General features: G+C 46.4%; 1 protein-coding gene, 1 long non-coding RNA gene and 1 other non-coding gene across 4 annotated transcripts; 2 read left to right on the top strand and 1 right to left on the bottom strand.

Annotated features, from left to right (window-relative positions):
* The first annotated feature begins 1,341 nt into the window (after positions 1–1,341).
* On the top strand, positions 1,342–21,492 carry Adamts8 (ADAM metallopeptidase with thrombospondin type 1 motif 8). The gene is made up of 9 exons (XM_048458770.3): positions 1,342–2,678; positions 9,938–10,177; positions 11,205–11,340; positions 12,134–12,301; positions 13,214–13,518; positions 15,445–15,628; positions 17,834–18,006; positions 18,112–18,287; positions 20,278–21,492. Exons 1-9 carry the CDS (start codon positions 1,911–1,913, stop codon positions 20,846–20,848), a joined length of 2,721 nt encoding a protein of 906 aa, XP_048314727.1. The 5' UTR covers positions 1,342–1,910; the 3' UTR covers positions 20,849–21,492.
* On the bottom strand, positions 15,373–21,817 carry LOC125416077 (uncharacterized). 2 transcript variants are annotated; one of them, XR_007236767.3, is made up of 5 exons: positions 21,570–21,817; positions 18,252–18,310; positions 17,439–17,539; positions 15,637–15,804; positions 15,373–15,500 (listed from the first exon to the last, which is right to left on the bottom strand). It is a non-coding gene; the product is annotated as an uncharacterized LOC125416077 (long non-coding RNA). The 2 variants fall into 2 exon arrangements; XR_007236766.3 differs by lacking the exon at positions 21,570–21,817 and adding an exon at positions 19,969–20,108.
* Positions 21,818–47,796: 25,979 nt separating this feature from the next.
* LOC125416123 (U6 spliceosomal RNA) lies at positions 47,797–47,903 on the top strand. Its single transcript, XR_007236790.3, has one exon. It is a non-coding gene; the product is annotated as a U6 spliceosomal RNA (small nuclear RNA).
* Positions 47,904–54,732: the final 6,829 nt, after the last annotated feature.

The following is a 54,732-nucleotide window of genomic DNA, read 5'->3' as shown; positions in this document are numbered from 1 at the left end:
AAGAGGAGCAGGGCACTCTTCTCAAATGGTCACAAAGGAGAAAGCAGCCACAGGTGAAGGACCTAACTACTATTGAAAATCAAAAGTTGAAAGCCAGGCCTGAGATTCCAGCACATGACTTCAGCGCGCAGAAGGCTAAGGTGAGAGACTAAAAAGTTTGAGGCCAGCCTGGGTTGTGTAGTCAAGACCTTGCCTCGAGAAAGGAGGAAAAAATAAAAAATAAAAAGAGTTCCACACTGGAAAATGATGAGCAAGGAGCTCAACGGCAAAGACCAGTAATTGAAAAGTCACCAGAGTCCTGAGGCGAATGGGATTCCTCGTTTATCCGTACAGGCCACACTGTCCCAGGGGTAGTAGACTTTTGTGGGATACGCAATTTGTTCATTTTTGGTAAAGAGTTGAAGCAGTGATGCTTTCATCCCCCTGCCTCCAGGAGAGCATCCCCCAAACTTCCAGTTCTCTGTACTGGAGACTCTGCAACCTTGAAGGTTCTCAGCTGCCCATTTGTATTGCTATAAAAGCAGACAGAACTTGAGGTGTCAGGGCTTCTCTCAGCTGTGGGCACCCTCAGCCGCATAGTTGGGGGGTAGGTAAGCTGGCAAATAGTGTGTCCTCCTTGCTGACCGCTCAGAACCGGCACGGGGTGGGGCTAAGCCTTGGAGTGGTACTGAGAGAACAGGCTTCTGAGTCCAGTCTAGCCCCGCACCCTTAAGCCCAGAGTGGATACAAATGTTGAGTTTTGTGCCATCGCTTTTCCTGGGTCCCACTCTTCGACCGGAAGATGGCGTATGGCAGAGTGAATTAGTTTCCCACATATTTATATGTATTTGGAGCTGTGGGCAATGCAGTAAAGGGGACCTGACCACCCTACTTTGTGTCACCAAGGCAGCTGGCAGAACCGTATGACATAGGACAGACAGGAGAAGGGCTTTCTCACAGGCGAAGGGGGAACTGAATGGTATTGAGCCCACTTTGCCTCTCTGATGGCTTACCTCTCGCTGCCCCACCCTCCTCAGAAGCAAGCAATTGAGAGAGTCCTTGCTAGCCTTGACAGGGCTTTTTTTTTTTTTTTAAAGATCTCCACTGGTCTTAGTGATCAGCATGATTTCAGTGTGACTTTCTACCTCTCACTTGTGTTTTACCATTAAAGGCTCTGGAATCGTCTCCAAAAACCTCGTTTAACACTGCCAGGTCTGTGCAGGAATCTGAATACTGTCACTGAAACCAAGGCAGAGGCCTCTTCGAGAGAGTGCATCTGTCCCCAGTACCTGACTCCAGCACAGAAAGAGGCTAGAGTCTCTCCCACACACACCCCCACCCCAGGACTTGCCTTCAGGGGCTGCCCAACATTAGAGAAATTGCCTTGGTCCTTCATGTAGAAAGAAAGAAAACAAACGCTGAAGTTGACACTTAACTACTTAACTATGGGGAGGGGCTCACTGACTCCTGATTGGTTTTACATTTCAACCTTTTTTTTTCCCCTCCTCTCCCTCTTTTCTGTTCCTGTCTCTGACCCCAGGGGAGGGGAAACGGGAATAGTGAGAGATCAAAAATAAACCTCTTATGTCAAAGCCGGGAAGGAATATAAATACGAAGGGCTCAACAGCCCACTCGGTGCTTCCCGAGGAAGGAGGCGACTGCACGGGACAGCGCGGAGGAGAGCGCTCACGCCCCGGGGCGCCAGCTGCTGGAGCTCTGCTAGGTTGGCTGGCGGGCGCAGGAGGAGCGGGCTGTGCGAACCAGAGGGGCCGCCAGGGGACTGCCGCGCCTGCTGCTGCTGGCCGAGTCGGCCTCCCCATCTGATTGATCATTTTTCCTGGAGAGAGCGGCCCGGCCGCCTTGGGCCACCAGCACCTGCCTCTGCGCGGCTACCTTCTTCCCTCTCCCGCGCTCCGCAGCCCTCTGCCCTCATGCTCCGCGACCCCACCGCCGTCCGGTGGCCGCCCCTCCTGCTGCTGCTGCTCCTGCAGCTGCCGCCGCCGCCACTTGTCTGCGGCGCCCCGGCAGAGCCGGGAAGCGGGTCGCAGGCCTCGGAGTTACTGGTGCCCACGCGGTTGCCGGGCAGCACGAGCGAGCTCGCCTTCCACCTGTCCGCCTTCGGCCAGGGCTTCGTGCTGCGCCTGGCGCCTGACGCCAGCTTTCTAGCGCCTGAGTTCAAGATCGAGCGTCTCGGGGGCTCCGGCGCTGCGACCGGGGGCGAACCGGGGTTGCGCGGTTGCTTCTTCTCTGGCACCGTGAATGGGGAGCGAGATTCGCTGGCTGCGGTGAGCCTGTGTCGCGGGCTGAGCGGCTCATTCTTGCTGGCAGGCGAGGAGTTCACCATCCAGCCACAAGGCGCTGGGGACTCCCTGGACCAGCCTCACCGCCTACAGCGCTGGGAACCGGGGCAGCGCAGGGAGGACCCCGGGCTCGCTGCCGCCGAAGTTTTTCCCCTCCCTCAAGGACTCGAGTGGGAGGTGGAGACGGGTAAGGGACAGGGACCGGAGAGAAGTGACAACGAAGAGGATAGGAAGCAAGATAAAGAGGGGTTGCGCAAAGAGACAGAAGACTCCAGCGAACTGCCACCACCCTTAAGATTCAAAACTAGGAGCAAACGGTTTGTGTCCGAGGCTCGCTTCGTGGAAACACTGCTGGTGGCTGATGCGTCCATGGCTGCCTTCTATGGAACCGACCTGCAGGTAGGAGAGACTTCCACGGACACTAACAATCCATAACATCCTTCTCTTCTCAAATGACTTTCAATTCTTCCCTTCCCACTGGGGGTGGGGGGATCTTCTAGCTCCCAAGCCCAACCCCAGAGGGGACTTTCTTCTTTCTGAGAAATAGCAGCAACTCCATTAACTTCTGCTATCCCGACTTCCTACTTCCCAGCCCCTAAATCCCTTCCAATTTACAGTAGAGGTGCTGACTCTGACTCTCCCGAGCGGCATCCTGAATCTTCCACAGTCCCCGGGCACTTGCTTCTCCCAATGGAGATGAAAACTGCAGCTTTTTTTTTTCTTTTTTTTTTTTTAAGAACGCTGCTCCTCCTAGCCCTGCTTCCCGCAACTCTCTACTGTCCGTGACTCTCTGGGGCGCCCTAGGACAGGAAGCTGGGCTGGGACAAGGTGGCCGTGATTGTGTTGGGTACAGAACTGAGGTTCCTGTAAGTGAAAGACGTTAGAGGAACCTGGAAGCAAGCTGTCCAACTTCTGTATGCCCAGCTGGTTCTGATCAAGGGGCACGGGCTACCTTGCCAACCTGGCACTCGGCCCTGGCAGAACTTGGCAATGCCTGCATCCAGTACAAGAAGGGAGGAGAACAGAATTTCTCCCTCCGGGGCTCAGCCCAGAAAACTGAAGTTTCAGTGAAAGGGGAGGGAGCTGGGCTGAAGGATGAACTTTTTCTGTCTGTGTCTAAAGGAACCAGAGCTGAGCTTGGTCCACTCAGCCACCCTCTGCTCAGAATCAGCTTTCAAACGGCCTGGGCAGAAAAACTGAATCCAAGCAGTAGCTGAGCATTCTTAACTACATGCAGTTGGTGCTGACTCAGCAAGATGTGCCCCCCAATACCTCCCTCCCAAGACAAAACAAAAATCCTTACCAGAAGGAGAAGCGAGAAGGGTCGCATCTCCTGGAACATACAGAAACAGAAATGTTAGCTCAGCTAGAAGAAGTTGACCTGCTCAGAGATCCCAGTTCCCCCAGTCAGGGATCCAAGAACTATAGCAGCCCAGTTTGTGGTGGTGTCCTTGATTAGGGTCCTCATCCTAGACTCAAACTGTGCCTGACTGTTGGGGGTGCCAAGGACGTGGGCATTACCTTTGCAGAATGGCCAGACAAGGGGACAGCCAGCCTTCTGCTTTTCATCAGATCCACCTTTCTGCTGTGAAGATGTGCTCGTTGAGATAGTTCCGGTGAAAACCAGGAGGAGAGGGCAGGAAGGGCTGTGGGTAGAAGTCTGTGTGATTGCTCGTCTATCTACTGCACAGACCAGTTAAACCTGGGGCAGGCTTCCTGTGTGCTTTTGTGGTATTGGCTCTGCTCAGAGCATTGCAAGACAGCTCTGAGCCATCGGATCCTTGAGGTTTAATCTGTGCTGATGTCATATTTGATTCTCTGCCTACCCAAAGAGGAGGCACCAGCCACTTCTTCTGACTCCTTTCCCCCAGTGAGTATTGGAAATACAGAAAAGGGTGAAGAGAGGACTTCCCAATTCACCAAGACACGTACACCTGGCTCCAGGCTCCTTCAGGAACAAACCCAGAGCTAAAACTTACATCTATGCCCAAATTAGACCAGTCTCTGACATCTACTTGACAGTCAAAATGTAGAATGACCAACAAGAACACAGAGAAACTGCAGGAAAGTCAGTTTTTCAGAACTCAGAGCCAAAATGTCCTCCCTAGCACCTCTCTCAGCTCCTCATTTAAACGCTGAGATGTTAAATATTTCCTTCAAGGATGTACTTGGCATCTCCAGAAACCACAGCTGTCCAGCCTCCAGAATTCCCGAGCTACTGAAGCAGGACATCTGGTTCTGTCCCAGGTTATGCTGATTTCTGCTTGAGGTCCAGGTTTGTTGCTCAGACGAGTTGACTTTCTCTGTGTAAACCACCAAGTCCTGATATTTTAAGACCCGGCTTATTCAACTCCCACCCCAGCCTCCCTATAGAAGCCAGTCCTTAACATGTAACCTCTACAGGGAGCCTCTGAGTGATTCTTTCACACAGACAGATGGCACTTTGGAGGGTCTTTGGGTCATAGGCGGGCAATGGTGATGATAAGAGCCCCTGGTTTTCCAAGGAACAACAAGACACTTGGACAAGTGTCTAGCCTATGCATCTGTGAGACTGCTTCATGAGGAGCCAACTTCTGGAAGATTCAGTCATTCCCTGACCATGCTTCATTTACAGGATGGTTTTACATGCATGACATCAATGGAAATGCTTGTGAGAGAGGCAGAGGACGGATATGCAGCTCAAAGAGGACTTGTGACTACTTTCCTAAGGTCACACTGGTAGGTGTGGCAAATCTGGCTTGCCACACCTCCCAGATTTCCTGAGCCAAAGTCTCGCATTCTCTGCTGCTGTACCTACCATGCTGCGTCTTCTCATGAGGAAGATCTGTGGTTCTAGCCACACTCTCTGGGTTGCCCACTTTGTGGCATGGCTCCTTAAATCTGGCAGTCTCAGGATGTCCCACCAAGGTGCCAAGCCCCATTCTGAGAAGAAACCACCTTTGTCTTCAAAGCTTCAAGAAAGAGTCAGCTATGATCCAGACTGCTGTCCCTGCTGGTGACAATGACATTTAACAGGGCTCTGCAACTGAGTTCACTTAATCCCTTCATGAGAAGGGCCCCTGCCTCCCATCTTTTTATCTGGCTTCAGAGTTAAGGGCTCATCGTAAAGCAGTCTCAGAGAAGCATAGGCCAGAATCCATTACCTTGTCCAAGTGTCTTGTTGTCCCTTAGCGGATCAGGGACCCTTGTCATCACCAACACCTGCCCCATGACCCAAAGACCTCCCCAAAGTGCCTTCTGTCTGTGTGGATGAATCACCCAGGGGATCCCTGCAGGTTACATGTTAAGGACTGGCTTCTGTAGGGAGGTTGGAAGGGGCAGTTGAATAAGCCAGGTCTTAAAGTATCAAGACTTGGTTTTCTCAGAAAAAGTCAACTCGTCTGAGCAACCCACCTGGACCTCAAGCAAAAGTCAGCATAACCTGGACAGAACCAGATGTCCTGTCTCAGTAGCTCAGGAATTCTGGAGCCTGGACAGCTGTGGGACAAATGGGGCTTACTGAAAAGAGGGACCACCTCGGGAGCGTCCATTAACTTGGTCTACATCTCAGGTGCTACTAAGTGTCCCCTGGGTAACCTTGGAGCCGAACAAAGTTCCGGCAGTGAGCAGACCTCCTGAGCCTTCCCTTCAGCAGGGAGGGTCTAGGAGTGGTGCTCTTCTTCCCCAACGCAGACTGGAGCACGCCCAGATGTCAGAGTCCTGGGAGATGATTCCAGGAATAGGCTGTTGCAACCGTCTCATTTACTCTACCTTCCAGAGTGAACGCTTCCTACCAGCCCTAGGACTATAGCTATCCTATACAATGGATTGCCACGAGGATCCCTGCCTGGTAGCCTAAATAAGAAACAGTGTCATCCCTTGACGTCAGCAGTGTGGTAGTTTGGGTGATAAACAGGTATAGGCTCCATCAGCTCTGTAGCTCTGTCTGTCTTCTTGGGTGGAAGACTGTTATATTACATTATGTTCAGCCCTCCTTCTCAACAATGAGTCCTTTCCATCCCTCACATCTACTGCAGTCAGAGCGACCAAAGACAGTGTTTCCCAAAGAAAACGTCCAATATCCTAATGTTGGGGGTGGGATGTAGATCATGGCAGGGTAGCCTGGCTTTCTTATTTGCTTGCAAACTTTGGGTTTGGTTTTCCTTGTAGCAGCCAAGACTGATGGTAGTGTGGTGGCCAGGAACATAGACTTAGGAAAGATGAAGTCACTGAGAGTTTCTAAGCAAATATCTATCTCTCTGTACCTTGATTTCTTCACCAGGGAAAAGGGAGCAGGCATAGCCAAGCGCTGAGACTGTCTCCAGAATGCAGCAAAGCGTGGAACCCATCTGAGCCAGGGCCTGGTAGATAGCTGGTGCTCAGCAAGGCACAGCTATTCCTAGAGTTGTCTTTGGTGATAAAATCCATTTGTGGCCACACATACTAGAATGTGCTTAGCCACTGCTTTGCAGCCTCGCTGTCCCACAGGGCAGAAAGAACATCTTTGTGATTGCCCCAGCTCTGAGTGTTCAAGGTCGGTTTCTGGCGGTTCTGAATAAGGGCAGGTTTTGCTGGTTGGGGAGTAAGGTGAGATGAAGGAAGGCTATGTGAGCCTCATTCTTTTCTCTCCCTCTGCTTCCCCCTTTCCTCCTTAAAGGACTATCCCAGAGACTAGCATCACACCTAGAAGTAAGAGTAAGGATGCCATGTATGGACGGACATACATTGCCACATCCCCAGGCATGCCACACGGGATTTAGTTTAGCATCCGTCACGTGCGAGCAAAGAAGCGAAGTGCTACAGGTGACGCTGTAGCCAGGATGAGATAGCACACTTTGCCGAGGCTTAGTCTCTCCAAGGATCCCAAAGGCAGACTTTGACTGCCATAGGAGCATCCAAGAACCTGGGGAAGGAACGGTCTTGCTTGTAGCTCAAAGAATTTTGGGGGTGGTGACAGAGAAGACTCCCACAGAAGTGCTACCTTTACCTAGGGGAAATTAAGTTGTTTGACTTACCTTGAGCGTAGTGGTTGTGGGCTTCTACCACTCTGGGATAGTTCTGAGGGTTGCCTGCCAAACACCAGGGGCCTCAGTCAATAGGGGAAGAATCTCATTCCTCCTCTTTAGCTCACAGTTTGTACTTGTGTAGTAAGCAGGGAGGTATAAATAGACACCAGGTGGCAGAGCAAAGCAAGCCATCTGACCTTTTCTTTGACTGGCACCTGGGCCTGCTCCCTGTATCTGTAAGTCAGGTCTGTCCTTCAGGACCCAGAGAACAGATGGGGGATCAGAAGCTCACAGGCTCCATCCAGGTGACATGCCTCGCCCAAGCTCTGTAATCCTTGTCCCTGGCAAGCTACGCCGTGATCTATGATGCAGAGTCCTGCCACTGGAAGACCCAGCTGGATCTGGGAGACGGCAGAGATGGTTTGCTCCTCTGTGAGACTAGGACTGCAGGTTCTGAAAGGAGCAATGGACCACGGGGTCTTTGTGACCCTCCACTGTGCGAATTGTCTTCTGAGATAGTTGGTGACAAGGAAGGACTTAAGATGTCTTCATGGCCAGCTGTTGCGTGGACGCCGCGATTCCCTGGCCATCTCAGCCTGACAGATGCTCAGTGTCTGGAGGAAAGGATCTCATGGACTCCCTATACTGCACTCCCTCCACATAGCCATCTGCCCATTCCCTGAAGGGCTAGCACTTCATCTCTCATTCTAAATCTGGTTTGGTCCAGACCATTCTTGGACCTCCAAATCTTCCATTAGACCTCCTTGGTTGAGTACCTAGAAGCCAGCATCTAGGCATCACACTGTTCTGAAAAGACCTCACCCTCCCTAGTTTCCTGATTCGGAGCTTGGACTCAGCAGAAAGAAATCCTGAAAGCGTAGTTGCAGATAGCTCCAGAAGAGATTCCCAGGGATTGGTCCAGCTCAGGGATTGGTCCAGTCAGATCCTAGCCTCGCTAGGTAGACCAGGAAACTGTCTGTCCTTTCTCAAGAAGCAGTGAGGATCTGGCCAGGAACTTGTCTCACAAGCTACCATTCCTCAGGACTCACCCCGAGTTGCATAATGATGTGGTTGCATTTTTCCCCTCAGCCATCCAACTCAGGGAGCAAATGCCAAGTTGCAGCTTCGCTGATAAGGTGTTTACATCAGCCTAAACAAGCTGGGGCGCATGGCATGCCGAATAACCTGAGCTCAGAAACCTGCCAACCGGTTTGTAGGACTAAGGAAACATCTGGCCTGTTGCCTGCAGGATGCACAGACAGATCCCATTCACAAATAATGGAATGCATCTGGAACCCCCCACACAAGACCTTCCTCGATGGACTGTCCCCTGCATAGCCTTTTCTGTCCTGCTCTCACCGTTTAGACCACAGGAGAACAGAGAAAGGGAGCTGAGGGGGTGAGACTCCAGGGAGCTAAAAGGGCAAAGCAGGCAAGCGACTGCTCAGCTGGCCACACCGTGGGCTCAAGGCATGCCAGCTTGTCAACCTTTGTCTCTGCCTCTGAAAAATAATCCATGAGGTCCCCGAGGTAGGACAATAAGCTCCCATCTGGCCTCCCCTCAAAGTCTCAGAATGCAGCAAGAAAGCAGTTGGCAGCTCAAGGATAGGCCGGAGGCCAGCTAATGACGTAGGACGGCAGGCCCTTCAGTTCGCCTGGGTGGAACTGAAAGCAGGTGGGAGTCTCAGCATGTGGGTCTCATTAGGCCCTCTGGCTTCTCTCAAGCCCTATATGGAAGGGAATAAATACTGGAGGAGGGTGCAGAAACTGTCCAGGCAGAAGGCAGAAATCTGAACTCTAGGGATCTCTAAGGGGGAGTGTGGACCTCAGACACACACCTGGGCTGGTAGCTTGACTTTAAAGGTAGTGTGATCCATAAGGACTTTTTGAACTTGAATGCCTCTCTCATCCATAAGCAGAATGGCAATGCCTGATCTGTAGTTACCGGGAAAAGCTAATGAGGTAGTGTGTCAACTGTGGCCAAGAACTACTATAGAGTAGCTGCCGCTAAGGGTAATTGTTAGAGCAAAGTCTTCAGAGTTAGCAGTTTCCATGCTAAAAAGTAGAAATTATCCCAGTGAACACAGGAGAATGCTCGGACAGACCCTAAGAGGGAAATTCCACTGACTGTGAATCTCTAGACTGTTGCTTCTGGAGGGAAACCAGGAAGATGGGGGTGTTTGACCAGGAGCCACCTGGTGTGCTGGGCAGTCAGAATGAGCCATCCGACCCAAGAGAACTTTTTATTTACAGTTCCAACACAACATCCATGCTCTGTGTACAGCTGCTGATGTGCTCGAAACGTTGCTAGTGCAACGGTAGAACAGACTACATTGAATTTTAATGAATTACTAGGAAGCAAGTGACCCCATGAGTGGGTCTGGACGTTAAATGCTTAAGTTTTGTGATTAAGCAGTTCTGGGTTCAGATGATTGGTTTATTAGCTTTGTGATCTTGGACTAGCCACTGAGGCTTGTACTTCTTCTCTGGGGAAATAACACCAAGTCCTCGAATGTTTGCCTAATCCTCACGAGCTGCTGCACGTCTAAGACTCAGCCCAGCGTCTGACATGTGTGAGATAAGTGTCTCCTAATAGGAGGCGGTAGCATTGGGTCATCGAGGACGGGAGCATGATTAGAACAGTGTTCTCCCACTGTTCCCCCACCCTGGCAGAACCACATTCTCACAGTGATGGCAATGGCAGCCCGAATCTACAAGCACCCAAGCATCAGAAACTCCATCAACCTCGTGGTGGTAAAAGTGCTGATAGTGGAAGAGGAAGGCTGGGGCCCAGAGGTGTCGGACAACGGCGGGCTCACACTGCGCAACTTCTGCAGCTGGCAGCGGCGCTTCAACAAGCCCAGCGACCGCCACCCGGAGCATTATGACACCGCCATTTTGTTCACCAGACAGGTGTGTGGGCTGAAAGCCCGGGGGAGATGGGAGAGGGGTTGGGCAGAACCGGGAGAGCTTCGAGGCCGGTCCAAACGTGGGAATGGTCTCCCTGCTGGCCCCAGCTGGACGTTGGAGGCCTCTCGCTGGAATGATGAGAAGGAGGTCATGAGGACAAGTGGGAGGCCATTGCGAGGGGAGAAGAATCTCAGAAGGGCTCTTTTCCAAAAGTTTGTGACCAGCTGTCTGCTGAGGTCATACCAAAAGGAAACCGACTCAAGCTGCCCTGGGGGAGGTCTGGAAATGGAAATGGGAAAGGGGTTCTGTTTTCAGTCTGGTTGGGCAAAGGGATGATAACCTTGGGATCCCTGGGGTTTTCACGTAGGATGGCTATGGTGACTTAATTAACCCGCTTTCCTGAAGGCCACTGGGCACAGCCACATATAAAAGGCCCTGCCTACTGCATTAGTCCTCACATGAGTCACAAGTGGAAGTGAGGTGGTGGTGGACCCATTTTGCAGTTGAGGTAACTGAGGCACCAAGAGACCATACAGCAGAAGTGCCCACAGTTAAAGCCAGGCAGTCTTACAGAAGGGGCAGACTCCAAGCAATTATGAAGCTCTGCCTCCCGAAGCAAGTCTTTGAAATCCCAGCCAAGCCAGTTGTCACTCGGTGCCCCCTCCTCCTGTGTGTGTGTGTGTGTGTGTGTGTGTGTGTGTGTGTGTGTAGTGTTGGTGTTGATGTTGGTATTGTTTTAGCAATAATGTGTTTCTTGGGTCCATCTTCAGGTTAGAAAAACAAGGCTAGGTGAACTAGCTGTCACAACCAAGACAGAAAAATCAAGAATGCAGGATACCTAGGCGGGATGTCTAGATGTCTAGAAGCTGAGCTCCCCTGATGATCCCATTCTTTTTAAAAAGCTTTAGACGGCGCCGTAATGTGTATCCCATCAGGCAGTGTTTCTCAGAAGGCTGAGTGGAACACTAGGCACGCACTTCTGTCCTCCACGCTTGTCTCTACAACCTAACATGCTCTCTTCACCAAACAGAACTTCTGTGGGAAGGGTGAGCAATGTGATACCCTGGGGATGGCAGACGTCGGCACCATCTGTGACCCCAACAAGAGCTGCTCCGTCATCAAGGACGAGGGACTGCAGGCAGCCTACACTCTGGCCCATGAGCTAGGTAAGACTTGTCACACCAGAGCTTGCCTCACACATCAGAAGAAACTGCCTCTTTCACGTCCACAACTGCCTGGATTCTGAGGAGAAAGCAACCTCACAGGTAGCCAATAACAACATGGTTCTATAGAGATAGACATTGTACTTGATATCAGTGACTCCGCCCCTACTCTGAGCATAAGACCAAAATGCTAAACTGGTGTCCTGGACCATCAGTACCATTACCCAGAGAATGCCAACAGGTGGAAGAAGTGTTAGGTTACCATGATGATGTAAGTAAGCTAAGTAGTTAGACTTCATGGGGAGATGGGTTATGAAGAGAGAGTCATGGGCTGGAGAGATGGCTCAGAGGTTAAGAGCACTGACTGATTGCTCTTCTAGAGGTCCTGAGTTCAATTCCCAACAACCACATGGTAGCTCACAACCACCTTTAATGAGATCTGGTGCCCTCTTCTGGTCTGCAGGCATACATGGAGGCTGAACACTGTGTACCTAATAAATAAATAAATGTTTAAAAAAGAGAGAGAGCCGTGTTAGATGACCTACAGTAAAAATGAACAAGAGAGCCAGAGAAATCTCCCAAAATATAAAGGAATCTCAAGACCTGAGAGAAAGACCCAAAACAAAACTGTCCAGGGAATCTGGGTGGCCATACCAGTGGGGAGATGGTGACAGGAAAGGCCCCTCAGCACTGCTGGCCACATAGGGAACATACGGACAGGACAGGGCACCTGGAGGTGTGGGCAGCTGGAATGGACCATAGTTCTCTGCTCCCTCCCACCCCCACCCCCACCCAGGGCACGTTCTCAGCATGCCCCATGACGATTCAAAGCCCTGTGTGAGACTGTTTGGGCCCATGGGCAAGTACCACATGATGGCGCCGTTCTTCATCCACGTGAACAAGACGCTGCCCTGGTCTCCCTGCAGTGCTGTGTACCTCACGGAACTCCTGGATGACGGTCACGGTAGGCCCCACTCGGCTCCCCCTGGCTTCTCCCCACCCATCGGCTGTAGAGCCTCTTTCATGCCTACTGGCACCTGCTCTGCCCTGGGGACTCCCTGCAGCTGTGCTTTCTCACAAAGCCCATAGGGTGGGGAGAGACTTCAGAGGCATATCATTCTAGAAAGGCATGCTAAGCATCCTCTCAGAAATGTTCTTCCTTGCCCCCATCTTCCCATAGCCCCAGCTCCGGGCTAGCAGGTTTATTCATTTCAAAGCAGAAGGAATTAGTCTGAGAAGGTTGGCTGGAAGTGGTGAGTCTGAGCAGAACATAGAGGAATGGAAGGCACTTTGTAGTTTGAAAGAGCAGGGAAGAGAATGTTCCCGGCTGGAGTCATAGACTGAGGATGGCAGCTGAGGAATGGCAGAAAGACTGTGGGCAGGTCACAGGCGAGCAAGAATCTAGGGCAGGAGTGCCGGGTTCGAGAAGTTTGGCTTGTGGAACGAAACAGTGAAGCGAGTGTGCTGGATTCTTCTGGAGGAGGCAGGGCTATAGCTGACGTAAAAAAAAGTAGATTGTACAGATGTCAATACTCAGGATTTATTTGCATATCAGGGTTCTTAAGTGGGATGTGGTTTAATAGAGCAAGTGGCTGGCCATCACTCGATGCATGAGCATCGTTGGGGAAGTGTCTAACATGTTCTGGACAGTAAAAGAAAACTCACCCTACAGAAACCTTTGCTACAGCTACCCAGAATTAAATGAGCTCCACGCACAGGGTTGGATGTTGGTGATGTTTAGATCAAGGTTGAAGAATCCGGAATGCCTAGACACTGAAGTACATCATTCAGAATTGGAGCTTCGTGCAGGAGACCATGAGGAGCTGAGAGCAAGGCCCTGCCTTTGTTCTGACTTCTTTCTTTCCTCTGTTCTCAGGAGATTGTCTCCTGGATGCCCCCACCTCGGTCCTGCCCCTCCCCACAGGCCTCCCAGGCCACAGCACCCTCTATCAGCTGGACCAACAGTGCAAGCAGATCTTTGGGCCTGATTTCCGCCACTGCCCCAACACCTCTGTGGAGGACATCTGTGTGCAGCTCTGGTGCCGCCATCGGGATAGTGATGAGCCCGTTTGCCACACAAAGAACGGCAGCCTGCTCTGGGCAGACGGTACTCCCTGTGGTCCTGAGCACCTGTGTCTGCACGGCAGCTGTGTGCTCAGGGAGGAAGTGGAGAATCCCAAGGTGAGGAAGGTGGAGTGGTTAAAGGGCAGGGAGGAAAGGCTGGAGAGGGAGGCTGAGGCACCATATTTGAGAGTCAAGCTAAGACCCTTCAGGCCAAGCTGCCAGTGTCTTCTGTTATCAGGAAATCACTTGTTTTGTCTTTCAACAAAACAAACACTAATTACCCCCATGGGTGAGGAGCTTGGAGGCTTGCTCAGGGTCAACGGGCTGTTGCCAGGCTGTCCAAGTTTAGCATCTCCTCCTGGGGGCTGTTTTAGAGCTAATTTGAGAGGATGAAGACTGGTGAAGGTGTGAAGACCAGAAGGTGGGCACTAAGCAAAGGATAGCCTGGAGGAATCCGCTATAAATAGAGGGTGACATGGGACAGGAACATTTCATCAGGGTCTGGGTATTCATAGCCTACCTTGTTTAAGCTGAGTCCCTTAGCAGAAATCAGAGAATAAGTGTAATAGTAAGAATGTCATACTCCCAAAGGAGGAGAGAAGGGATCCGAGTGGCCCTGTGTCCAGAAAAGAGAAAACTTGGCCCAGTACAGAGGAAACTTACATGAAAAACCAAGGCAATGCCAGTGAGGGTTTTAAGTGGTTCACTTCTTCGCCCTGCTCTTAATACATCCGAACAGCAAGGCTGATCACATTTCTCCTACTGCAAGTCATGGAGCCTTCATGATGAAATACCATCCGATGAGTTTCATAGCCTGGGCCCTGCCCAGCACTGAATCGCCACGGTGGCCCAAGCACGTTCCAAGGGCTGTCCTTCGTGGCATGCTCTTGTGCTGAGTTTGGGAGCCTTCCTGGGCTGTGGAAGCCACACACTCTGATCCGAAGCCTGTGCTGGCGCCGCCTTCATGGATTCCAGCTCAGCCAGCTCCTGTTCTCCCCCATTCATTCTCTTCCATGGTGTTGAGAGAAGAGGAGGGGGGTCCAACCACCCATCTCAGAGACAGGGTGACATAAAACAGCTACAGGATTCTCTGTCCTTAAAGTGAAAAGACAGGATTGGAAACTAACTTTTGTATGCGGTGTCTGCCTGTCAAATGAAGGCTCCACGGCTGTGGGATTTTATATTCAGAGCATGAGAACAGGAGGATGCTATGAAAATCATGGGAGTGGCTTCTTTCAGGGCAGTGGTGCGCTTTGAAAGTTTGCTTTCTTTTTCTTTCTTCCTATGTTTATTTTTTTTAAATCTTCTGCTTTCATTTTTATATGAGCAAAGCGTTGATTTAGTGGTAGAACAAAAATTAATCTAGAACTCTCTATGGAGCTTTCAAAGAAAAGGCTTTGTTCTTGTAAGTCAGTTGTCAACTTGGAAGCCATTCTGTTTGTTGCCCAGCACTGTCCTATCCCTGGACCCAGCAGCTGATAGAATCGTGGCAAGACCTCTCATTGGCCATGTCTTTAGACCAAGGGTTCTCAGCCTTGCCGCTTGTTATATCTGGAGCTGGGAAAGACTTTGTGGGGATTGTGCACTGCTGGTTATTTAGAAGAATCTTTGTCTTAATCCACTAGGTACTAGTGGCATATTATCCTCCCTTGGTGAAGCAACCACAGTGACTCTTTACTCCTCCCATAAAGAACAGCATAGGCCCCAATGGACACCTACTGCACCAGATCCAAATTTATCCATAGAAGACTCTCCCTCATACTCATTCAGCAGCTATTGTATTGAGCACTTGACTAGGGTAAGGTGCTGTTTTATATACACTGGGAAGTCACAGCAAACAGACCCACCACAGCCTCTGTTTTTACTGAGCTACACCCAAGAAAGCCACACTATCATTGAACAAGCAGTTGAAATCATTTACAGACCTCCATACATTCAGATGAGAGTAACTAAATGAGGAAGTCAGGTCCGCAGTCAACAAGGGGCATAGACACTGAAGTCTGCTCCGCTTTGGTCCTGATTCAGTGGCATTGTGTGTTGCAGGCCGTGGTAGATGGAGACTGGGGTCCTTGGGGACCCTGGGGAGAATGTTCTCGCACCTGTGGAGGAGGAATACAGTTTTCCAACCGTGAGTGTGACAGTCCGGTGCCTCAGAACGGAGGAAGGTTTTGCCTGGGTGAGAGAGTCAAGTACCAGTCCTGCAACACAGAGGAGTGTCCACCAAATGGTAATTACCTGCCAGAATAGCCGGTGGTGTAAGTGCAACAGATCCCAAGAGGAGGGAAAGGGGAGTCTTCCCAGGAGTAGAGTTGAGTCCTGATCCAAATTTACATAGATTCTGCAAGATGCCAAGCTTGGGAACAGTCTTCAAGCACCCAGGGCAGCTCTTCCTTTAAAAAGAGGCTGGTAATAACAAAGAAAGGAGATTACTCCTGTCCTGATCTCTGAGCTGTAGAAAGACAAAGCATGCCACTCCCGACCAGATCTGCCCAGAAGTGACCTTTGGAGAGGGTCATGCGGAGGGTAATCATCATCTTAGAGGCATCTGAATCCTTCTTTATGAGCAGATGGAAGACATTTCCAAAGCAAGTGTCAGAGTCAAACCTCCAAGGCCTCTCCAGTCAACAACCAGCTCAGGCAGGAGAGAGCATCTGAGTGTGATTCCTGGGCACGTTCCTTCTGCAAAGAGCTGCCCATCTACCTGTGGGGCCATGGCGACTGCCTGCCAGAGCCTTTCCAGGAAAGAGTACCACCTCTGCCGCCCCCACCCCCACCCCGCTCAGGCCCATCCCCTAGGTCATGCTAGAAAGCACACATGTGAACTTGGACATGGAAATGTGCAGTTGCCAACTTAGGAAAGGGAATCAGGAATTTTTTTTGCCCCATCCCTTCCAGCACCAGTCTGGGCAACTCCAGAAAGTTTTAGCAGTGGGAAAAGACAAGGGGAGCTTTAGGAGAACTTCTCCCAAGTGCCAAGATGCTCTGGCATTGGACAGGGTGTCTAGTAGGGAAACCTGTAGGCTCTGGACTTTTGCTAAGCAGGGAGGTTCAGCAATGGCATGAGGCTTTCAACATTTCTCTCTGGTATTGAGAGTCTGCAGAGTAGGCATGGAGGGCAGGTGACAGTATGACTTCACATGCCCTGAGATCAGCCAGTGGCTCTCTGTGCCCATAACTATAACAGAGACAGAAGCTAGAAGTATACAAGGCATGGTCTCTGTCCTCAAGGACTTTGCAATGTGATTAGTGGCAAATTCTTTTACATAGTAATTATGGCTTCGTCTGTGAGGCAGCCACCCTGGGCTTATGAGGAATTCAGGGAAAGAAGCTCAAAGAATTTAGGTCAAGGAAGGCCCAGAGGATGATATATTGGTGAGCCAGGAGGGATGTACCAGGGATAAGGCAGGTATGAGATGTACTATCATTTGCTCAAGTGAAGCCAAGCAAGAGGTAGCAGCGCAATGAAGCCAGACCACAAAGGTCCTTAAAGCCTCAAACAGAATCTGTGAGTTGCCCATGGCAGCTGTCCTATCACTTTGAAGCTTTTGCAGATACAGCCAGGACCCCTTCAGCAGTATGGACTCACAAACTCAGCACTGTACATCTGTGTTTAGAAGTCTCCAGGGGCCATTTGGATGCACAGCCAGGGTGGAGAGGTGTGGGGGAAGAGCAGGCAGGCTTATTTCATGATTGTTCAAGGGAATCACTCACATCAGAAGGGTAGATTTGTCTGAAGGCAGTGCACATACGCCTTCATGTATGAGCACCAGTGAGGCTCCCTGGAGCCTAAGCACGGGGGCCCCAGAGGGTGGCATGAGGCCTGGGCCTGGGATTATGAAAGTCATATGCACGCATTTGAAATCACCAATTTCCTGAATTTGGCAGAGGGTGTCGTGGCACATTAGAAACAGCACCGAGAGTGCTTGAATGTTCAAGATGCCAGGGTGCCAGTCTCATTCTGGAGCATAAAAATGCCAAATCAAACCAGTTACCAGAAGAATAAGATAATGCTGTTGGGGGGGGTGTAATTATAGTACCTGTAGATGGAGCTCTCCCATAGATATTCGGAATTACAGAAAATGAGATGTAGAGGCAAGACCAGAAACGTCAGGGCGTCTTTGCCACACGTCCCTTGTTACTGGGGAAATCAACACAAAGCATAGTTAGCAAAGTCCTGAAAATATAGCTCTCTACTCGCACGTGCCCCAATGGAAAGGACACTTGTACCAGAAAGCCCAGGGTGAGGTTGGACGGCACCTCCCCTTGGATCTTTGAGGGAGGGTCCCACACCAGCACCCTGGTATGTCTAGAAATAATGGACTATGTCTGTGTCCAAAGCCTAGAGAAAGAAAGGTGCACTACATCCAGAGCTTTCTCTGCCAGAGTCCTTCGGCAGCTGCATTACTCCCGTGCCATTCCTTGCTCTTCTCAGGCAAAAGCTTCAGGGAGCAGCAGTGCGAGAAATACAATGCCTACAACCACACTGATTTGGATGGGAATTTCCTGCAGTGGGTCCCCAAATACTCAGGAGTATCCCCCCGGGACCGATGCAAGCTGTTTTGCAGAGCCCGGGGGAGGAGTGAGTTCAAAGTGTTTGAAGCCAAGGTAAGACTCTCCTGGATTCCGACGTGGATGGGGGCACAGGCACATAGTGCCACCCCTGCCTCAGACTGCTTCTGCATGCAACGTGTTCCATCTTTCCTTTCCCAGGTGATCGACGGCACTCTGTGTGGGCCGGACACTCTGTCCATCTGTGTCCGGGGGCAGTGTGTTAAGGCTGGCTGCGACCATGTGGTGAACTCACCTAAGAAGCTGGACAAATGTGGGGTGTGTGGAGGCAAAGGCATTACCTGTAGGAAGGTCTCCGGGTCGTTCACCCCCTACAGGTGGGTTTCCGAAGTGGCTGTACCTAGGCAGAGGGACATAAAGGGCTTTGGGCACTGCTGGCCTCAAATGGAAATTGTGGTTGCTAGTTAATAGATGTGTAGATGGGAGGTGGGAGACCGTGGAAGGGCTTCAAGACCCTGGTTCTCTGCAGAATGTCAGTCATCATCTCTCCTCACAGTCATAGTCAGGGAACTCCTGAGGTAGGAGGTGTAGAACACGTGGTATAGGATCTGGCTGTGGAGAGGATGGTACCAGGGCAGTTGCTGTTTTCTTAGTGGTGGAGACCACACAGTCAGGAATGGGTCTGCTCTGAGTTGGAGGAGAGCAGCGCTGAGTAGCACAGGACTCCCCCAGGCCGGTTATGGAAAGAACATCTAATCTTAAAGCCAGTGAGCCCTGTGCTTCTGTGACGGGCTCATCATCAGAGAAGAGAGAGCAAACCAGTGCCTCAGTAGCCTTGGGAATCTAAGGACTTAGAGCTTCTCACATCCAAGCACCCCACATGCATTAGAGCACCTGGGGTGTCCCAAAGTGCTTTCATTCTGCTGGGCAAGGCCAATGCTGTTATTCCCTACCTTAGGGTCGGGGAACTTACACATGAAAAGATCAATTGACTTTTCTAAGGTCACACTGAGAGCTAATGATAGATAGAAAGAAAACTTGGAATTCTTCTTTTCTTCCTTCTGCTGTACAAAGATTAGACCTAGAGCATCTCTGTGCATTCATGCGACTTTCTAGCATTCAAGCTTCCTTCCAGTCCAGCCCCAGTACCACGGAGGTTTTGCCACTTTACTAACTAGTGTTCTACCTAGTGAAGTCTGCTCTGTCTTTCTCTGTGCTTCTCCCTCTCTCTTTTCCTTCCCTCGTCCTTACCCCTCTCCCTCCCTCCTCTTCCATCTTCTCCTTTCCACGCACATATGTTATAGTAGTGCCTAGCTCAAAAAATAGAACCACTTCGTTGCAGCCAACTTGGAAGTATTTTCAAATTTAAGCTCAAAATAAGTAGGGGAAAAAAGCATGAACTATTCAGTTCCTGGGTCCATTAGACATATGGCCTTGGATACTCTCCCTAGCCTTAGACTGGCCCCGGCTGGACATTGAGAAAGAATAACAAGAAATCCACCTGGTGGCCCTCCTCAATGGCTTATCTCAACCCTGTGTAACCCAAATTCCCAGAGGAGGACAAGGGACTAAGTTCTGACATGCTACATAAACTACAGTGAACTGGAAGCATTTTCCCCAATAGTATCCCATCACCAAAAAGATGGTGCTCATGTTGTCTGGACACACTCAAGAGATGACTCCAAAGCAGCAAGCTTTATCCCTTCCCAAGTCCATAGTAACCAAATAATGTATAATGGTTGACTCAAAGAGGCACTTAATCCTCTGCCCTGGTTGGGTTCTGGCATGAATGAGGGCCACATATTTTTCCACATGAATTTGAGCTCTGGGTCTGGAGGTAGCCATGTCTACCTTTTGTGTGTGTGTGTGAGATAGGGTTTCTCTGTGTAGCCTTGGCTATCCTGGAATTCACCCTGTAGACCAGGCTGGCCTTGAACTCACAGAGATCTGCCTGCCTCTGCCTTTTGAGTGCTGTGATTAAAGGCACGCACCACCACCGCCCAGATCCATGCCTACTTTTACCACTGCAATGTAGCAAATTTGTATCTGAATTCTCACCTGAACCAAGGAGAGGTCAGGTTGCCGGCACTTTTCTCCTAGACTCTCCGGTGTTGCGGTCAAGATCTACACATCTAACTGCCTCAATATCCCCGGTAGATTTGCCAAATGAAGCAAAAACCCATGGAAAGCCCAATGCCTGAGACAATTCTGTCTGCCTTGGCAACTAATCTGTTTAGAACTCTGAGACAATCACTTTAGTATTTGTTAGTCGTTCTGTCTGTTCACTCCCAGCCAACTGGGGGAACCCATTTTAATTTCCAGGCTGGGAGGCCACCAGCCCTAACGGTGTTTCCGTCTCTGTCACAGTTACGGCTACAATGACATTGTCACCATCCCAGCTGGCGCCACGAACATTGATGTGAAACAACGGAGTCACCCAGGGGTCCGGAATGACGGCAGCTACCTGGCACTGAAGACAGCCAATGGGCAGTACCTGCTCAATGGCAACCTGGCCATCTCTGCCATAGAGCAGGACATCTTGATGAAGGGGACCATCCTAAAGTACAGTGGTTCCATGGCTACCCTGGAGAGACTGCAGAGCTTCCAGGCCCTGCCGGAGCCACTCACCATACAACTCCTGACGGTGTCTGGCGAGGTCTTTCCCCCCAAAGTGAAATACACCTTCTTTGTTCCCAACGACATGGACTTCAGTGCACAGAATAGCAAAGAGAGAGTAACCACCAACATCATCCAGTCGCTGCCCCATGCGGAGTGGGTGCTCGGGGACTGGTCTGAATGTCCCAGCACTTGTGGCGGCAGCTGGCATCGGCGGACTGTGGAGTGCAGGGACCCCTCAGGTCAGGCCTCTGACACCTGCGATGAGGCTCTGAAACCTGAAGATGCTAAGCCCTGTGGAGGCCAGCCATGTCCCTTATGATCCCCTTGGTGGAAATGTCACAGGCTCCTGGACTTGGGGCTACCGGGGTGTATAGACAAGGGTCCCCTCTGAGGTGATACTACATATCAAGATGGCTTGGCCCTTCCCGGCCTCCTGTTACTGCAGCCCTTTGGGTACTGCCTAATTCATAAGGGAGAGGAGAAGAGGGTACGAAGGTAACAGATCCCAAAGTTGACTGTCCGGTGGACTGGAACTTGCTTAGGTTCAAGTAGAGGGTGTAAGTTAAAAGGTAAAAGTGCACTTACTGATTCACATGGGAGACTTCAGAGCCAGCCTTTTTGCAAAGGACTAGCAACGTTGAATGAAAAAGAAGAGTTTGTTTTCTGTCCGGTTTCCTCAATCATCAATCTACCTCACAGTGGGGGGGAAATCAGTACGTGAGAGGTATGAGGGCAGGCGTTGTTGTAAATGTCAAAGCAAGCTCCATGGCTTTCTCCCAGCTATCTTCAGAAATGGCCATGGATAGCTTTCGTGTTAAAATCCAGTGTCTAAAGGGGGGTGGTGTCCAACACAGGGTTATAGAGAGCCACTTGTCCTCAGGCTGCCACCTGCTGGGGCGGACCCATTTCAACTATTTATGCAAACATGTCTCTGAACTAAAGCGTGATCGTATGCCAATGAAATTGTCTAGTCCAGTTTATTACTTCTTTGGAAAGGGCAGAAACCCAGCATCCCAGAGCAAAGGCTAAAACAAGCTTACCTGGAGCACACACAGGGCAATGATCATCCTCCCTGGGTCTCTTCAACTCTGAGTAAGAAGGCAGCTGCCTCAGGTTCTCACACGCCTACTACACCCATCTCATGCAGGCAGCTGTTCGTCTGTGTGAGCCACACCCGTGATTCTCAGACCAGTGCCCTCAGAGGGTTCAATCCAGCATGAGGGTGTCTGGGCTTCTACAACCACCCGGGGAATATGAAGGCTCCTGCTTTAGAGACCACATTTCAAGAACCCTGCATTAGAGAAAATTCCAACCTTTAAGTTATGATAGCTTTCAGTCCCTCTGGGATCCCTATTTTTTTCATTGCTGTTCGTTTTAATTTTTGTTTGTTTGTTTTTGAGAGAGGTCTCATGTAGCCCAGACTGACCTCAAACTCTCTATGTAGTCAAGGGAGGTCTTGAACTTCTGGCCCTCCTCTTTCCACCTTCCCAGGGCTGAAATTGCAGGGATGCACCGCCATGAGTGGTTTCTAATTGCTTTTTATTTATTTTGAGGCAGGAGCTTGCTATTCTTGAGAAAGAGTATCATTCTATTCAGCAAGCTGCCCTTCAACGCTCTTATATGCTGGCCTGCTCATTTAAGGTAAAACACACACACACACACACACACACACACAAGCCTCTCACCTTCTGCCTAGGGACCACCACTCCAATGATATCTGCACCTGCTTAACACCTGACCTCCACCACATTTCATCCATATCTCACAACTCCTTTAGTCCAACTTCTCAATGAGAACTTATTAACCTGGGATAACAGTGCCTATGTGTTACCCACTGGAAACCCCAAGAGCTTCTAAAATCCTGTCTTCAGAGCTCATTTTTCTCAAGGCTCAGAAGATCAATCTTCCACATACGGAACTCAGTCCTTGGGCACAAATGGATGAGAAGAAATGGACATTTAAGAAAAAGGTGGCATCCTAGAAGCCAAAGAGATGGTTCTCGGTGGATAAAGTGCTTGACGTACAGGTGTGAAGCCAGATCTCCTGCACCCACGGAACAAACTAAGTGGCATTGGCAGCCTGCCTGTAATTCCAAAGCTCGGGAAGCAGTGACAGGAACGACAAGCAAACTTTAAGAGTAACTAGAGGAGCTAGATTACTGTAGATTAGTAGTAGATTGGCTAGAACAAACCAATCATCAAGCTCCAGGTTCAGCAGGACACCTCAATAAAGAAAGTGGAAGGTAATCAAGAAAGACAGCTGATATCAACCTCTGACCTCCTCACGCAACCACACACACACCACAAAGACAAAAACATGAAAAAAGAAAGAAAAAAGAAGAAAGAAATGACATTATAGCAATAGAAGGGAAATACCTCAATTTACATCGTCCTATTTTGCATTACCCTTTTTTCTTCCAAGTTTCTCTCAAGACATGAGACATGGGCAGACATGCTGCTAAACTGAGCCCTGAGGCACATGCCTTTAACCCCAGCACTTTGGGAGGCAGAGGCTGGTATATCTCTGTGAGTTCGAAGCCAGCCCAATCTACAGAGCTAGTTCCAGGACAGCCAGGGCTACACAGAGAAACCCTGTCTTAAGAAAATAAAAACAGAAAAAAACAAAAACAGAAAAAAAAGAGGACTTAGACCTTTGGGGCACAAGGTAAGGCCAGTAGGATTGCAGCTACGACTGTCCCCTTAACTGGTCCCCAGACAGTGGCAGTTGACATCTACTTTTTCTTGTCTGTCTAGTTTTTAGGTGAGTAGGAGGCTGAGCTTACCTAAATATAAACACGCGTGCACACACAGGCATGTTGTTGATGAGTGATAAACACGGTGTCCCTCCCGCTTTGGTGTGCCCCAGTTTGCTGAGCCCGATGTGTGTTTCTGCAAGTCTTCATGCCCTTCCGCTCCTCATCCTCCCCCGGAAAATCAAAGGCAAGTGTGTCGCCCTCACTAACTCCCCTGTCAGGCCAGCTGTGCCATCCCGGCTGCATGCATCATTACCAGACACAGCTCTTGCCCCGGAGTTCAGCTGGCAGCAGAGCTGCCGATGTGCAAAGCAGAATGGAATCCGGCTTGGCTCTCCCTTGACGTGTGGGCTCAGCAAGGCTCACAGAATACATACTTGTTTGTGTCTGGAAATTCAACAGCTGCGGCTCAGTACTCAGCAAACAGAGCTACAGAGGGAGACCACACCATGGTTAGCCCTGGCCAGCCACGGCCACCCTTAAGCTCACAGGAGGGAAGGCTGTATTTCCTCTGCTGAGAGTTTGTCTTTTCTAGCCATTGTTCCATTGTCTAGCCAGTGCTTGAAGGAGGCCTAAAGGCCCTAACTCGGCAGGTAATTCAGCCATTAATCTGGATATTCCAAAGGTGATGCATTAGCACCAAGTGCCCCCCCCCCCACTCCTGCCCAACTTTTCATCCTTGAAATAAGTAAATCCAAAATTAGGCACAGTAGCACACCTATGCAATTCCAACACTCAGGAAGCTGAGGCTTGAGATTAAGTTCAATGCCAGTCTAGGCTACTTAATTAGAGCCTGTCTCAAAAATAAAAGATAACTGAATCCTTGCCTGGGGTTTCTTCTCTGCCCTTCATTCCCAAGTAGCCAACCAGAGACTGCAAATTGAGAAGGAGTATGCCCCTGCCAGCAATCCGCGAGTTTCATCATCCATCCCTAGTCTCATCATCAGTCAAATCGCTTGCCATCTCAAGGTCATTCAAATTAGAGAAATGGAAAACAGCTATCCTGTGATTGAGGCAGATCAGCTGGGGCTTACTGTCCTTTGGTGGCCTATGGCAGGAGGACAACATGTCTTTATGAGGAAATATCTTTTCCATGAAGCATAAAAGAGAAAGTCACCCATGGAAGCTGTCATTTTTGCTGGCTCATTGTGGGAATCATTAAAAGAATAAATACCATGGCCTTATGTGCTTTAGCATAGGAAAATAATGTAGTGGTCTGGAAGTGTACTCTGTGGCTGAATGTGTGTCTAGCGTGACTGAAATCCTGGGTTTTCATCCCCAGCACAGGAAAAGAAAGGGGGGAGGGGCAACAACATAGGCTGGGTAAGACAGAAATACAATATTCTTTTTTAATCTTTTGTTTTTTTTCGAGATAAGGTTTCTCTGCAGCTTTGGGTCCTGTCCTCAAACTCACTTTATAGAACTGACTGGCCTCCATCTCAGGAAGATCCACCTGTCTCTGCCTCCCGAGGGCTGAGACTAAAGGCATACGTCACCACCACCTGACTGAGATGTAATATTCTAAACAATACCAGCTAACACACCAAAGGAACTAACTAAGTTGAATTTTCGCATAGACTGTGAGTGAGCTGCTTCCTTGGTGGGATTGGGACGCCTCCCTGGCACCTGTCGGCTTTCTAGACCAACAAAAACTGTAATGACCTTGTCAGACTTAGCAAGATAGGTGTGCCCTGTTATAACCTGCGACACGTTTCCATGGTTTGCTCTTCAAATGGGAAGATTCTCTGACATTCCATTAAAGAAGTAGCCATCCTTGTTTAACATTGCCTTCCAACCCAGAAGAAACCCCATAGAAGAGAGAAAGGGGTCCTATCAGAAAACTATAGGGAAGAGAGAGAACACATCAATATGGAAGCACAGTCTGAAACTGCAAGCCAAGGCAGAGAGGGATAAAGACACCTGTCCTGTTTGGAACATTTTCCTCCCAGGCGTGGGCTCAGTGAGGAGAGATTGAATCATCCCAGTAGATGATGTCCAATTACCCCAGCAAAGCAGAAAGTAAAGAAGCCTTCCCCAGACCTCACCGTTCCTCATTCCAAACATCTTTTAAGTCTCAGGAGCACTGACAGAGTTGTCCTCAGCCAAACACAACTTCCTGTTTCTAAGAAAGGGAAGGGAAAGAAATAGTTGACAGGGTATTTGGACACTAGAGATTTCGAGTTTCTGTAAACGCAAGTGAATCAGACACATGTGGAATGCATTTCCCCAGAAATAAGAAAAGATGCTGTGAGTTCCTCTTGCTGGACCAGAAAAAGGAGAAAGGGGAGTTGGGAAGGGAGGTGCATCAGATGCTGAAGGGAGCGAGAAGAGCCATGTGAGTGTCAGATCAAAGAGGTGGTCCCCGTGATGACAAGGGCCAGCAGTGCCCCTCCCAAGACCACTTCCTGACTTACAGATTACTCAGAGCTTCTCCACCTCTGAAGTCATAAATCCAAATATCCTGCTCCCTGACCACAACTTGCCATGTTTCCAGATCTTTCTCTAGTCCCACTAAACATCCTACATCCTTCATCTTCAGGATTCCCACATCATTGACCACTCCCAAACATCCTACATCCTTCATCCTCAGGGTTCCCACGTCCTTGATCACTCCCATGTATGGACTTTCTTCATCTGTCTTTACTTCTCCTATATTCGCTGCATCTTTTCCTGGGTTATTTAAGCTCCTTGTTTGGGCACCTCAGGGATGTTGAACATCTCAACAACCTTAACCCATTGACTTTCTTCTTCCCAATACCCCAGGCTCAGATTGGTAGGTCCAGCCACTCCCAAATCTGCCAAATTCCCTTACCTACCTTCTTCTAATATACAAGAGGCTATTCACTTTGGAGACCTGCCACAGATATATGTATAACCCAGGATGAGATTTATGTCTACTCCAGCTCATCAAGAGCCAACAAGAACACAGCAGATCTGACTGGACCCCTGATGCTTTCCAAGACACAGGTTCCTCTCCCAGGGTACCTGCTTCATGGATTTTCTCTTGTCCTCCACAGCAGAGGCCCACTCGACTCATCCAGCCCTCTCTTCACTTTCATTATGGAGTCAAGCAGAATTCATACAAGTGGAGAAATTACCCTGTGGAGCACTGATGTGCCGCTATAAAACTATGGTGTCCAGTAGAAACTGTCCAGCAACCCAAGCACACAGCTCTAGTTCTAGATCCTCAGGGAAATAATGTTGGGCTTTCTCCACTCTCCTCAAGTTCATGACGCTGCCACATCTCACTATGATAAGAAGCATTAGACTCTTCTACTCATTAGAAGCCAACGGTGCATCTCTTTTCACAGTAGACAGGGAAGGACCAGCCACTGTCAACAGATCTGGCAGAGACAAATCTAGAAGAACATTTCTACATTACTGTGGAATAAAGAAGCAGATTATAAGTTCTGCCAATCCTTTTAAATAAATATCAGGTCTAAAAGTCTTTCTTTTTCTTTTGCCTCTGTTCTTGTTACATGGGAGGGTAGAATATATTCCTCCTATCAAAACTGGAAACTCAGGTCTCAACCTCCTCAAGGTCCTCGGTCCACCTACCCATCCCTCCCTCTGCTGATCATTCCACCGCCTAGAGTGTCTGCAGGCTGAGTCTACCCGCGCTGGCCTTTTTACCGTCGTCTCTTCCCATTCCCCAGTGCTCCCTATGCTCCCCCTGAAGCACGTACTCACTCTCCTTCCGGACATTTGCATATACTCTTCCCTTTCCAGAATGTTGCTTCTCTACACTCCTACGCACTTCTGCTCATTATTCAAGTGCCAAATTAAAGGTCAGCGTCATCCTCAGGGTGGGCTAAACACTCCATCATGTGTGCACTTTGCTTTCCAGATACCTTCCTGCCGTTGGCGCTAGGCCACACACTCTGTGACCCACACAGTGCATCTCGCATTCACTTGTATTACTAACTCTAACTTCATACCTGTCACTTTGTCTTCTATCTTCCAAAATATGCGTGCCCTTCCTTCACATGCCTCTGCCCCTCCCACCCTTGAAAGGATGGCTTCCCTCTTGTGACCCCTAATGAGCTAGTTCTCCCTACAACTGCCCACAGGGACTGTCTGGCCAAAGTCATTAATGATCTTGGGATACATCCAGCCGACATTCCTCAGTGAGATGCCTGAGTTCTGGCCCCCCCTGCGTATGTTGTCTCCTTTTGTTTATCCCTCAGTTGTGGAATTCCTCAGGCTTCTACCTCACCCTTCCTGGCTGATGTCATCTGTTCCTCTGGGTTTTGGTTTCTTGTAGGTTGTGATTCACTTGTTAATGAAAACCCTGAAACTTCGTGTCAAGGGTCCCCCAAGAACTCTGCAGCTCTTGGAGATTCTCCAGGATTCAGGACCCAGCCTGTAGGTGAACTCTGCCTAAGGTTTGTCATAGTGGTGCAGCAAGGATTCCCAGCTGGATTGTAAGGGTGATTCACACACAGGCAGGATCTGAAGAACCCCATACGCAGCCTGCCTGTACCAGTTCCCTTCTGAGAAGGCTGAACTTCATTCACTCTCCCCAGACCTCAAAAACCCAGCGGCACAGGGGTGATATTGCTAATGGACAGTAGGAAGTCCATTGGAAACCTGACGGCAGAGAGCTTGACTGAGGTTGAGCATTCATGTTGGCCCCTTCTGCTTTATCTTGTCAAAAGTCTAATGGACCTTCAGTGTAAATCTTATGGCTTGTACAGTCTAATTGCTTTATCAGTTAACTATGTGGGAGTCAATCTAAGAGTAAAGTTCCCAAATGTTGGCCTAAGAGCATCCCTGAAGCCAGGTGATGTGGAGAAGCACAGTCAGGCCTGCTGCATTCAATGCCCCTCTGCAGTGACTAGGTTTGTCTCCTTTTCCGCAGACTCAACATGCTCTTCTTCCCAGCTCTTGCACCTGTGGTCTCTCTTCTGTTTCCCCCTCCTTTCTCAGCTACCCAGCCCACCAATACCTCTGCATTCCTCATCACTACCACCTCTTCGGAAGTTCTGGACCCCAGGGCATCCACCTAAACCTCCCCTGGTCCATGTGACCGCCCTTGGAACCTATCTACCTTCCCTCTGTTCACCCTGATTGTCTAAGCATAAAGACCAGATAATTTCACTTCTCTGCTAAACCCTTCAATAGCTTCCTGATATGCTAAGAATAAAATCCCCACTCCTTGACAGTTCCCATGGGACTGCTGTCTGCTAGCTGACAGTCTCACTTCCCATCACTCTCTTTCTCTGTGACAATTTCTCCTGTCTGCTTCTTGCCAAAACCCTTCTCGCCTCAGTACTTCATGGATGCTGTCTGAAGCCTAAGAGCCCCTCTCAACTGTTCATGAACTATCTCACCTCAAATTATCATTTTGATACAAGGCTGATGGCCATGTCCTTGGGGGATGTCCTCAGAGGACTCCCCAAGCCCTATAAGACACCTGTCAATCTTTCATAATTAATCAATCACTCCACCTCTTGACTCAATTGTTTATTTAGTGCCCCCTTGCTTCCCAGTAGACTACAAGCTCTGTGAGGGCAGGACACTCAATCCGCCCCTGGATTATTTAAAACCAACCTAGCGGTGGTCATAGGACCATAGATTCGACTCAAGCTCTGACTATTGCCCTTGACAATCAGCCTCAACGCCAGGAACTCATCTCACCGCTCTGAAGGCTGGAAGCTCAAGAACCAGACGCCTGCAGGAATCTTGGGTTTTTTCCTGCTGATTTTTTTCTCCTTCAACAGTTTCATTCTCTTCATTTTGAAGTTAAACCTTTTTTAACTTTAGCATACTTTTATTTTATTAATGATTTTGTAAGCATACAAAGTAGTGGTTTTCATTGTAATATTTTCAGGCATATAAATCCTTCTTCTTTGTTCTTATTCATTTCCCCCACACTCCTCTCCTTCACGCCTCCTCCCAATCTCTTGCTGGAATTTTTCCCCTTCTGTGGGGAACCATGGAGTTGGCCTGGTCAAGCTGCCTTGAGAGGCGAGTTTCATAGGTTTTTCAGGTTAGAGTCCTTGGCTCTGAAAGAGCTGGCAAGCATGTGCAATGCATGCTCTTTCCTCTGTCCTGGTTCCCCAAATTGCAGGCCTGTATCCTGACCTTCACATTAGACACAAGCTCCCAGTCAGAGGCTTCTAGTCTGGTCCTACTCTCTGGACAGATGGCATTGTGCACTATCCTAGGAGATTAATGTGACTGATGAATAAACTGATCCTTAATTCCTCTTGTTTGAAGACTTCACTCTAATTGTTCATGGAAGTAAATCTTGGGAAGACTCCGCTAGCATTCTAGTCTCTACCGTATTCCAAAAAATCTTACTTTGATTTCACAAATATAAGAAAAAAAAGAGGACGAAGAAAAGGAAGGTAAAGTGAGTTGGTTGGTTTCAAGTTTCATCTCTGCCATTATCAAGTGGAATTTGGAAAAGCTACGAACTACGACTCTGTAAACCTTAGTTTCCTCACCCAGATAATACCCCCATTGATTTTTTTTTTAAAAAAGTAGTATAATAAATAAATAAAGTGATGGGATGTGAAGGTGACCTGCAAATCACAGCATGAGTGTATACAGTTCAGCACCGCATGACCTGAGGTGACTTGTCGGAACAGCATTCCAGCTGCAACAACACCCCTGCATGTGGGCAGGAGGAGCAATAACTCACAAGAGTTACATAACCCAGCGAACAGCAGAATCTGCAGCATCAATGCTGGGTATCACAGCCTGTTGGAGAAAAGACAGCAGGAAGAAGAAGCTGATGATGAATAATGCCTATTATATAACATGAAAATGTTATAAGGAGATCCAGCATCAATGATACCCACAATTAAGATGTGTTAATAAGGTTTTTGGTGAAAGAAAGAAAAGTCTGAAAAAAGCAAAAGGCAAAGCTGCACATGTCTGGCTCTCCAGTGCCGCTCTCTATTCTAATGTTGGGCTTGGCAGGGTGATGGCTCTCTGCCACTTTCCTTCTTCCTGGGAGAACGGAGGCTCTGGAAAATCAATGTAAGTTAGAGGGACTATTTGACCAATAATGTTTGTTATAGCCCGTTAGAAACAACTTGCTGCCCTTCTGAATATGACTAATTGCATTATAAATTTATAGACATTTATTTAATGAAATACTACGCAGTCATTTCAAAGGGCGAAGACAAGGTCCTGAACAAAACAAACAGTTTGCCATGAACTGACAGGGACTGGGACTGCCTGTGCAAGGCCTGCACAGTATCAAGCCGGACACACCCCACCATGGTTAAGGAAGAGCTTACAAAGTCCCACCACTAGCCAAAGAGCTTTTGACAATTGATAATTGCTATGGTTGTTTGAATGAGAATAGCCCCCATAGGTTCATATGGTTGAATGCTTAGTCACCAGTTATTGGAACTGTTCGGGAAGGATTAAAGGGTGTGACCTTGTTAGAGGAGGTGTGTCACTGGGAGTGGGTTTTGGGGTTTCAAAAGCCCCATGCTAGGCACAGTCTCATTCTATCTCTGCCTCCTGCATGAGGACCAGATGTGAGCTCTCTCCTACAGCTCTAGTGCCATGCCTGCCTGCTCATCTGCCTGCCTGCCTCCCACCATGATGGAAACAGATTAACCCTCTGAAACTATAAGTAAGACTAATTAAGTGGTTTTCTCTCAAAGTTGCCTTGATTACGGTGTCTTTTCACAGCAATAGAACAATAACTAGGACAGCTGTTGAGAAAGGGAGAGTTTCTGTTTTCTTCAAGGTTTGCTTTGTTTTGTTTTTTGGTTTTTTGAGACAGGGTTTCTCTGTAGCTTTGGAGCCTATCCTGGAACTAGCTCTTCTAGGGCAGGCTGGCCTCAAACTCACAGAGATCCGCCTGCCTCTGCCTCCCAGCTGCTGAGATAAAGGCGTGCGCCAAGGTTTTAACATCTAAGAGGATGACCCCATACCTCTACTGGCAGTCCTGAGCGGACTTGGTGGGTTTAAAAAGGCGCTCCTTAAGTTGAGAGAGAAAAGCTGTCTTAGCTACGGTTTCTAGTGTTGCAATGAAACACCATAACCAAGAAGCAAGCTGGGCAGGAAAGGGTTTACTTGGCTTACACTTCCAAGGTACAGATCATCATTGAAGGAAATCAGGACAGAAACTCAAACAGGACAGGAACCTGGAGACAGGAGCTCAGGTAGAGGCCACAGAGGGGTGCTGCTTATTGGCTTACTCATCAGAGCTTGCTCAGCCCACTTTCTTATAGAACCAAGGACCACTCACAACGGGGTGAACCCTCCCATACCAATCATAAATTTAAAAAAGCACCCTACGGGCTTGTTAACAGCCTGATCATATAAAGGCATTTTTCTTAATTAATGTTCCCTCCTCTCAGATGACCTTAGCTTATGGCAAGTTGACATAAAACCATTTAACACCAAAGTGGTTAGGGGACAATGAGAGAAGTTGCGGGGGGGGGGGGGGATTGTAGTATAGATTTGATCCAAACATATTGCATGCAGGTATGAAATTATCAAACAATGTTTTTAAAAAGAAGAAATTAACTTTAAAAATCACAAACTGGTGATTGTCTTAGTTAGGGTTACTGTTGTTGTAATGAAACGCCAGGGCCAAAAGCAAGTGAGGGAGGAAGGGTTGTGTGGTTCATGCTGCCACATCACTGTGCCCCGTCAGAGAAAGTCAGGACAAGAACTCAAAACAGGGCAAGAACCTGGAGGCAGGAGCTGGTACAGAGGACATGGAGGAGCTCTGTTTACTGGCTCACTCCCCTTGGTTTGCTTAACCCACTTATAGAACCCAGGACCACCAACTAGGGGTGGCACCACCCGAAATGGGCTGGGTCGTCTCTCATCATTCACTAATTAATAAAATTCTCTACAGCTTGCCTACGGCCCAACCTTATGGAGTCTGGGTTCCCTCCTCTCAGATAATTATACAGGTCAAGTTGACATAAAGCTAGCCAACACAGTTACCTAATACCATGTGGTCCAATGCCTAGGGGTCAGCCTTGAAATCATATGCACACAAACAAGTAACATCATATGGACTGAGCAGGTTATACTTATACATTTGAGAATATATACACATGTGTGTGTGGAACAACATTTAAAGAAACAGAGTCCATGAATTTGAGCGAGAACAAGTGGTTGCATCAGAAGGACTAGAGAGAGGAAAGCAAAGGGGAAAATGATGCAATTGTATTTCAATTTCAAAAGTAAAAACTATTTTTAAATATAGTAAAGCAAATAAATATGCACACATGCATATAATAAAGCAATGTGCTACTAGTGTTAGAAACATGAGCCTATGTGCGTATATATATGTATATATACACTTTTTATTTCCTTTGTGCATATATGTTGGGAATGATAGTGGATTTGTTTCAGCATGGGCTGCCTCTGAAGAGAAACACTAGAAAGATGAGAGATAAAAGCAGGGAAATGTCTTATGCATGTCATCTTGTATCTTTTGGATAATGAACTATGTTACTGTAAGACTGAGTTGAATGCATGTGTGTGTGTGTGTGTGTGTGTGTGTGAGAGAGAGAGAGAGAGAGAGAGAGAGAGAGAGAGAGAGAGAGAGTGTGTGTTTCTTGGACTGTGGAGCAATAAAATAAGTTCCATGCTACAAGTTGAGGGATCTGAGCAATAAAACTCCTGCTGTCTGGCTTGGAGAAACACAGAAAATGAGATCTGGTGGCAGTAGCCCCTTTCTAGTCTTTTTGGTAGAAAGAAAGGAACTGCCGTGTCTTTAGCCAGCACCCTCTCCATGCAGCAACACTGTGAAGAGTGGGAGACTGCAGACAATAGAGCTCCAGGAGCAGACTAAGAGCTGGAGCACACATGGCAAACAGTGGGGCTGGAAGGTGGTGGAGGGAGCAGGAAGCAGCCGAGAGAGCTTGTAGAACTCAAGACTTATAAGGAGGGGTGGGTGGTGTCAGAGTTTTAGGAATGCTATGCCCTCATGACGACCAGAAAACAAGAAGATAGCCCCGGGTGGGACCCAACATTTTATAGAGTGCCCACTAGTGGACCACAGCATAAAGGAGATAGGACCTTTAGTCTTGCATAATTAGCAAGGATACTGATAAGGCGGTGTACAATGATAAACCTCCACCAAAGCCTGATTCCACAGGGTTCTGAGGACACCCCTCGCTCTCCTACCTACTGCACTCCCTCCCCCCACATTTAGAAAACTCCCTTGGTTTGACTTTCCAGTGTTCTGTTTTACATTTGGCTCCGTTCCGCAGCAGCCTCCACTTAGCCAACTTCTGCCGCACAGCCCAAGTGCCAAGAAACTACACAAGAAGACAAGGCCTGGACAGGATCAGAAAGTGCCAGAAATTTTGCCACCAAGCCTCATCCACAGAGACTGCCAGGAGAGCTTTGCAAATGGAATCAATCTGAATGCGGTTGATGAGAACCATCTGAATGAAAGAAGCCAGGACAAACAGGAGTCATGGAGTTTCCTACTGCTCTGGGCTGCTCTGGCTTTCTCAGATTCTGTTCCTATGCATTGACCTTCCCATCCTGAGGAAGTCCTACTCCTTGCTGGAAACCTGCCCAGGTCATGCTGATGAACCCTGACCTCACAAACCCTGTTTTCCCGCCACTTCCTCCTGCGTGTCTGTGCCAGTCTTCCCATGGCCATTGGGCCTTATTGCTGTGTTTGGTATTGTTTGACAGAAGTAAGCATTTGGTCATAGTGTGTGGTTCCTTCTTTTCCTTCTTTTCGAAAAGGTCGAAAGTCTCCTGTGCTAACCAGATATGTCCTTCTGATCATAATAAAAGTCCACAACATAAAACCAAGGGACCTCTCCAACGTGGTCAAGAAATTTGGAATATTTTTCTCACTGTTTTCTCAGAAAAGCATACCTGATGTCAAACAAGGACGGACTTAATTCACGGTAACACATTTCAGATAATGTCATCACTAAGGACTGTTATTATCATCCTCAAGTTGGTCGGAGAGAGGGAGAATTAGAACAGAAAACCTGGACATCTGCAATCTAAAAATCCCAAGGAATTAGAACCAAATTGGATCTTGGACTAGTGTAGACTTCAGAAGGAAAACTCAGAATATCCCCTAAGAGACTACCTTTAGATAGATCTTAGTTCGTCTGTACCCAATTTCTTTTCCCTGCCTGTATTTTTACTATGTAGGCTTTCAATTTTCATTCAGGGCAGTTGGCCCTCTGTCCTCGCTCAGCAGAGAACAGGCATTGGGTACACTGACAGGAGCCTTATCCATCAAGTGCTCTACAGTTAGCTGGGTGGATCTGAGCTAGTGCCAATGAGAGGTCTGGCATCCACAGAGCTTTGGTCCAGACACGGGACAGTGATTGATGGTTCTGTGATTTGATAATTAGGAGCTGCCAAATGGCCCATCCAGAGACGTTTAAACGGTTGGTCAAGGAGTTGCCCTGCTTCTTCGTTTCTTTGAAGGATAACTTAGCTGTGTATTGCACTGAGCATAAACACTGTGCTGACCTTGATCCAGGAATTTAAACAGTGTCATTTAACGTAAACACTAACAAATATCTTCTTGCTGAAGTGCTCTGTTTTCAGGATGGTTAGGGCTCCCTCTCTATAAAAGTACTTTGGATTTTTTAAATGGCATCATTATTGCACATCTTTAAGGAATAGAAAGCAATTTTCGGTACTCTATACATTGTGTAATGGATAACTCGGGATATTAAAGCTAACTTTCATTTCAACCATTTGTCATTTCTTTACAATGAGAACATTTAAAATTCCCTTTTAGCTATTTTGAATTACATGATACAATGTTGTTGACCACAGTTGCCCTTCTGTGTAATTCTACACCAAAACTTAACCTTCCTATCTGGCCACAATTGGTACTTTTAATCACTATCTCTCACTTGCCGCATTTTCAGCCTCTGGTAACCACTGTTCTCTATATTTCTCTGAGGTCGGCTTCTTCAGATTCCACATATGAGTGAAACCATGTGGCATTTGTCTTTGTGTGCCAGGCTTATTTCACTTAATTATGATCTCCAAGATCAGGAACAAGCAAGGAGACCCACTTTCACTGCTTCTATTTAGCAGCATGCTGAAAGTGCTAGCCGGAGAAATTAAACAAGAGAAAGAATCAAAGAGCTTGTAGGTTGGGATGGAGGAAATCAAATGGTCCTTGTTTATAGATGGCTTGGTCAAATAGAAAGAGCATTCTAGCAACTCTGGGGAAAAAAAGCTGTTAGCATTAATAAGTATAAAGTTACAGGATACAAAGCCAATATTCAAAATCAAGAATTATGCTAATATTTCAAACTACCTTAAGAAAGGAAGGAAGGAAGGAAGGGAGGGAGGGAGGGAGGGAGGGAGGGAGGGAGGGAGGGAGGGAGGGAGGGAGAGGAGGAAACAGAAACCAAAAGGACTAGAAAGATGATTCAGTGGTGAAGAGCACTTGCTGCTGTCCGGGAGGACTCAAGTTCAATTCCCAGAACCCAAAATGCCTCCACATACATGCTATGACATTTATGCACACACATAATATATAAATAAATAAACTTAGCAAAAAAAGTTTAAGATATTTATTTCTAATCATTCTTATTCTAGAAAAACATATTTTATATAACCAAGGAGGTGAAAGATCTCTACAATGAAAATCATCAAATATTGCCAAAAGAAATTAAAGAGGACACAAACAAACGAAAACAACTATTTTATAATCATGGGTCAGAAGAATTAATATTGTTAGTGTCCATGTTATGTTAACCCACAGTGATCTGCATATTTAATACAACCCCTATCAAAATATCAATGCTGCATTTCACAGAAATAGAGAGAACGCTCCTAAGCTTTGCTTGGTACATTAAGTTTAAAGTCCACAGTCGGAGCTTCACGCTCTTGCTTTGGTTAGTCCTCCGAGTGTCCTACCAGCTTCCATGGCTGAGGGAGCCCTCTGCTGATGACTTGACTAACTTCAGAGCATGGAACAGGGGAAACTGGGTGAACTCTAAAGATCTCCTGGCTCTGGGAACTGTAATCTGTCTCGGGACCTAGAGCAGACGTTTATTATGAAAAACTTGCTCTAGAAATGCTTTGATTTGTCCAAATTATTTTAGGTTTATGCTTTCAAGTAGTAGAAGAAAGTAGGCCCACAAAAACACACACACGCATGCACACACACTCTACAGTTATGGCATCACTACTCACTACCAAAGAAAGAATCTGCTTTCTGCTTGCTGTGTCCTCTCTCTCTCTCTCTCTCTCTTTCTCTCTCTCTCTCTCTCTCTCTCTCTCTCTCTCTCTCTCTCTCTCTCTCTCTCTCTCGTGTGTATATGTGTGTGTGTCCTGATATAAATGAGTAGGAGGCACCAAGTATTTATAGACTCTCAGAGTCATGGGATTAGACGGGACACTCACCCTCTGTGGCATGTCTAGATGAAAGATTTTGACAAAGCCACAGCTTGAAAGAGAGAAATTCTCTCCAGGGGCTGTGGCCTTGATTCTGGAGGTTAACAGCTTAACACCAGAGTATGGTGCCTAATACAAACTCTGGAAATTAATAACGATAAGGGTGGGCTGCCTGCCAAGATCTAGACTGTGAATCCTAAGAGAAGCACCTTCTATTTTGAGATCTCTCTCAATCCACTGTGTACTGATCTATGCTCTGACTCATACCCCACCTCTGCCTGTGTGCTTCTTTTTCCCAACTCTTTTATTCCTAGACTCACCTGGGTTTCCAGCTCATTAACAATAACTACTGAGTGTGTGAGCCTTCTGATTCACCAGAAAAAAAAAAAAACCAGTCCCTTGATAGTGACTGTTAAAGCAAATACTTGACATAAACCTCAGCAAAAAGAACAAACAATAGACCACGTTTCTTCTCTTGCCAAAGATGTCTGAGGAAAGACATGGGAATGGCGAAGGACCAAACAGAAGTTGCGGCAAGAAGGAATAGCAGCATAAATTCATTTTCCTTGAGAGAGCTGCTTTGGAAAGGGAAAAATAAACACGCAATCTCCCATCATGTCATGCAGCCAAGACTGCGTATACAAAAGAAGCCACCTTCAGGAAAAAAAAAAAATATAAGAACCCACAATCCCCTTGCTCAAAAGCCTTCCTTCAACAGTGCCCACTATCCCTAATACATCTAAAGTATTGGGCTAAGAAGATGGCTCAGTCAGTTTGCCTGGCAAGCATGAGGACTTGAGTTTGATCCCCAAAACTCATGTTTTTAAGAGTTGGATGTGGTATGCTTGTAATCCCAGAGCTTGCCAGCCTGACCTACTTGGTGAACTCCAGACCTGTCTCAAAAAAGATTGTTGACGGTATCTGAGGAACGATCCCAAAGACTGTTCTCTTGCCGTCACACACACCTAGAGAGCACTCGCGCATCATCAATAATATCATTTTTAGATTTGTTTAAGTGTGCGTATGTCTGTGTACCACATGTATGTCTGATACCCTTGGAGGCCAGAAGAGGGTGTTGGATCCCCTGAAACTGTAGTTATGGATTTTTATGAACCACTATGTGGGTGCTGAGAATTGAACCAGGGTTCCCTGGAAGAGCAGTCCGTGCTCTTAACTAATAGGCCATCTCTCTAGCCTCAAACTCCATAAGTAGCCGAAGATGATGATGGCCTTGAATCTCTGATCCTCTCGCCTCCCCCTAGGGTTAGAGTTGTACGACACCACACCCAGTTTTACGTGGTGCTGGGGACAGAACCCAGGGCTTTCTGCATGCTAGGCAAGCGCTCTGTGCACTGAGCCCTATCCCCAGCCAAGGTCCAAAGTCTTTAAGAGGGCATTCAGAGTTCTTTCCCTCTCCTGCCACAATCCACCCCTCTCCTAGTCCTAACCCTTGTGTCCTCTTTCATCCTAACAACTAATCCACTCTTACTTCGTGTTTTCCCACTAGTCTTCCTTTTTTCTCTTTTGGCAGGGTCTTGCCCATACTTCAAGCATTAGCTCAGAGGCCATCTCTTCCCTGGAGGTTTCTCTAGCTCCATCAGAATGAATTCTTCTCATTCCCACATACCGGAAACTTTTTTTGGTCTACCTCCCAGATGCCACCATTGTAATTCAACCTTCTCCGGCGTGTGATGTGAAGTCATCATTGCACCCTTCCTTGAAGTCCATGCCTTATGTGGCCCTCTGTCTTTCATCCTCTGTTCCCACAATCAAGCTTCCTATGAGAGGCCTGTCATAGCATCTCCTGGGTATGAGATTCATTGTTCACTCCATGACACTAAATTAGCACTGAAAACTACTGTAAAATATAGTCACTCCAAAGAGACAGGACATCGGTATATAAGTACAAGAAAGACTGGGCATCCACTGGGCATGATGGCACACACCATTAATCCCAGCACTCAGGAGGCAGAGATAGGTGGATCTCTGTGAGGTGCAAGCCAACCAGGGTTACACAGTGAGACCCTGCCTCAAAAAAAAAGGAAGGAAGGAAGGAAGAAAGGAAGGAAGGAAGGAAGAAATGCATCCCATCCTAAGTGATATGAATTTGGACTTATCTGTTTCTACGAAGGTTATCTAGAAGTTTCTCAACATTTAAATGCTTTTAATTCAGGGGCATTTCTTATGTATGTGACTAAGGAGTAAGGAGACCAATTTTTGAGCAACTATGAATTATAACCCTTTCCTTCCTATAAACTACTTCTCCAAACTCTGGAAATCTACCACGAACTCACCAAATGTTCTGAGTTGACAGGAGGCACCCCCAGAGTCAGACAGTAAGCAGCCCTGGGTCACCTTACACTTGTACCAAGTTCCATATCCAGTCAGGATCTGTCCTTCATGACGGGGCTTATGGTAGAATGTGACTTCAGAGTCTGAGAAGTTCACGTTTCTGTCGTGGCTAACTGTTATAGCCTTCAACTTTCTTACCTCTTAAATGGAACTTGGAACTCATTTTAAAAAAAAAGAAAAGAAAAAAAATAAGAAAATAGCCAGGCAGTGGTGGCACACACCTTTAATCCCAGCACTCGGGAGGCAGAGGCAGGTGGATCTCTGTGAGTTTGAGGCCAGCCTGGTCTACAAGAGCTAGTTCCAGGACAGGCTCTAAAGCTACAGAGAAACCCTGTCTTGGAAAAAAAAAAGACAAGAAAGAAAGAAAGAAAGAAAGAAAGAAAGAAAGAAAGAAAGAAAGAAAGAAAGAAAAGAAAAGAAAGTAAAAAGTCTCTTCACAGGAATGTTTTTATCTTCAAGTAAGATTTTTTTAAAAATATTTATTTATTTATTATGTATACAATATTCATTCCGTCTGTGTGTATGCCTGCAGGCCAGAAGAGGGAACCAGACCCCATTACAGATGGTTGTGAGCCACCATGTGGTTGCTGGTAATTGAACTCAGGACCTTTGGAAGAGCAGGCAATGCTCTTAACCTCTGAGCCATCTCTCCAGCCCCCCAAGTAAGATTTTTTTTAAAGATGACCCACAGCAAATATTCAATGAATGGGAGCTATTCCTAGCAGAATGATTCTCAGATGTGATGCATTTCTGAAGATAGCTCTCTTTTGGGCTTATGTTTAAAGTCATTTTATAAACATGTAAACATGTACAAAATTCATGGTGGGTTGCTGTTGTTTGCATATGTATCTCTTTTTTTGTATTCTGTGCGTGCACACATGCTCACACTAAATAGAAATATGATATGTAAATCTCCATCGAAATATTAGTCAAAATTAGCAAAAAGTTATGTTAAGGTGCTTACAAAAATCAAATTCAGGTCCTGGAGAAGTGGTCCAGGAGTTATGTGCATTTATTTCCCTCAAAGGTGTTCAAGTTTGGTTTCCAGCACCCATATCAGGCATTTCCCAACTGCTTGTAACTCCAGCTTCCAGGGGATTTAATGCTTCTTGCCTCCATAAGCGTCTACTCACATGCAAACATATCCACACACAGATATAGACACATACTTAAAAATAATAAAAACAAAGTCAAAGCAACTCTTTCTGTTGCTGTATTGTTGTTGTTTTTGTTTTTGAGACAGAGTTTCTCTGTGTAGCTTTGGAGCGTGTCCTGGAACTAGCTCTGTAGACCAGACTGGCCTCGAACTCACAGAGATCTGCTTCCTCTGCCTCCCAAGTGCTGGAATAAAGAAGTGCATCACTATTGCCTGACAAGTCAAATCAACTCTTTAAAGAAAAACTTTCACAATCAGGAATGGTATATTTTAGGCATTGCTAAAAGACTAAATTTAGGGATTTGGGGGTTTGGCTCAGTAATAGAGCACTTATCTAGCACGTATGAAGTCAACCCTTAGCGTCTCACACACACACACAAATCCCTAAATTGGCTATAAAAAGAATTTATGTCTTATACAAATATCACAAACATTCTTTTTAATATCTAATAAAATAATAGCCCATATAGCCTTTTAATTCTAATGGAGTTGTATTAACTATTAAGGCTATTAAAGGATAGCAATTATAAAAATTAATTCTTCTGGGCCAGGTGGTGCTGGCACAAGCCTTTAATCCCAGCACTTGGGAGGCAGAAGCAGGTGAATGTCTGAGTTCAAGGCTAGCCTGGTCTATGGAGTGTTTTCCAGGACAACCAGAGTTACACAGAGAAACCCTGTCTTGTAAAACAAACAAACAACAAAACAAAAAAAAACCAAAAAGAATGAATTCTTCTAAGTTCATAAAATGGAATCCCAGGAGACCTAAAACGCTGGAAGCTATCCAACCTGGAAGTTCAGGTCTATGCTGACCTGCTGGATGGCTCCATGACCGCAGGGGTGTAGTGTTCTATAGGCTCCCTTCAACACCTGAGAATAACTTAATTACTGTTTCATATGCCAACTTCCCAGGATTTAGACAGTGAAAGTCGCTGAAAATCCACTGGGTTCACTAGTGAGTGCTGGGAATGCTGCTTTTTCAAGAGTGGATTGTTATTCAATCAACAAAAATAACTGCTCATCACTGGGCTTGCTTTGTTTGTTTGTTTGGTTGGTTGGTTGGTTGGTTTGGTTGGTTGGTTATTTGGTTGGTTAATTGGTTGGTTGGTTGGGTGGGTGGGTGGGTGTGTGGGTGTGTGGTTGGTTGGTTGGTTGGTTGGTTGGTTGGTTGGTTGGTTGGTTGATTGGTTGGTTGGTTGGTTGGTTGGTTGGATGGATGGTTAGTTGGATGACTGGTTGGTTTTTCAAGACAGGGTTTCTCTGTGTAGCCCTGGCTGTCCTGGAACCCACTCTGTAGACCAGGTTGGTCTTGAACTCACAGAGATCTGCCTGCCTCTGTCTCCCAAGTGCTGGGATTAAACGCATGCCCCACCACCACCCAGCCATCTCTGTACTTGTTACAAAAATGCACAGACTCCCTTTTCTTGAAGAGTTCCTAGTCTAGAAGATACCTATATTCCAATCTAAAGTTTGTCCGTGACAATACGTGGACAAGGTGTTAAAGAAAATACCGTATCTAATAAATCAGCCATTGAACAAATACTAGGAAACAGTTCATGCTATCTTGAAGAAAGACACCCATGAATGGGAATAGGCAGGAAGGTCTGAGATTAATCTCAGCCTTTGTGGATAGCAATGCTTTCCCTAGCAGAGAAAATGGGAATTCACCTAGGGGAAGAGATGACTACATTAACATATGATCTCAGGAAACAGACCAGTCTTTACACTAAAACTAGAAGTGTAATGGTTATAAACATAAGAAAGGTGGTTTTGGGGTCCATGTGATAAAGAACCTAACTAGCAGAAGTAAAAGTTCCTACTCTGTGCTATATCCATCAGGAAATAATGTTCTTGTGTGGAAACTGGGAAAGAAATAAAAAAATGGACTTTTCAATGGGCCCTTTTAAAATCACCCTGTAGTCCAAGAGACACTGGGGAGTGAGTCCAACTTTTCAGCCCTAAAAAGAGGAGAACAATCAAAGAAGATAATGGTTTGGGATTAGTTGTACAGTTCAATCTTCCATGTTCAGCTGGCCTCTTTGACCATGGCCAGAGGTAAGGAGAAGCTGAAACAGAACAGATAAAATAGCTCTGAGTGACTAGTCGCTGGAGAGAAGCTGTTCCTGGCAGTGAAGCGTGCCCATCGAAGCCTGGACTAAAGTAGTGGGATTAGGTGGTTTTCTGGGCCCCACGGTATGGTCTGTGGAGCTGTCAGCAGCCTTTAATCAAAACATGACGGTGTAGCACGCAGGGTGGCTGGTTTATGTTCTGGATATTAAATGCGGGCTTACGTGTCCCTCTATTTATACATGCTCCCAGGCCTGCTGGATGGCTGCCATTCCATTCAAAGGAGGTAAAATAAAACCCTCCTGTGTAGCATGCACATTCCTGGAAGCAGCAGGCAAGAAAATGTTTTGCCCTCCAACCACAAAAGGGAATCCAGTAGAGGAAACCACACAGTGGCCTAACTGACCACAGAGAGAAATTCATCTTGAGAGTGTCGAGAGCTGGGTTTGGTAAAGTAGTGGGTGGGATTTAGAATAAGCCATCTCAGGCTTGAAATGGGGGATGGCAATGCAAAAGGCTCCGGGAGCCACCTGCCTGCCTTTGCATCAAGTGCATTGTCAAACTTGTCAAAATCTCACCCTTAGGAGACTGTCAGGCAGACACCAACTTCATTGCCGAGTCACCAGCACATCCTTCCGCAGTCCTTTCCCACAGTGTGATACGGTTTCAACCCGAAGGAAGGCAGTCAACAGAAGCAAACATGGCAGGTCGTATGGGAAATTGCAAGGCAGAATTGGAGAACCTGTATGGAGACAACCGGTAGACTGCTTTCACTGGCAGAGTGTTCTACTACCCAGACCCTCATTCCACACCACACGCTCCCCTTGTTCTTACTATTCCCAGCCTTGAGCATCTATAGACATATGCATATTTTAATTGTGTTTATTTTTTTCATGTTTATGTGTATGAGTCTTTTGCCTGTGCTTACAGTACCCAAGAAGCCAGAAGAGGTCATGAGAACCTAAGAAACTGAAGTTAAAAGTGGTTATGAGTCATCTTGTGTGTATTGGGAACCAAGCTTGGGTCCTCTGAAAGAGCAGGGTTGACAGAGGTTTCTGTCCCACCCAGCCCCAAAGAAACACACAGAGGCCTACATTAATTATAAACTGGTTGGCATATTAGTTCAGGCTTCTTATTATCTAATTCTTACATCTTAAATTAGCCCATAATTCTTGTCTGTGTTAGTCGTGTGGCTTGGTACCTTTTATCAGCGAGGTATTCTCATCTTGCTTCTTCTTGGTCTGAGTGATGACTGTAGACTGAGCCTTTCTTCTTTCCAGCATTCTCATACTCTGGTGGCCCAGCCGATACTTCCTGCCTGGCTACTGACTAATCAGTGTTTTATTAAACTAATACAAGTGACAAATCTTTACAGGGTACAAGACTGTTGTCCCACAGTAGCGCAGTAAGTATATTTAAGCACTGAGCTATCTCTCCAGCCCCCTCAAACATAAATTCTTGGCTATCCCCATCCTAACAGTTGTTTCTGCCATTTCTCACACTTTTTGAAAGTCACTTGCCTGCACTTCCTGCTCACTCGGGTATTATTATTGTTTTCCTCAGGTCTTTGATGTAGTTAAAGACTAGATAATTATAGCTATAGTTTTCCTTAGTTGTAATAAAAGATAAATTAGTTATAAAACGTTAAACTCACCTAGATAAGATAAATAATTAAATATCTTACCTAATTTTGTCAAATACAAACAGACTAGATAGTATAACTATAATTCTGTAATTACATTAATTAGCATAAGCATTTCTATGATTATTTGAGACTGGATGGCTGGGACAAAAGAAAAACTCTGCCTCTGCTTACACTACAGATCAAGTTTCAGGATAGCCAAACAAATAGTAAAAGACAGAAAATTGGTAAAGATGTAATTGAGTGAGTAGGCCATATTCCAGGCCTAGCAACCTGCAGAACTTGTCAGGTTTGACCATGTGGTTCTGGCCTTAAAGTTAAGGATAGAAGAAAAGAGTTATGGAATAAAGCTGTTGAGAACAGTCATGTGTCAGAGGTGTCCCTGAATATGGAGTCCTAGCAGAGAGGCCATTTCATGAAGCTGTGAAGTTGAAGCCTGAATTGCCTTACAGAACCCAAGGATGTCAGAGATGCCAGAGTCATGGGGTACCTGCTGAGGAGAGCTGCTAACAGGAAGTGGAACCAGACCAAGAGAATGAAATGTGTTTCAGTCAACAAAGTTGAGCCAAGTTGGAGTTATAATGTGTTTTGGCATCAGACATGGAGATGCAGAGTTTGGAGTTTGCCCAGTTGGTTTTCAGTCTTGCTTTGGTTCTCCATTTCCTTGCTATGCTCCCTTCCCTTCATTTTGGAATGATAAACTATATCCTGTGTCATTATATGTGGAAAGTATGTGATATGCTTGATTTTGATTTGTACAGGTGATTACAGTTAAGAGATTTCATGAATCTCAGAAGAGATTTTGAACTTTGGACTTTAAAACATTGTAGAGACTGTGATAGACTATGGGGACTTTTGAAGTTGAACTAAATAAACTTTGTATTATGATATTGTTATAAGCTTATGGGGGCCAAGAAGTAGAATGTGGTAGTTTGAGTGTAATTGACGTTCATAATCTCACAGGGAGTGGCACTATTAGGAGGTGTGACTTTACTGGAGTGGGTATGGCTTTGTTGGAGGGAGTGTGTCACTGTGGGGGCAGGCTTAAGGTTTCCTATCCTCAGGATACTTCCCAGTGTCTCAGTCAACTTCCTGTCCCCTGAAAGTCAGGATGTAGCCAGTGACACATCTACTGCAAGGTGGCATGCTTCCCACCATGATGATAATGGACTGACCCTCTGAAATTGTAATTAAGTCACCCCAATTAAATGTTTTCCTTATAAGAGTTGACATGGTCACGGTGTCTTTTCACAGCAATAGAAACCTTAACTAAGACACCCAGGTCCCTGAGTATCTAGTCCCAGGTCACCAGAACAGTGTCGGGCATGGATTTCAGCTCTTGGAGTGGGCCTTAAATGAACCAGATGGTAATTTGTTCCCACAGCTTTTATTGCCACTATTTCACCAGCATATTCTGTGAGCCGGACGTCATTGTCAGTACAAGAGTTTTTAGCTGGGTTGGTGTGGACCTTTCTCCTTTTCCAGCACACATATTACCCTCCAGTAGTGTGAACACCAGTTAGTACGAGCGAAGGCCCTAGGTAGACACCAGCTAAACTTCTCCATGTTCGATGAGTTGTCCTATTGCAGCAACAGGACTTACCATCACTTTACAGAGAAAAATCAATAGCCTGAGTTATTTAGGGATTTCCATGGTGCTCCTTTGGCCAAAGAGTCAATTAGATGTAACCCATTCCTAGCACTTGAGGTCTCATTTGTTGGTGCGAGAAAAATAAACACAGTTTTGTCTCCCCCATTATTGACTCCTTTAAGATTTCTTTTATATATGTATAGATTTTAAGAAGTGTTGAAGGAACAGCGGGCTGTGTTCCTGCCCACATCCTGACTAGCTTACCCCTGAAATAATTACACAGAAACTGTATTCTTTTAAACACTGCCTGGCCCATTAGTTCTAGCCTCTTATTGGCTAACTCTCACATCTTGACTCAACCCATTTCTAATAATCTGTGTAGCACCACGAGGTCGTGGCTTACCAGGAAAGATTCAGCATGTCTGACCTGGCAGCTTCATGACGGGCGGCTCTCAGTCTCTGCCTGACTCTGCTTCTTTCTCCCAGCATTTTGTTCTGTCTACTCCGCCTAGCTAGGCTGCTGTCCTATCAAAAGCCAAGGCAGTTTCTTTATTAACCAATGAAAGTAACACATAGACAGATGACCCTCCTACATCAAAGAAGCTTTTACTATAGTAGGTTTCTACATGTTCCTTCAAATGGCCCTTAGCTGTGTATTCCAGCCTGGTATTCACAATCTACGGCCTCAGCCACTCAAATGACAGAATTACCAGTGTGCACCACCCTTCTTCTTGTGATGATGTGAGATTCTACACTGCCACCAGGTGAGACGAGTGGTGTAGACACTGTGACATCACGTCACGATCCAGCATTGCGATCTGATACCTGAGGTGGCTACTAGGTATAAAGGGATGATTGGTCATATAGTGTGGATTTCCTGGACAAATGGAATGGTACCTGTCCCAAACAGGACAGAGCACAGCAGAGATTTTATCACATTACTCATATGGTACATGTGCAGGAAAGTTTTATGTCAACTTGACACAAGTGAAAGTCCTTTAAGAGGAGGGAACTTCAATTGAAAAAATGCCTATATAAGACTGGGCGGTAGGTAAGCCTGCAGGGCATTTTCTTAACAAGTGATTGATGTGGGAGGGCTCAGGCCACTGTGGGTAGGGCCACCCTTAGGATGGTGGTCCTGTGTTCTACAAACAGCAAGCTAAGAAAGCCATGAGGGGTAAGCCAGTGACCAGCATTCCTACATGATCTCTGCACCAACTCCTGCCTCCAGGTTCCTGCCATGTTTGAATTCTTGTCCTGACTCCCTCTGAGGATGAGCAGTGATGTGGAAGTCTATGCTAAACAAGCCCTCTCCTCCCCAAGCTGCTTTGGTCATGTGTTTCAACACACAATGGTGACCTAAAGTGTAACAATACACAATTTAAAACTTTCCAATTCTTTATTTTTGAAATCTTCCGTTTAATATTTTAGGAGCCTAGTTGTCATGGGTAACTGAAATTGCAGAAAGTGAAACTGGACTTGAGGGTTTGGGTAGGTCACCATACTTCGCTGGGGTACCGTTTAGTCAACCTGACTTGCTCTGGACAGATGGCCGGATGTGGAAACAAGTGCTGCTCAAAAAGTAGGGTAGCCATTCAGCCTTCAGAACATCCATCAGGGGAGTCATCTGCCCCAGTGTCCTTGCCTCACCACTTCCCTTCACCCCCATAGTCCTAGTTCCTCACCAGTTTCCTAGTCTCTCTTGTTCCCACCCCTCGGGTTCAGATATTCATCTACTGTCTCTGGGACTGTGGCTATGTCTCGTTATTCTTCCACTCAAAGGGGGTAAAACTTACATACACCATAAACCATCAGGAAGGGAGCCTAGTCGCTGGAGCCGGAGCACCAAGCACAGGAACCAAGAGGCCCGAGCCGAGACTTGTGGCTCTCTTTAAAAGAGAAATATACCACGCCCCAGTGGGCTGGTATTTCAGCGGCTATTGGCTGACAGAGCGGAAGGCCCTCCCGCAGCACCGTGGGCTCGTGCTTCAGCAACTATTGACTGAAGCAGCCGAAGATACTCCCGCAACCGCAGCACTTCCCACTTCCCGGTTGCTATCTTTTGTTTAGATGGTTTGTAGTTTCCCAGACACAGGTCGTCCATCCCCACCTCCAGGTCTCTTGCTCACCCTTTTAACAGCCTGCAGGCTGTTTACCCACATCTGCCTATCTAAACTCTAGTTCTTTATAACTCAGTTCAACTAGTTCACCCCTAATGAGTCCCCCCTCCCCCACCCACCCCAAAACCCCCTCTGGAGCCAAGGTCTCCTTTTCTGAACTCCTGTTACACTTGGTGCCTTTCTTACTGTGTGTCACACCCCATGACAGCTTCTTCTTAGGTTGTCTTTCTCTTCTCCATTTAAAATGGAATTTTGGTGCGCACTTTGGCAGCACATATACTGGAGCTGGGGTGATACAGAGAAGATTAGCATGGCCCCTGTGCCAGGATGACACGCAAATTTGTGAAGCATTAAAAATAAAATAAAAAATAAAAGGAAATTCTGAAGGACAAAAAATTCTATTCTTTTAATGTGCTTTTTAGAAGTCTTTTTATTATTTTTAGGAGTGTGTGTTTATATGCGGATGCCCTGGGAGACTAAAAGCATTGAGTGACCTTTGAGCTGGAGTTGCAGGCAGTTATGAACCACTCAGAAAAGGTGCTGGGAACTGAACTCAGGTCCTCTGCAAGAGTGGGGCATGCTGTTAACTGAGCCATGTCTTTAGCCCCAGAAGCTTTCATCTTATTCCTCATGCTATGTTGCATTGTTGGTTTTATGGAATATGATTTCAGTAGATGTTTGTGCAGTGAAAGAGCTCATGTATTAATGAATGTATGCAGCAACGATGAATGGCTAAGTGAATTCATCAACACTGGTTTGCCAGTGTTGCCCAGATTTAAGAAAAGTGAAATCCTACCAGACAGTTATCTGGCCAGACAGCTTGGCTTCACTTTGATTCTTTATTCTTAGCTTTGTCCTTCAGGTGAGACAACTGAGGTTAAGGTAGACTAAATTCCTCCTAAGAGTCACACTGTTTGTTCCCAGTTTAAACATCTTAATTCTAACCCATTCTGCTCAATATTGGTCTCTTACTTTTCAGTGCCTGCACATATAATGGAATTAACTTCAGGAAATCTCCCCAAAAAAGTACCCTACTTCTTTTTGTACCCCTCTTATTAGCATTTTCTTAGTTCTATGCCTTCCTGGAAATCACAAAGGAATGTTTGCTCTAACAGGAAGATGTCCTGCTCATGATAAACAAGGCAGATGTGGTCTAAACCAATCCAAAAAGCTTGCCTGGCAAGATCCAAAGACATCCCCATAATAGGGTCTATGGGCATGGCAAGGAGGTAGTTAATATCAAAAGAAGCAGAACCAGGCACAGGGATGCATGCCTGTACTCTCAGCATTTGATAGACCAAGGCCAAGGATCACAAGTTTGAGGCCAGCTTGCATTAAATAGAAAGACCCTGACAGAATAAAGAAAGAGAGAGAAGAGAGGAAGAAAGAACCACATAATGGGGGAACCTAAGCAATAGTCATAGTTGCCTCAAGATATGCCTTCATAAACAAGGCCTGTATAATGACAACAGAGTTGACATGCCAATTCAAATAGGGGACATGGCCAGGCAATGGTGGTGCACTCCTCTAATCCAGCACTCAGGAGGCAGAGGCAGGTGGATCTCTGTGAGTGCGATGTCAGCCTTGTTTACACAGCTAGTTCCAGGGCAGCAAAGGCTGTCACACAGAGAAACACTACCCCCCCAAACAAAAATAAGTAAATAAACCAATAAGGAGACAAATAGGGGAAATATCACAAGGCCCTGCTTCTAGATAAAAAAGCTACAGGTTATCAATGGCTACTGAGAGATGGAAAACCAGTCTTCTCCAGGGTCTTCACTGATCAATTATCCAATTCCAAGTATGTGTGCAACCCTAAAGAGGTCATGAACTTGAGTAGGGGTGAGAGAGAGGGAGGGTGGAGAGGGATATTAGACTAGTTGGATGTGGGAAAGAGAGGAGTGGAATTTATACAAATGCAATACTCATGTATAAAATTCTTTTTCAAAAACTATTTTAAATTCTCAAAAAATTATTTTAGAGAAGTAGAAGGCAAATAACTTCATGGAAGAGTCTCCCTCTCTTCTGGACACAACACCAGGATGTCTTTGGTAAGTAGCTGCCTAGACTTGGTTCAGAGCCTCCCATAGGATACTCTGAGGTCAGGCTTCAACTTTTTCCCTCTGACAAATGACCAGAGAAAATATACAACCCTCAAGGCCCTACCATGAGGCAGCCTTATATCTAAAAGATCAGAGGCTCAGCCTCAGGGAGAGAGTGGACCAGGGCTTCGGAGTGTCTCTAGGCCACAAGCATTGGGATGACCACTGCTAAGCATGCTATTTAAGACTGATCCAAGGAAACTTCTGGCAAATGTTCTCACAACTTGATTTGTGTGAACAGCGGTTCCCGATAAGAGCTCAGGAAACAGATAGGAGGTATTAGCACCTCTGGGGCAGGCCCTGCAACTCCTTTGGCAGTCTTTCTGCCTGTTAGGGGAAAAAAAACTTTAGGGGAGGGCAATGACAGAGATCAACCTAGAGTACAAAGTATTTCCTGCCCAGCCTTTTCAAGAGATAACAAGCTAAGTGACTTTGCACCTTGGCTCCCAAATGCTTCAGAGTTAGGTGATCCAAAATTCCCCAAGCTGCATCAACCTGATTGGGCACTCTGACAAAAAAAAAAATCCTATGGTTCCCTCATGAATAGGAACCTTCTACCAGGAGCCTCTGGCATCTGGGAGTACTTCCTCCACAACTGATCCCAGAACATTGTGGGTTCCTGGCTGACCCTACTTCACTGGTGCCTCCACTATGGGTTAACTACAAACACGCTGTAGTGATCCAGTGCTCTGCACAGCACTTTACTTACTGACAAGCAGGTAAATCAACTGTAGTGGATATTCTCCGCCCATGACCTTGGCTGTCTGGCCCAAGAGAGGCTGTGTCCTGTCTACCTTTGTGAAAGGAAGGGAGAGAGTGAGTCAGGCTCTCTTGGGTGAAGACTGAGTCTGGTGGCGTGAAGCAGCATGTGATCAATCCCCAGCTTTCCAAGGATTCTGCAACTGGATTTACCATATTCTGTATTCATAAGTGTATTTTCCCCTTTTATATCTTAATAAATCATTGATACCCCTTAACGGACACACGTGAATTTCTCTTAACAAGCAACTCCTCTCAATCATTTGGTAGCGAATGAATTCCAGAAATCCCCCCAGATACCAGAATCTACCAATGCTTCAGATTCGTATGTAAAATGGCATAATGTTTACATATAGCCTACACTGCTCCTCCCATGTGATTCAAGTCATCTCTAGATTATCTTTCACACCCAATGCAATGTCATTAGTACACAAAGTTTTTACAGGTATTTCTCAGAGGACACTGTTTGCCTAGGGTCTTCACCCCAGCTCCTGGCATAAGCTCCCTCCCCTGGGAGTTGCCTCAATCCAAACTCCACCTCTGAGAAAGCCTGCCAACAAGTAACCCCTTCCCAGGGAAGGTCAGGACCACTCTCACAGGCTATTTAAACTGCCCCCCCAGAGAGTGAACATGTGGTCTCTGGATTCCGCATGGTCTTCCCCTCTCCATGTTTTCCTGGGGCCACCTGGAAGCACTCCATTAAACATGGGCATATTTTAATTTGGTTTAATTTGGTTTGATTGGAATTATTTGCCAAGTGGTTTGGCCTCTTAAGAAAATACTTAAGAGATACTAACAAAGAAGTTTTTCCTATAGCACAGACAATCTTTTTTAAAATAAAGATTTATTTATTATTTATTTATTTTATTTTATTTGTGGGTATTTCTGTACAGAACATGCATGCCTGGTGCCAATGGAGGCCAGAAGGCAGCTTTGGATCCCCTGGAACTGGAGTTACAGTTTGAAGCCACCATGTGAGTTCTGGGAATAGAAACAGGTCCTCCAGGAGAATAACCAGTGCTTTTAACCACTGGACCATCTCTCCTGTCCTAGTGAGGACAATTCTTTAGAAAACACCTTCAGTCCTCAGTTGAATCCAGAGGTACAGAACCCACAGATAATGACAGCCAATATTCACTTTTCAGGTCACTGGGCAACATCGACTTGGGCATTCATGCATTCATATTACATGGACCAGTGGGCCAATTATCTGGAAAAAGAACAAGGAATATGCAAAGGTACTGTACAGTAGAAACAGAACTAGGAAATTGGAGGAAGAAGTCTACAGGAGGAAAAAGAGCAACGAGATGGTTCTGAGGTCACAGTTCTTGCCACACAAGCCTGACGATCTGAGTTTAATCCCTACAGCTAAAAACCTGAAGGCAATCCCAGCTAACCCATATGGCAAGGTGATGGCTGGAGAGAGATTCACCCAGAAGCTCATGGGGCTCAACAAGGTGGAGAATGAAAATGAACTCCCAAAGATTGTCCTCTGATCTTCATACACAATACAGAGAGAGAGAGAGAGAGAGAGAGAGAGAGAGAGAGAGAGAGAGAGAGAGAAAGAAAGAAATAGGAGAGCAACGAGAGAAGGTCATGGAACATGCACGTCATGAAAGTCAAGGGAAGAAGAACGGACCAGTAAGAGAGAGGAGGAGGACACAGAGAGGACCGAGAGAGCACATAAGAACAAAGCATAATATTATATATGTATGAAAACAAAGCCTGTTTCTCTGTATGCTAATTCAACACCGTTTTAAGGCATTTCACGTTACGCTCTACTGTGTCCTGAGCTTGATGGTGAAGAACACTTTTAAGAAGATGCCACACATTCATCTTGTTAACAAAAATAGCATTAGTTTCCTTCAACACAAATCCCTTTGTACATTTCCTTGATTTCCCTAAATAGGACCACTTATTGTTGATTTACTCAAATCAGGATCTAAGTAAGGTTCTCACACAGCCTTTAGCGGTTACCTTCTCTCTGCCTACTTTATACTGGACTGATAGCCCTCATTTTTCCCTGGTGTCATTTTGGTTGGTGTATAATAGATATAGAGTAAAGAAACTGGGTCATTCATAGAGAATGCCTCACATTTGGATTTAGCTGATTGTATCTTTGCCATCTAAATTATTCTTTTATCCCTCAAATTTTGTGTAAGATAACTCCAAGTCCTAAGGAATTTAAACAATCAGGTGCAAATGTTTGGCCAAGAAAACATCACAAGAAACAATTCTTATTGCATCACACCAAAAGGCATCTGATATTTGGGATGAGCTACTTCTAAAGAGGCAGAGATGAAGTACATATATCTAAGACCAGCCTGATCCTTTCGTAATGATGCTTTCCTCTACCACTACAGCTAATAGCTTTCGACTCTTTAGCGAGTACTGCCTGTCAATTATTGTCAATCAATTACATCACTACAAGTTGAAACCTGAACTTAAAGCATTCCATCATTTCTTCTAATTTATCAGTTGTAATTCTTCTATATAGACAGCTGTTCTTCTGAAACATATATGACAAAAAAATAAAAATAAATGTTTTCTCATTTGTTATTTATTTTCAGAATAAAACATTATCATCCTATCAATCTCCAGCAACGAGCACTTGGCTGTCTGGAGTTGGGCATTCTACTTGGCTGTCTTTTTGTATTGATATGAGTTTACTCTTTCAAGTATGTGAGGGGGTCTGACACATTGTATTGCTGTGCTTTTGAGGCACAGATGGTCTCATGTTGACTCATGGGAGCTCCTTCAAAGTGGTCCCTGCGTCATCTAACATGACTCTATGAGAGAGCTTTTAGCCACACTAGTTGTTCAAAGCTCATTAATTTTGTTTGTATTTGAAATGTAACCCCACAATCCCATGTGTTGGGGTTGTAGAGAGAGCTAAGCATTAAGAACACTTGTTGCTCTTACAGAGAACACAAGTTCCATCCCCTTTCCATGTAAAAGGAGACTGCTCATTCATTTCCTGGCCACCCATACCCGAATAATCACATAGAAACTATATTAATTACAACACTGCTTGGTCAATAGCTTAGGCATATTCCTACCTAGCTCTTACATCTTAAATTAACACATTCCTATTAATCTGTGTATCACTACGAGGTTGTGGCCTACCAGTAAGGTTCCAGCATCTTTCTCCTTCGGCAGCTACGTGGCATCTCCCTGACTCTCTGCCTTCTCTCTATCTTTGTTTGGAGTTCCCACCTAGCTCTACTCTGCCCTGTCATAGGCCAAAGCAGCTTCTCTATTAACCAAAGGTAATAAAATATATTTACAGCATACAGAGGGGTATCCCACATCATCCAGCACCCATATGACAGTTCACAACCATCTGTTCACAATTCTAGTTCCAGAGGTTCTGATGCCCTCTTCTGGTCTTTGTGGACACAAACCATACATGGGGTGCACAGACAAGACATGTAAGACAAACATTCACATGCATAAAACTAAAATTAATGTTAAGACCATACATTAATGGCTTGGACCACAGTTCATTACGCTATTGGGTATTTGATGAGTCAGAACCTCATGAAGGAAATTAGGCCTGGCATGGCCTTGAAGGGATATTTAAACCCTGTCCCTTTTTCTGTCCCTCCTTGCTTCCCGAAAACTGTAAGATAAACAGGTCTCCTCTGCTGGGCCTTCCCACCAGACACACTATGCTGACACAACCCAGAGCCACAGGGACAGATGCCTACTGTGGACTGAAACCTTGAGCCAAAATAGACCTTTTACTTAATACACTTATTTACTGCCTGAGGTATTTTGTAACAGTGACTCCCATTGTGTGCACTAATTTCCCAGAACCAGAGTCAACCATTTCACCAAATGATTTTTAGAGATTTTCTTCAGGATGTTGTTTAATTAAACATTGCAAGTGTTATTGAGACGTGTTGTGTTGATATCTCCCTGATCATATCCCCCTTCCCTTTGACTGATGACAGTAGTCCTACTATGACTATATTATCATTTTTTTCAAATCCTTCCATATACTTATGTATTCTGAAGTCTCTGTTAATTAACTGACTAGGTTAGAAAAACACCAAAATAGATAGCTGTGGTGCTTTAAAGGAGAAATGTCCACCATAGTCTTGAGCATTTGAACACTTGGCTCCCAGCAGGAGGCTCAGTTTGGGGAGGTATCGGTGGTACTACCTTGCTGGGGGAAATACATCACTGGGGCAGGTTTCGATGATAAAGTCTCAGGTCACTTCCAGTTCTCTCTCGGCTTCTGGCTCCACCACTGTGCCTGCCTGCTACGATGCCTTCACGGTGATGGATTCATCCCTCTGGAACCATGAGCCAAAAGAAACTCTTT

This window comes from Myodes glareolus, chromosome 4, assembly GCF_982192425.1.
Source record: "Myodes glareolus chromosome 4, mMyoGla1.1, whole genome shotgun sequence".
NCBI lineage: Eukaryota > Metazoa > Chordata > Mammalia > Rodentia > Cricetidae > Myodes > Myodes glareolus.
This window is presented reverse-complemented; position numbering and strand designations above follow the sequence as displayed.

Bases quoted from the DNA above. Each gene is read 5' to 3' on its own strand.
- Adamts8 (XM_048458770.3), top strand. From the start codon at position 1,911: ATGCTCCGCGACCCCACCGCCGTCCGGTGGCCGCCCCTCCTGCTGCTG. The intron at 10,178-11,204 runs GTGTGTGGGCTG...TTCACCAAACAG, and splicing joins CCATTTTGTTCACCAGACAG to AACTTCTGTGGGAAGGGTGA. The intron at 15,629-17,833 runs GTAATTACCTGC...TGCTCTTCTCAG, and splicing joins AGAGGAGTGTCCACCAAATG to GCAAAAGCTTCAGGGAGCAG.